Raw genomic sequence first — 72,089 nt, 5'->3', positions numbered from 1 at the left:
CGTTACCCAATCCCTTCCTCAGGCTTGGAACCAGTGTCATGAGATCACTCCCTTCACCATGCTTCCCCAGTTAGAAGGACTCCCTTCTTCCTGGAAGAGACTCCCTTCCTGCTGTCCCCAGCAATGATGTGAGGTGGTGTACAATAACCTCCAGGTCCTGGCCATGTCCCCTTCCTCTGCCTACTGCAGAAATTAAATCTGTTGTGGCTGGGACCAGCACATTATCCACCCCTTACTCTATACCATCCATATCATGCCCTGATCCTATCCCTTCCAACTATACATATATATATGTATACATGCACACATAAGCATGAGCATCTTTTCCATAGTCAATGGCCTTCCCTCCAAGATGTCTGCTGAGTTCATTTAGTTCATGACTCTGAATTCTATTAGTCCTAGATGTCTTCCGCAGCAGGAGGCTGGTGTGCTGTTGCGTGGTTGCAAGCTGCATCAGGAGCTCATGACTGGTCTATCTGGAGCTGTCTATCCTCATTGTCTATGGCAGTTATGGCATACAGTGACAGTGTCATTCAGCAACCAATATTATACAATTCAACATTACAGACTGTTCTCACCCAAATATCAAATCTCCTTGAGGTACACACCATATTTCCCTCTGCATTACCCACAAAGTGCACCCAGGTCCTTGAACAAAAACAATCCCACAGATGGGTTTGCCTTTGCTTGAAGCAGAACTAATCCAAACTGTCTTCCCTAACATACTCCTCTTATGCACCACAGGGACTTTATTCCCTTCTGCAGTATGTGGAGGTTTTGACTGGGCAGGGCCAGGTCAATTGGTAGAGCTCTAGTGTTACCTAACCAGGTGGCCTTTGCTATATCCCAATATTTGAAGATCCCACCATCCATTGTTTTCAATACGGTTTTTAACAGTCCATTGTAACATTCAGTTTTCCCAGAGGCTGATGCATGGTACAGAACATGATACACCCACTCAATACTGTGCCCTCTGGCCCGGGTGTCTATGAGGTGATTTTTGAAATGAGTCCCCTTGTCCACCTCACTTCTTTCTGGGGTGTCATGTCTCCACAGGGCTTGCTTTTCAAGGCCCAGGATGCAGCTACAAGCAGTGGCGTGAGGCACAGGGTACATCTCCAGCCATCCAGTGGTTGCTTCTACCAATGTAAGCATGCTTACAGACACACCAAAAATATGGTTATTAATTAAAACTGCATTTAGAATTCACAAACATAATAAATAAATCTTGTCATTATCTGTACTGGAGAAGCTGAACACAGGTAATGCCATGCCAAGTGTTCAAGCACAACAATTCTGTGACATCTTTGGACTGAAAACTCTGCTACAGGCCTATAAACACTGATGCACAGCATGTCTTTTGTGAAACTCTAAATACTAGAATTTCCTTTCTCACAGGTCTATTAGAACTTGGGATGCATCTATTAGTCGAGAAAATATTATGCAACTACAGTGCATATTTCCTCATTTTGTCTTCATGAGCTGTCTGCTTTTGTCATCTAAAGTTATATTGTTTATATTTTTCACGGGAAAGTTTACTAAGCTTACTATAATATTGACAAAAGTGACACGTTTCTTAATAAACCAGAAAGAGCAACTTGCCAAGCAAAGAAACTTAGTTGAGTGCTTATTTTAATAAATCAGTATGCAGAGATGGCTCTGTATATTCAGGCTTGGATTAACAGTTTAAGAGTCACACACACACACAAAAAATTTTATGCTTCTTCAAAACCCAGGAATACATTGTTCAATCATGAGAAAGATATTTGCTGTAAAAATCTTTTATGTTTGCCAAGAACCAGAAGTCACACTAGGAATTTACAAATGAAAAGCAGAAGTCAAGTGTTTATTTTCTCATTGTGCCTGCTGTTAAGGTACACTAATGCTAACCATTTCACAAAAAAAAATTTAGTTGTAACTTCTTAAGAGGGAAAAAATTCTTCAAAGCTAATTTCTTGTGTGATCATCAAATTAACTACTAAGTATTATAATTTTGCTTTTATAAAGAATGGGTAATAAAGGAGAGATTTGAAGACTGTTAAATTGCCTAGAATTTTCATCAGAGAAATGAGTCATGAGAAAAATTAAATCAAGGTTTTTCAGAAAAAAAATAATGTAGCTGTGGTATGTATTCTTCTAACCAGATGATTGGAAAATTGTTTTCAAAATCAGTTTGTAAAAAGTTTTAACACTTTTGTTTCTAATGCATGTAACAACCCAATAAGAAGTAGGATAAAGAGTTCTAAATCATACTGAATAGAGATTTTTATTCCTGTGGTCCCCATTATTGAAAGGAGAAAAATCAATCAAAAAGATCTCAAACTACAGCCAAAGAGATGCTTCCCTACCACTGGTAGTTGAAAACTGTGGGAAAATGAATAGTCTCCAGACATGTTGCTTATCCTCTTCTGCTGTTCTCTCCAGGCTGCCCAACTCCGGAGGGGATTTTGGTCTCTTCAGGGAGCGGGGAAAATTCTACTTTTGCAGATATCCTGTGCCATTTCACCTTCTCTGGATTAAAATGAAAGATCAGAGTGAGGCAACTTAATTAGAACTTCCTACTCTTGAGAGAAGGAGATATGACAATGCTTTAAAAAGAACAAGGTATACATATACAAGGTATACATATCTGAGTCATCTCAGATAAAATTCTTAGTGTAAAGATCTTTCACGTGAGAACTCAGGTCTGGAATTTCAAAGTTGACTGTGTGGTTGTCAAAGGATAAGACAATCCAGAATTTTACTAACTTTGCACATTGAATTTACTGTCTAACCAGAGTATAGTTATTGTATAGTTATTCTGATGTGAACCAGACTGAGACATCACCAGATTGAGACGTCAGTGTACAGTTCTTTTGCTTTATTTGGTAGATTTAATAACCTCCATCCACAAAAGACCCCAGAATTAGCCAGAACCAACACAAAATATCATGGCACACATTAATTTCTCTGTTCTTCAGAAGTGATATATCTTGAGATAAATTGCCCTCTGTTGAGGGCAATCTTGAGATCTATTGCCCTCTACTCCCCAAAGCACAGAGCATGCCATTAGTTGAAGTTCAATATACAGAAGAACTTCAGGATAGATCTTGCCATATATATCCCCAGCTCAAACCCGCATTAGCATGTAGAAGCAACTGTAAGTGCTATTTTATTTCTTGGTTACCTTTAGTAAGTAAGTTTATGTCTGAGAACAGAAGTTAACAAAGAAATGTGGCCTACTGTATACTTAAAGGGAACAATTTAGCAGGCGATAACAAGAACTTTGGACTTGCTGTCACTCTCAATTCACAACTGACTGTCAAGAGATCTCAACTACAAATGAGGTTGTATTCTCCAATTACAACGGTCATTCTCTCAAATACAGCTTGATCAGTGAGAAGGTACTCCATCACTAAGTGTACACCTTATCCAAAATTACCATAACCCATAAATGTCACATCCTGATGACTCCTTATGCGAAAGAGTTATATCTGTTTATATGCCTGCCCTAGCAAAGAAACCCAGGGTTCAGTTTTGTGTATATTTTTTTTCTTCTGCAGGTTTTATTCTTGATCATTTTCATCTGCGTTAAAAGAGCGGATTGATTCAAAGCACAGTAAAAAATTAATGTATCTTCATGTATCACTATGATTAATTGTATCTTAGGATCTTATGTTTAACATGTGCTATTTCTCATAAGTTTTTTGACAAATGTCACACTTCTGCACAGGATGTCTGAATATGAGACGAGATCTTGTCAGGTTTCCTCCAGGGTTTCTCCCTTCGTGGAAATTACCATAAATAAAGGGAGGGGGGCCTTCCCTAATGTGGATGCTTTTTAATGCAAAGCAAAATCTCTTTGAGATAAGTTCTTAATTGTTCCACAGTCTTTAAAAATAAAAAGTTGCCTTACAGAGGAATCATAATCAAAACTCGCCACTGACAGCTGTGGCCATTGAGGGAGATTACCAGTAAAGGTCCAACACTCATAAAAAATGCAGCACTCTCCATAATGAGTATTACACTCAGAATGTCTTGACCTCTCTTTCAAAGCCAGCAGAGCAACACTGATTATTAGTACTCCTGCCCATTAAGTTCAACTTCAGTGCTTATGGAAGACACTGAAAAAGTTTAAAAAAGCATTTGGGAGAAACAAAAGAAAACTTCCATTCCTATTACTTTTATGGGACAAGTAGAATCAGTCTTGAAAGCTGGATCAGGCAAGAATGAAGGAACTGCTACACAAATTTTCATTACAGAATACTCATATTTTGGTCAGCCCTCAATGGAAAGAAAAGAATTGAAAGTTGCTTACTGTTTCACTTTTCACAATAGCCTTTAAACAAGTAGAAATGTGTATGAGATAAGCATGTTAATCCTACACCACTACAAATTCACTTAAACAATAAATTCCTTAGTTGTTCACAGCTGCTTGGTTTATGGGACAGTTATACAGGCTGTAAAAGAAAGATATACATAAATCAAATATTAAGAACTTTGCTGAAATTTAAAAAACCAAAACACAAATCCTAAAGGGTCATTTCAATATCCTGTACATAGAATAGTGTAAGCACTAGCCCAAGACACAAAATGCATGAATAGAGCAATTACTTCCAAATCCCCCAGGTATTCACCAAGATTCAAAGCTGCAAGGTACAGGTACATAGATATATGCTCTGTTACCAATCTCTGTGAGGCTTTAACATCTTTCAAGATCCTCAAATTTGACTCATCTAGTGCAATCATCAGAAAAGTACCTCCACCTTCCTTGCCAGTGTTTGATGACTTCGTACAGAAATAGGATGACAGATTGATTTTTTACCTGCACAGGGAGAGGCAGTTTCATGAAACCAAATCCTGTGTTTTATTGCCCACCTAAAAATACCACACTCCTCAATACCATCTCGATTAGTCTAATATTTTTAAATTTTTCATACACTAGATAAGACTAGTCAATTGTTAAAATAATGCAAGAAATAAATCATGCACACACATATTTCAGACTGCTGAAGCTCCTTCAGCAGTAGAACATGAAAATCTGGATACCATTTAAGAGAAATAATTCTATTTCCATTTCAGCTCAGAATAATTTTTTTTAAGCAGTGCAAATTGAAACTGCATTTCTTCTGCAAACCGTGTACTGTAAAATGCAGCACAATGTGAAACAGAAAATAAAGCATAATCTTTCATCAGTGCACCGTCCTTAGGATTCGTTATATCACCTTGCTTTCCAGGGCACCTGTTCTGCATTTGACAAGAGGAGGTTGGAGTTTAACATATTCTTCCTAGCTTTCCACACCTCATTTGCCCTTACATAGAGGCCTATCTTCTATGTAAACCAACCAGCTCCTGTCTAACAACAGATTTATAGTCACAGTTATCTTCTGGAAGTATCTTAAGATATTCAAAAAATCAGAAAACATTTTCAACATAACTCAGGTAGCAAATACAGAAGTACTTGGCAACTACAAAAATTAGGTAATTGTTTCTCATCAAACTTTTTGCCATCAAGTCATTTTCACAGAATGACACTCAGGAGTCTGTAATTATGGCATGACTATTGCCCATAAGTGCTTATCTTTAAAACTTTACCGTCAGAGAGATTAGGAAAGGATGAAGCTGGGAAGCTATTTCTGAGGTTTTATCAAAAGTGTAGACTTGTAAAAAAACCCAAAAAAACTGAACAAATGCATCATTTTGAGAACAAATGAGATTCCGTAAATATCAAAAAGTGTCGCATATTCAGAATATTCCCAGATGAGAAAATAAAATAGCAAACATATTTGTACCTCTTAATTTCAAGTAATTTGAGCAGCTACAAAAAACAGGGAGGCTCTGTAGGTTTCGGGGGTTCTGGGGTCCTGTCGGGACGGCCGGACGTAGACGGTGACGGATGGAGACGAGAGATCTCTATAGGCAGGTCTTGGGACACAGCCGGTTTATTGTAAAGGGCGTGGGTATTGGGGCACTGCTCAGAGCTGGTAGACTCAGCTCTGAGCAGGCCCAAGAGAGCAAGAGAGTGAACGGGTGAGAGAGAGAGAGAGAGAGAGTAGGAGCAAGAGTAGAAGTGGAAGAGAGGAATGAATAGAAGAGAGAATGAATAGAAGTGAGAATGAGGAATGAGAATTGAGAATGAGAATGTCTGAAGTCCTGGTTACAATACAATAAATCATCTTCTGCACTGAATATTCTAATTGTCACTAACCAATCTAATACAAGATACAAATCCTATAGCATTTACATACAGCCTATAAGAGTTCTTATATTACCATAGAGTGTTACATCTTAACTTCTAAAAACTACTCTTTGGACCCCTTCTGCTGAGCTAGTAGGGTCTGCTCTGACCCTTGGACCTGTTTGCAAGCAGAGGGTATTGTTCCATCAAGAGGGGATTACTTCAGTCGGCCATACCATTGTTTTCTAGTTGTTCAGTAACTAAGACCTGGTATTTCAAAAGTGGCTTTCATTTCGATGTTGCCTGTAGTTTTCATATTCCCAAAATCTTTTGTCAGGCAATCATATTTCCAAGGCTTTCCTGTTTCATCTTCCCCAACAGATCCCCTTTTCGATGGACAATTAAGATATTAGACATAGTCTTACTCGTCATTTTTTGCACACACTGAAGTATACAAGGTACTGCTACTAAAACTATAATTATTACTACTAGAATAATCAAGCCTATTTTACAGAGTTCCCTTAGCCAGGGTGCAAAGCTCCAACCATCAAACAAACTGTCTAGCCAAGACGAGTTATCTGTTGTAATTTGGTTAGCTAGGTCCCTTAGGTTTTGTAACTGTTTGTGAATGGAAACAGAATGATCGGATAAATTCATACAGCATAATCCTTCAAAATCTTCACAGCCATGCCCATGTGCTAATAAAAGATAATCAATAGCAGCTCTATTTTGTAAAGTGGCATGTCTGACTGCCTCTTCATCAGTTAACAAATCACTGATCATAGTAGAGGTGGCATTTACCTCCTTGCTGAGCCAACATCCCAACTTGTTTAACTGTTTTAGTGCAATTGAGGAACTTAACTGAGGAAGAAAAATGCTCGCAACAATTGATTTTTCAGAGTTCCAAGGATGAAAGTCACTATCACAGTCACTCTCATACTGATGTCCCCAGGAAGATCTAATTTTTCTGTTTTTCTTTTTGATTACTTCTTTGACACTGGGAGCAATAATTGTAAGTTGTCCCAGAGCACAAGGGCCACCATCTATTTTTGAAGGTATACCTTGCCAGGCTCTGTCTCCACAGATGAGCCAAATTCCTCTAGGGAATCGAATAGGAAGTTTGTTAAAACGATCTGCATGAGGTTCGTCATATATAAGAAGCTTAGCTTGGTTGCATCAAGAAGTTACATTGCTATAAGCTGGGTGATATGGGGTAACATTTAAATGAGGACCGTTTTCTCCTAGAAAGTGAAAGAAATAGCAGGTATCCATAGTTAACGAGCCTAGGATTTCTAGCTCTTGAAGGTCAGATTTATCAATTTTAGAATTATCAATATAAGTTTGGTGTTTATGGCTGGTAGTTGGAGAAATGTGATCATCGTATGGCCAGTACTTATCAAGAGTAACATTATCAAAACCTTCTGGTAAAGGTATTCCAACTAAACAGGTTGAAAAAGGTTTGTCAGGGCTTGTGTCAGATAGACAGATGGTATCGGAGCCTGCAGATTTGGCTAAAGCAACCCAGACATTTGTCTTTGGTTGATTTACAGGTAAAGCTTCACTATAAAAACTAAAACATAAGAATAAAAGCAACATGCACGCGCGCAGATGAGAAAGCTCCATTATTTTCTTGAGCTGTTTTTGGCAGATCGCTTTCTTCTCTCAGTGGTTCTGCCGAGTTCACATTTCAGTGCCGGCTTCTCGGCTTCTACTCGCGGGGTCACTGCCTGAAGTGGAACAGACAGTGGGCTTTGATGCGTGGTACAGCTTCACGTTCTTTGCTGGAATCCACTTGGTTCCTTCACCTGTGGAGAGACATGCAAATCCCTTTCCCCACATTATAAGATCATAAGGTCTTTCTATTTTTCCTGATGCTAAATTCTTAATTAAAACTGGAGGGTGCTCTTTCAGTTTTGCTTTTTTGTTGTTTAGGAAATGTCTATAGATGGGGGGTTCAGGCTCTTCTGCAGAGCTGTTCAAGAAATTAAAAACATACAAGGCTTTATTCAACCTTCTTTGAGGTGTAGCCTGGGCTTTTCCCCTTTTCTGTTGATTTAAAATGCGTTTTAAAGTTTGATGTGTTCCTTTTAGGGTACTTTTTGGCAGTTGTTTAAGATACGGTGAGCAAATGCCACTGTATCTTACAGCACTTTTTAGTTCTTTAATTTGGAGAGTGGAGATGGGAGCCCACATTTTAGGACTGTCAGGCTGTTGGCTAGCTATCACAGGCTTAGTTAATAGACTAAGACTTTCATCTTTATAGATTTGGGGTCTTATTTCATGGCAATCTGTTAATTTAGAATAATCTGAGCACTTTGGAGGATTTTTTGATTCAGAAGGTAGCGCTGACAAACTTTCAGAACTCGTTTTCTCTTTCTGGGTTGCAAGATCCCCGCCGCTTGCCGGCGGGACTCTGGGGCTTATTGCAAACAAATCTGGCTGCTTTTCAGAGTTTACTTGTGTTAGATTTAAAGCATCAGCTCCGGCAGAGGGGCTCTCCGTCTCCCCTGCCACTGGAGCTGCATTATTGCTCTCGGTTCCCCCCCTGCTCGCGGCTTCTGAGGCAAGGCTGCGCTGCGCGGAGGGATACGGCTGTACGGTGTCGGGGGACCCCGGCGGGGGCGGCTGCGGCACGGGGATGGGACCCGGCGGGGGTGATGATGGCATGGCAGAGTTCGGGAGTGGTGCAGCCGATCTCGGTGGCGGCGGGCGAGGAGGCGGGGTGGAGCTGCGCGGCGGAGTCGCGGGAGGATGCGCGGCTGGTCCCGGGAGCGGTGCTGAGGTTGGAGAAGTCTGAGCGGACTGATACCACTGGTCCGGGAGTTGCAGCAATTGCGCATGCGTATGTTGCGTCATCAGGTCCGCGCGGTAGGCTGTAAGGGCAGCAGTCCGTGTGGCGGGCGGTTCGGGCAGAGCGGGAGATGGCAGGACTGCAGAACCAGGGGCTGGGGCTGCGGTCGCGGGAGGCAGGAGGGCTGGTGGCTGGATCACGGCGTGCTGCTGCTGGAAGCTTGTAGGCTGGGCTGGGGTGGGTGGTGGTGCCGCGGGAGACGGGGCTGCAGTGCCGGGAGACGTAGCTGGAGCAGGGGCAGGTACGGGGGAGACTGCAGACATCCGTGCAGGCAGCGCGGCACCGGCATCAAGTGGCTCGCGGAGCTGGGGCGCTCCCAGCGCAAGCGATGGTGTGCCGGGATCGGGGAACCGCACAGAAACGGCAGGAGGAGCGGAAGTAGACACAGGCGGCTGCTGTGCCGCCACGGGGCCGGGGGACCGCTCGGGGCGTGCTGTGTGCGCTTGAACGGCAGGGTGGGGGGGTAGGGTTCCTGCGGTAACGTGCACAGGGGGTGCCGGAGACAGCAGCGCGGCCGTGGCCGGCGCTCTGGGCACCAGTGTTTCGGGAGCGGTAGGGGACTGTGAAGACGCAGCAGCGGCGGACGCGGATGGAACAATGGCTATCATCGGCGCCGTGTGGGGGGGGGGGACCTGGGGGCCTGGAAGAAGGGTCGCCGCTTGGCTTTGGGGGGGGCCGGCTATAATGGCAGCCATGGCCATAACCGGCGCGGCTGGGGGAGGGGTAACACCCGTAGGTAGCAGGGGGGTAGGCGCTGGTCCCGCAGGGGTACCGCCGGGGGGCGGGGCCATCATGATGTCAGCAGCGGGGGGTGGGGTAAGAATGACGGCAGCAGGGGGGGGTGGAGCCGCGGTGACGGAACCGGGGGGGGGGCACGGAGGGGCAGGGGCAAGGGGCGGGGCCGCGGAGACGCTGGCACTGAAGGCGGGGGGCGGCGGGGGATGGGGCAGCGGGGGCCGTGGAGGATGGGGCAGCGGGGAGGAACGGGATGGCGGGAGGGGTGGGAGGGGCCGTAGGGTCCGGTGGGGTGGCTGGGGCCGGGGTAACGGGTGCGGGGGCCGCGAGCGCGGGGGGCGGGGCGGTGCGCGTCAGCCGGACCGCGGGTATCGGAGCCACGGGGTCCGGCGGAGGGGCGGGGGCTGTGCTCCGCTGCGGGCTCACGACGGCAAGGGGCGGACTAGCAGCCGGAACCGGGCTCAGCGGGGTGACTGCTGCAGGCGGCGCCACCGCAGCAAACAGCTCTACCAGCGCTCTGCAAGCTGGGAGCAGCTGTGCGGCTGCCATATCTCGGTAGGAGATATTATTAAAGAGCTTAATTCCAACTGTGTCCCAAAAGTCTCTTGTAAAGACGGCTGAACGGTCAGCATTTGGGAAATTAAGTCGGGTCCATTCTAAAAGATTTTTTAGCTCGTGTTTAGGCAACTGACTTGGACCAGAGCTTATAAGTAAATGCTTAAGTTGCTTATAGAGATCTCTGTCATGGGCAGAGTGGGTTTGTCCCATTTTTTAGACCAGTATGATACTCACTTAGATGATGTCGCAGGAGCAGCGTCCTTACTCAGATGTCTGTCGTGCAGGGCTGGCCAGGCACTCCACTCGGCACTCAGGACGCCGCTTTTCGGTCCTTTCCCAGAGCTCCGGTTTCAGGCGTCGCTTGGCAACGGCTTTCCGTGCTCAGGACCTCACGGGTGGGTCCGCACTGAGCTCCAGTGCGGGCGGTGCTCAGCACTACTCGCCTGTGCTCGGGGCGTGCGGCAGATTTCCCTCCGCAGAGCTCCAGTCAGTACTGCTTAGCAGCGTGTCCGTGCTCGAGAGGTGATTCGGCAGACCTCCTCAAAGAGCTCCAGGGGGCCGCTGCGCAGCAGTGGCGGCCCGTGCTCGAGGGCTGCCAGGCAATTGCCTCCAAGAGCTCCAGGTAAACCCCGTGCTCGAAGGCTGCCTCAGCAGAATTACAGAGCTCCAGCTATTACGATGCGCAGCATCGGTATGCCGTGCTCACGACAAGTTCTAGGTGGCTATAACTGGTCTTTTAGTTACCGTCCATGGAGAAAAGTCCTACAGATGGAGAAAGCTGAACCGGGCATTCAATCACGTTGTGCGCCAGGCTGCAGGTGCTGGGTGTGGGCTCGGCAATCACGTTGGGTGCCAGACTGTAGGTTACGGGGGTTCTGAGGTTCTGGTCGGGACGGCCGGACATAGACGGTGACGGATGGAGACGAGAGATCTCTATAGGCAGGTCTTGGGACACAGCCGGTTTATTGTAAAGGGCGTGGGTATTGGGGCACTGCTCAGAGCTGGTAGACTCAGCTCTGAGCAGGCCCAAGAGAGCAAGAGAGTGAACGGGTGAGAGAGAGAGAGAGAGAGAGTAGGAGCAAGAGTAGAAGTGGAAGAGAGGAATGAATAGAAGAGAGAATGAATAGAAGTGAGAATGAGAAAGAGAATGAGAATGTCTGAAGTCCTGGTTACAATACAATAAATCATCTTCTGCACTGAATATTCTAATTGTCACTAACCAATCTAATACAAGATACAAATCCTATAGCATTTACATACAGCCTATAAGAGTTCTTATATTACCATAGAGTGTTACATCTTAACTTCTAAAAACTACTCTTTGGACCCCTTCTGCTGAGCTAGTAGGGTCTGCTCTGACCCTTGGACCTGTTTGCAAGCAGAGGGTATTGTTCCATCAAGAGGGGATTACTTCAGTCGGCCATACCATTGTTTTCTAGTTGTTCAGTAACTAAGACCTGGTATTTCAAAAGTGGCTTTCATTTCGATGTTGCCTGTAGTTTTCATATTCCCAAAATCTTTTGTCAGGCAATCATATTTCCAAGGCTTTCCTGTTTCATCTTCCCCAACAAGGCTCCAATTCAAATGGGGCTCTTCTTAACCCACACCTTTCAGAACCACCATGATCACTAGGATTTTGGCTTCATGAAATAGGGAGGTTCAGTCATGCTTTCTGATAGCCAAAACCTAAATCATGATACAATTTGATAATTTCTTTCAGTGATCATGCTTTCTCATTTAGCATAGCCTTGCAAAGGCTACTTGGAAAACTAATATTTCTTAGGTAGCATTTTATCACATAATAGTGAATGTAACTTCTTAAATGTGCATCAGACCATGCACAGTAAGAGCTTTGCCATATGATAGGAAGTAAGGATTCTACAAATGTTTATACTGTTTGGGCAGGAAATAGATGAAGCTGTAATTTTAGCAAATATGACTTTTAGAAGAGATACTTTACAGGCAACACATCATGTGGTACACATACTTGCTCCTCTCCTAAAGATTGCCTTGAAGTAATTCATGTCAAGGAACAGCATTAATACATTTTTATTGCTTGACACATGGAGCTTACTACTCCTAAGTTGTCAGGGTCAATTTATCTCCTGTCTTGACCAGCTTTGCACAGCCCTCTCTTCTCCTCTCCAGCAGCTAAACCTAGCCACTGCTTGAGCCAGCAGATTCGCCAGGAATATTAAAAATTGATTATGATTTAGTTTCATAGAAGGTTTCTAAGCTGATTGTGGAACACAGACAAGTAGGAACTGCACCAAAGGTCTGACTTCCTGGCCAGAGAGTGCTGCCATCCAGCTATTCCCACAGGAGATGCTCGCTTGACTGTTCCTGTGCAGGAGAAAACCCAGTGTCAGGCTTTGTCATAACACACCCGTCTCTGGTCAGATCTGCTGATCATGGGTTTAAGTTCTTGTGGAAGCTGTCTCAAAGACCTAGAACATCCATTTCATGCAAAATGCCAATGCAGAAAACCAGAATTTACTAAGAAAGAAAAGGAAAAAATGGATGGATATAGACATTCACTTGAAATTCTTCTGTACCCAGAGCAGCAGCATGATCTCAGGGGAAAAAACAGGTGCTGTCAGAGCCCTGCCCACCTCTTATAATATCTACATGTAATATCTATAATACCTACATTCCTAAAAAGCAACAATTTTAGAGCTTTTAAAAAATAAATTTCACATTTTACAACCCCAACCCAGACACTTAAAACATTGTAATTTCCTGAAATCTGTTCAATTTAGCATAAAATTCAGCCCTTGAAAGTCACATCACATTTCTTGGCATCTATAGACAATTGTTATGCATGACAGAGCTCTAGATACTGCATAAGAATATGCAATGTTGTCATGTTTTACGAGGTCACAACACAGTAAGCGGTGCCAGAGACAAAGCAGTCTGTCCCATCAGGGAATGGGATTATTGCCTCATAGAAGTTGCATAATGGTATTACTTTTGTCCTCATATAGCAAACATTTAAGATGAGGTTGTATTGAACTTTTTTCCTTGGTTAAAATTCTTTATACTATTTTTATTCAATATTTTTCTTTTTCAGAAGGTTTCACAAATGTTCTGTAAATGGACAACTATGCAGGCAACAAGGAAGACAGGGTGTTCCAAAAGTTCTCTCTCTTTGGCTTTACAATATTCCAACCTATATTATGAATCATGGACCTGAAACACTCTGAAAACAAATATCATAAATCTTTATTCATAAAATATTCCTTAGTAGAGAGATCAGAGTTCTCATTTCTGCAGAAGAGCTAAAAACTTTACCTCTACTTAATATCGTATTAATCCCTCACAACTGGATTTGCTTATAGACATATAATCCTGCCCATAAAAATGAGACCCACATGTTATTACAGTGAATCAGAGACTTAGGTTCTTATTCTCCAATGGCATTAAACATATTCTGCTAGAAACTGTGTCAGCATTTTCCTGTCATACAGTCTGTACATGTTTATCGCATTTATGCATCTCCCATATTCTGTCAATAATTACTACTCACTGTAGTTACTGCACAGTTAGAAGGAACAGTTGGATCAACATTGAGCAGACTCCAGTAAACCAGTGAGGCTCAAGTTTTCTAAGGGTGTAGCTACATTAGTAACCAGTGTGGTGCAATGAGAAAAGGATATACCTTCACATGGCATCTCTGCTGACAGTGAAATCACAGAATCACAGAATGGCTGAGGTTGAAATGGACCTCTGGAGGCCATCTCGTCCAACCCCTTTGCTCAAGAAGGACCACCTAGACCTGGTGGCCCAGGAACATGTCCAGATGGCTTTTGAATGTCACCAAAAAGGGGAACTCCACACACTCCAAGGGTATGCTGGTGTTGGCTGAGATAGAGTTAATTTTCTAGTAGCTACTATGGGGCTATATTTTGGATGGAATGAACCACTTGTTTTTCAGTTTGTGCAGATCATCTCTTGTCCTGTCACTGGCCATCACTGAAGAGAGCCTGGCTCCCTCTTTTTTACAGCCTCTCTTCTGTTTTATACACACTGATAAGTGATGAGACTGACAGCTGGACTGACAGCCTCACAGAGTCAGACCTGAAGACAGTCAGAATTTATTCGTGAGATTTTTTACCATGAAATTTTGCAGCTTCAGTGAAACCCACAGAGAAAGCCAAGAAGATAATCAGTGAAAGATGATGTTCTGGACTTAAGGAGAAGATGTTCTTGTTATGGGACGTTAAGTGCGTACAAGGAAGAATTTGCAGATAATACATAACAACTACACTTTTGCTTGTATAGCTAATTGTTTTACTGCTTGAATGGTCATTGTTTGTTAGACAGCCTTGTCATTGTTTGCTAAGCAGCCAGTCTCAATAACCCACAGCAATTGTGAAGAGATATAAGAGTAGCAGTAGAGAAAATAAAAAACTTTTACAGCTTTGGATTACAAGTCTCATGCTGTTATGTCCGTTTCGACAAAGCGACAGATAAGACCCACCCCGCCAGCACCAAATGTTCCCTTCTCCAGCCTGAATGGCCCCAATTCTTTCAGCCTTTGCTCATAGGAGAGATGCTCCAATCCCTTCATCATCTTTGTGGCTCTTCACTGGACTCTGTCCAGTATGTCCATGTCTCTCTTGTACTGGGGACCCAGAACACACTTCATGTGTGGCCTCACCAGTGCTGAGGCGAGGGGAAGGATTGTGTTCCTCAGCCTGCTGAGGGACAGCAGGATACCATTAGCCCAGGATACCACTAGCCTTTTTTGCTGTAAGGGCACAGTTGGCTCATTGTCAATTGGGGTCCATGAGGACCCCCATACTGCCAAGCTGATTTCAAGCTGGGTGGCACCAGCATATATTGGTGTATGGTGGTAAATTGCTGGTCCTAGTACCCTAGTGGTGCATAAATTGCTGGCCCTGGGCAGGCACCCCAGTGGCCTCAGCAGCACACTGCAGCACACCTCCAGCACACTGCTGGAGAGCTCTCTGTTCAATCTGAATGTGGACATCCAGCAGGACCATGGGAAAGTGTGGCCTCTGCAGCTGTGCACAGTTAGCAACACAGGGTCCTGTCTTAAGAGAGTCAGATTTACTCCCCTACAAAAGTTACCAGTTTATTCCTGAGTTGACTCAACAGTGATACTAGTGCTTTCACAATTGCCTGTGTTCATTAGATGAATGATTCAGTGCAACAAGAGTATGACACAAAACAGGAGTTTAGACATCCAGTTTTCTTTTAAAACAGAGCTATTTTTCCATTCTCTCCTTTTCCCATGGCTCTGTGTACTAGTTCAAAGAAAAAAGTTGGAAGTATGATTGCGTTTGCACTACTGCTTCGTTTCCAACTGAGAAAATCTGATGGCAGCAGTTCACTCCCAAATGGTGAATAACACGAACGAGAAAATTGTTTTGACTAAGAAGGCTCAGCATGATGACTAAATATGTAGCATAACAATTTAAATAGAATCTCCCATTAGTTTTAGAGTGCTGTAGTTCAGGGATTTCAGAGTGCCCAGAGAAAAAGTAAGACTTGGAATTTGTATAAAGTTTTCGTTGTCATTCAGTCATCATTATTTTTTCAAAGAGTTGTACATAAACAACACATTTGTGTGTTCTGTATTACATTTGAAAATCCTCTGTACATGCACCTGTTTATGACTCATGTCATCTCTTAGTCAGCTGAGATGATGGACAGGAACAAAGATGCAGATTCTCCTTTGCACACAGAAATATTACTGTGCTGAAGTGTCAATCATTTAAAGAAAAAACCCCAAAACCTTCTATCTGCAAGAGAGACAAAGGAGTACTAAGAAAGCAAATTTAATGATTCGAACTCATGCTCTTCTTTTTCTAGAATGCAATTTTGTTTTACCCCTGCCTTTTACATCAGGAACAGAGAAACAAAAAAACTGCCTGGTATTTTACAGGGAAATCGTCATAGCTCTGAAAATACTCAAGGTTTATAGTGATCCCAATTATTATGCAAAACCAGGTAATTATAATTATTAAACTAGTGCCTGCGTGTGCCAAGTTCAGAAATTTTCAATTTAACAGTAAAATCACAAAAAAAGGAAATTAATTTTAAAAACACCTTACATTAAAAATAATAAACCATTTTAAAATATGTTAAAAAATAATTTCCTCATTTCAAAATAATTATTGCCCTAGTAATCTAAGCCAAGGCATAAGCTGTCCAGCCAGCATCACAACTTACAGCAATTCCAATAGAGAAGGACTTTCAGAGTCCACCACATTCCCATTTTTGTGTTGCAGACATCATTATCATCATCCAATTACAAGCTTACTAACAAATTCCAACGTACCATATGCATTTGAAGACATATTTGCAAACAATTCCTCCATTACCTCCATACTGCCCTCTACATTTTTATGACCCTAACACTTCCCCTTCACCCTCCTACACTTTCTCCCGTTTCATCCTACACCACTAGTCTTCTGACTAGCACTTAAATATTAGGGCAATATATTCAAGATATTCTAAGACTTGTGAAGGACTCCTTATATTTCAGATAAATAAAAAAACCTCAGGGTTTATGCATTTGTAATGCAGGATTTAGACAGCATTCCTGAGGTCTCACAGAAACTGTTATCAGGAAAATTTTAATGACTTTGCTCATATATTCCTTGTATGACTCTTAATGATGTTCCACACTTTAATTTGTTCACTTAGTATTCCTCTCACCACTCACCTGAGACAGTTCATTATTTTATTCCTAAATAATGACCTAATCAACATTCTTAGTTAAATAAAACTTTCCTTGATTGCATAATAGTAAGCCTTCCTAGCTAACGTCTTACCCTTACATGCCACACACTAAACTAGAGAGGCACCTGCATTCCTCTGAACTAATCTGCTATGGTTTCTACACTATAAAATCAGAATGAATACATCTGGGGTTTTATCATACTACATTAGCATAACAACAAGTTGTCTTATTTCTTTTCATTAATCTCAGGGGAAGATAAAGCAGCCTGTTTAGGGTTCAAGAAGACCTGGGCTTGCTTTCCTTCCTAATTTACTCTCTGATGAGGATAGGTACTTTAAGATTTGATTTCTTTAACAGAAAGTTATTTGGCCCAAATTTAACCTAGAGTAAGCTTAAAACCTTGTCCATTTATCTTAGGCTTTGGTAAAAAGCATGTATTAAATATATTTCCTTTCATAATTACATTTTGCCAGTATCCTCAAGAAAGTGCATAATGAAATTGCCTGTGTTTTATTTGAAGCAAAATTGTAGCAGCTAATTTTAATGCATCCATTAGGATTCGTTCCATTTTAGGAATTTGAAAAGCAGCAGAGAGGAAGCATACTGACTAAGGCTCATTCATGTATTATGAATATCTCATTTTGTAAGGATTCTATAAAAACAAATTTATGATGTTTTCATGTTCCAAATGCCTAAGGAAATAGTAATTCTCATTTAAGTTGACCCTCAGGTTAATCACATGTCATAGCCACTTTTCATTTCAGTCTCATAAAATTCTTGTCGAAACAATCATTTGATGTGTTATTGAATGGAAGAGAATGCAAAGAAGGCATTCTAAGAAGATGACTTAATTCACCATGGCTTTCGGGCTGCTGCACCTCAGTTACAAACTGCTGCATGCTGTATGTGCAAAGTTCAAATGTACAAGGAAATTGCCAGAATGAGATATAGCTTCTAAAAAAGAAATTGGATATGATAAACTAAAAAATTGACCTTGACACTTTTACCTAGTTACAAGGTGTCACAAAATAAGACAATTATAAAAAACAATGGCTCCCAATACCTTTTCCTACAGCCTGAACAGTTTAAGGAGTCTAAATTATATTATGAATGGGCTTGTCACAAAGTTTTAGAGCAGTGTTTTAAAAATCAAAATTTGTTTAAAAATAAATTAGAGTCAAGATCCAGGACAGCATGTCATCTGACACTTACTATGATTCTTTAATCTGTTTTATGACAGCAGGTTTTTTAGAGGCAGGTATAAAAACATAAACCAAAATAGTTCTAGACCTAAATGCAAAAGATAGTCCTGCTTCCTTTTGTACTTACAGAAAAAGTGCCGGAAAGCTAGATCAAACTGCTCTAAATCAAAACTCCTTGGAGAAAAATGCAATAGGTTTGGGTAAAGACAGAGACAATAAGACACGTCTACTATATATTTGAATCAACTTAAAATTAGTGTTTATATATGGACCTTAATTTTTTGCATGATCTGTAACCTTATCAGTATTGCTGAAAGCCAGATGCAAAAATACTTATTTGGTATGCAGTGCTAGCGTAGATTAAAAGGATTACAGGATTTACAGGTGAAGACACCTTCTTCATCTACCCCACTATTCTTCAAAAATTCTTCTCCCTGAGAAAGATAATATCAATGACAATATATATGGCCATCTTTGCTCTAAGGTCACAGTATTGGCTCACAGTCAACTCAGGGCCCACTAGGGCCCACAGGTCCTTCTCTCCAGCTTTCCCACAATGCTGAGGTCAACAGTATAAATGGTAACCAGAATTAATGGTAAATTTACACCCATTAAAACTATTTCTATAGGTGCTCATAATTCAAATCATTCACTTTGAGTTATACTCTCAAAAACAATATAGCTCACAGTGAGGAGAGATCACACAGTCAGAATAGAGTTTCACCAGAAGTTTCAAAAAGGTTTCTTTCCTTTTAAGTTTGTTAAAAAACAGGAGTAAAATGACTATGCAAAACTCTAAGACTCAACTATTTCAATTCTGAAATAGTCCTAGACTGCCCCATTTTCTTATTCTTTAACAGGAAAAATTGCCTGTCCAGGATCACATTTTTTAAGTCATAATAAATCTTTGTGGTGGATTTTCTCTCCAGTGTATAAAAAACACAGTGAGCTGGGGGTAATGACAAGACAGGATGTTATGCAGTTTGCATGAGGGAGCTAGAGCCAACACTGCAGGGAGAGAGAAGTTCCCTTCTCCAGCCTGAATGGCCCCAATTCTTTCAGCCTTTTCTCATAGGACAGATGCTCCAGTCCCTTCATCATCTTTGTGGCTCTTCACTGGACTCTGTCCAGAATGTCCAGTTCTCTCTGTTGGCTGCATGGGAAGGCAGGTCTGTTAGCCCAGGGGGAATAGAGATTACCCATCATTCTCTTGACAGCAGAAATCAGTAATTGTCTATTTGCCTGCAGCAACACAGCAAATTGAACATGGTCCTGCAACTCAAGTAAACAGAAAAAAACTGGCATCTCCAAAATACTTGAGGATTAGAAACATTTCCTACAATGTGTTAAAGTGCTATTGCAAGTTCAATAGGGACTTTAGGGGTTCAAAACTGAACTGCTGTTAGGAGCTATGTAGTTTGAAATACTCTGTCTGCTGGATAAAGAAAAATTAGGAAGGAAAAGACGAATTAATGGGAAATGGCAAAAAAATGCATTTTAGATCTGTCTGTTTGATAAGAATTAAATGAGCCAGACTTCCAGATATGTTGAATATATATTCTGAAACATAGCTACAATCCTATAGTGCAGTTAGAAAAAGAAGACAAGGAGAGAGAGAATTGTGGTTACTTGTTTGTTTATGCCTTGGCCGGAGTTTCAGGGTCCATAACCATAAATCTGAAGTAGAAGCCAAGCATATCTATTTGATTGTAGGAAGCAAAGGTAAGTATCTGAGAGCAGATACCAAATCTTGGCTCATCCATGCATAAAACTGATTTCATACTACACCCAAGCTTGCCTTTAATATTAACCCTAATTTATAGGTGATAAGGATTTTTTTCCAGGCACTTCCACGAAGCCCTTTAAGCAACATCCAGAATTAAACATTTGTGGTCACTTACTCTGTCCACAATTAACTGCAGGTAAGATTTTTATAGTCTTGCTCACTGCTTCTGAGAAAGCCACATGTCCTGTTCTTTCTCCTTCCCCTTTCTATATGAAAGATAACAGTTTTTCTTAGACACAGCTCCTGGTATTTGCAGCTGATGATAAATTTTAAACACACCAAGCTATAAAAATTTCCCTTGTACTGTTTAAATAAGCACATAAGAAAATGATACAGGGAAGCTGTCATATTATTTGATTTGTTGTAACTAAAAGCAGAAGAGTGTGGTTTGTTCTTATAACCCAATTCGGCTTCAAACATTCATGCAATTTAATGCTCTGACTAGTCAGAGCAATCACAGTTATTGCAAATTTTATTTGTGCAGGAGGTCAGATTTTGTATGTACAATTTGTCAGAGAGGAAGGGAAGAATGGGTTATAGATACTTCTGAATGCTTGTTAGGACAGACTGTATACTACCTATGTATAAAGGTATATTTTGTAGAAATATTTTAGATGCCAGGTAAGGAGCAGCATTTCCATGCATGAAAAACGCTTTCCAGATTTTTAGTATCCATCACTCTAAGGCTGCTATCATTGACATCCAAACCCTAGTATTTCTACTGGCAAGACCACCTTATTTTAAACTTCAGCCTAAAAGCAAAAATTCATTTATAGAAGACAGAAACAGAGCCTGAAAGCTATCCCTGTCTTCAAAAAGTTTCTGTGTTAAAATGTTCTTAGCACAGGTCTTCCTTTCCAAATGCTGTTTTTAATTCTTGGAAGTAATTAGTAAGCCATGCAAGCTTGATGGAAAAGCATGTATAGATATGACAGGTATAATAATGTTCTCCTGATATCTCACTGGGTCAACAAGTAGGTGACATACTTGGTGACTTGTTCTAAAGTGACCAGGAACTGCTGACAAAGAATTATCTATGACAGAAACAATTAATTACAGAACAGAGATCCATAAATAAGTTATACAAAATAAAACGTGAGGTATGATATGCTAGGAATTAGGTACACCAGGAAGAGAAATCTTTGTTGACCTTTAAAGACAGACAAATGGCTTTGCAAGCTCCAGCATTACTGTGGTACACAGTTCCCGTAATTAAGGTCCCCCTGTTACCTGCAGCCCTCCTCAGGGTGCTGAGGCCAGCAGGATGACTCTAGGTAAATTCACAGGACAGAGAGAGCACATCAAGAACAGAGGACTTGCTGCCTCAGTGAGAGAAGAGGCTCAGGCTGCCCCAAGCTGGGCACAGCTGATTCCAGCAGTCCCAGCATAGCCCCTCAGCCCTTTAGCCCCTCAGTCCCACAAGCCAAAACTTGGTAGAAAAATTCAGTCCAAACTCACAATTACCACCATTCATGAAAGCCTGTGGATAAAGACACCAAAAGCAGGTATTCTTTCGCCTAATTTTCACATGATACTGGCACTGAAATCCTGTCATCCCCTCTTAGGATGTCAAAGTTGAAAATCCAGAGATAAATATAATACAGAATTAGAATATTATCATGCTACTTAACCAATTAATGAGCCCCATGGGTTAATATAGATCCATTACATTATGATATTTTGCACTGCTGTTTTAGGAGAAGCTTCGTTGGTAAAACCTAATGTGAGTTTCTCGGTTCACATTTCATCACAGGGAAGAAAACGTCAAGGAATGGTCAACAGAGTAACACAAATCAACCTAAGAAAAGGTTGCAGCTAGTGAGCTACAAGCAGAAAGAGAATAAAATCAGGTAAAGACCCTGACACAGAACAGAAATGAGCAGAACAAGTTGCTCATTTTCTGGAGGAGAAAAAGTGTTTTTTCTTTAAAACACACTGTCATTGCTTGTTAATCCTGATCATCATGGCATCCTTTTTTTAAAAGGAAACAGCAGTAGTGAAAATCTAAATGCAGCTCCACTTTTACAAGCTGTTTAAATTTCAGACCTTTTTTCCAAATATTGTTCACAGGATTTGGCACATTTTAAAACTACTATTTTAACAGAAGCAGCAGCAATTTTAGAAATTTTAAGTTCTACCAGTGGGAATGCTGCCAAGATAAAAAAGAAATTCTTAAGCTGTATTAAGATTTACAAATACACCTACTTTTATTATAGTATTCTGTAAAGCACTTGAACTTTCTGTGTATCAAGACAAACCCACAAGTTTCAGATCTCTGCAAGTTTTAAAACTCAAACTTTGGTGAAGTAAAATGGAAGTGATGGTTTGAGAGATTTCTCTCAGGTTAAAATTCTAGGAGAATAGGATATAGTATAGAATATGCTTTCTAGGCAAGTGAAACAAGTCACCTATGGTGAAGTACTTGCTTCCCTGCACCATGGGGTCTTACTAGCAAAAATGAAAAACACCAGAATCACAAAAGGGATTCTAGGACAAATAATGAATAAATTTGCTATAAGTAAATAATATACTAGAAGGAAAAGTATCAAAATGGAGAAAATCACATCAGCTGAATAATTCAATAGCTTGTTTTGAGATTGGTGTTACCTACCATATTCTCTAACAGCTCTGCCAAAATAATGGGCAAGTACTAATTACATGCAAGTGAGAAATCACTGATAACACAGAAAAAGACCAGAGCAGTAAAAGAATTAAAGGACCTTGAGGAGAGGAGTAAGACATGCTGAACGTTCAATTTTATGAAATGCAAACTTTTTATTAAGAGATTAGTATAAAGGGACTTAAAAACAGCTACATTCTCAAAAGGAAATAACTGAAGAGGAGATGGATTTGCATGTATTGATTAGTCAAGGATAAGTATAAGCTACCAGAATAAAGTAGTCATGAGAAGAACAAATACCATGATAGAATGTATCAGGTGAGGTTTGATTGTTAACAATATGTGTGTATTCACAGCCACAATCAAGGCTCCTCAGTTTTTCTGAAGCATGACTTCATTGCACAATGCCCTCAGGCACATGGTGAGAATCTTGGGGCTTTGCTGTGAAGGCCTGGAGTGGGCATCGATGATCCCTGTGTTTCCCTTCCAACTCAGGATATTTTATGATTCTATGACTCACTACGGCAGATAATTCCCGAGAAATTTCAGCGTATAACAAATAAAGGAAATATTCCTTGCCTTTTCTCAACGGTGAAAATAGCATAATTCACTGTGATTTTATAAAATTACACAAATATAATTAACATATATCTAGTGTCCTTCTTAGCTTTTGAAAGACAAGAAAAAAATTATTGCCCTGTGTCAGAGGAAGCAGTGTCAGGCTTTAGGTCAAGCAAAAACCCACAGGCAGAGTTTTGGAGACACATTTCTCTTATCTGCCCTCTTCTAACCTTTCAGCTGTGTTCTACTGCAGTAATTTGCTACTATTTTTGTCATAGTGTAAATAAAATTCACAAATGCTACAGCTCCATGAGAGCCCTGCTTTGTGATGCAAATTAAGAGCTTCTGAAACAAAACTATGTAATAAAACATGACTTGGTTCAGAGATACATCATAATTTTTTCTCAGAGTAAACACTTTTGAGCCATGTCATTTCAGTGTAAAAGGACTATTTAGAGAGCCGAGTTTTGAGTAGTTTCAAGGCCTACTTATCACGTTTAAACCTTAACTAGAACTGTTCTTTCTACTCTTATTAGTCATAAGCCATTTTCTCTAGTCAGGCTCAGAACATTTGTTATCTGCTCCCCAAGTCTTACAAACTTTATAAACTTCATTGAACAAGGATGCCCTCTACTCTATAAAGTCACACCTAGTTTCAGATCCTGGATTAAAAAATATGGTCCCACTTAACATTATTAAAAATTGAACATAATCCAATATTGCCCTGGAGACAACTTGTCTGAAACACCATCTCTTTACACTCCTGCCTGTAATTCTAAACTCAGCATATGTGTAATGATACATATTGGGGTGTTTAGTCTGGAAAAAAGGAGGCTCAGGGGAGACTTTACCACTCTCTGCAACTACCTGAAAGGTGGTTGTAGCCAGGTGGGGGTCAGTCTCTTCTCCCAGGCAACCACTGACAGAACGAGAGGACACAGTCTTAATCTGCACCAGGGGAAGTTTAGGTTGGACATCAGGAAAAAATTCTTCACTAAAAGAGTGATTGGGCACTGGAATCGTCTGCCCAGGGAGGTGGTGGAGTCACTGTCCCTGCACATGTTTTAAAGAAGACTGGACGTGGCACTCAGTACCATTGTTTAGTTGATGAGGAGGTGTTTGGTTAGGTCACAGGTGGACTTGATGATCTCAAAGGCCTTTTCCAACCTAGTTCATCCAGTGATTCCGTGACAGCTCAGGGCATTGACACAGTTTGATTTACAGGGGGCACACTATAGCTTAGAGCAGCAGTTCCCAAAACTGCTCATACTGCTCTTTTCTCCTGTCACCTTCTCACCTCACTGGCCTCCACTCTGGTCTTTGAAATAGTGCTTGTTCCTACCTTTACCCAGAGACTGCAGCTTTTGCCTGCTTACTGCCTACACCATCCCTGTCTTCTCATGCTCCTCCTCAAATGGTAACTCACTTTACCTCCCAGAACTTCTCCTGACTGAGAAGTGTTCATGTTACATAAATTTTATGTACTAGCATAAAAATTACATATATTATTCAAGCAATTAGTGACTTTAAACAGCTTTCCACAGGAGAACAAATTATCCTTCATTTTACTTCAGAAGAGAAAAAAAGGAAAAAACAAATAAAACCCAAAAAACTGGCAGAGCTAATGAACTATTACACTTTCATTCATTTATATATAAAAAGGACCAGGGTGTTCTTCTGGGTACTTCTACACTAGGATAAGAGATTCTTTTCAAATTAAATAAGTATTTCTCTGTTCCATACAAATCAGAAATGTTCTAAGAACAGATATATATAGTTTCTCCTGCATGTAACATTTTTAAAGTCACTACTACATACACCATGATGCATTTGATGCACAAATGTTAAAAATCCATAAAAGCAGAAAAAATATTTTCAGCAGAAGCCTAGTTCTGTGACTTTCAATAAAATCATATATGATTACTTTCCATTAATAGAAGTAGAATGTAATATAACGTATGCAGCAGCACAGTTAGATATTTTAGGACAGCCCAGAGACACCTCATGAGTAAGTGGAAAACATAAAGTACCAACAAAATAAAGCAAAATTTAAAAAGAAAAAGTGTAAAAAATAAGTTGCATTAAGATTTTCAGGTGGCTGATTGAACCTAAATATTTTCCTACATAATACATGAAAACGTCCTTCAGCTGCAGTCAAAAGGACAACATGCTCAAAAACAGTGCTGTCTTTGATGAGAAACCTGGAAGAAATTATTTCTACTTTTCATATTTCAAAAGAAAAATGCATTAGATCAGCAACAGGACTCTGAAGGCTTCCTTCCACACCTTTTTAAGACAACTTGTCTCAGCAAGCAACCAGGAAGCAGAAAGGCTATTAATTTACAGCTTAATTTGTCAGATCCTGGTTTAGCAAGGTGTTCTGCAGGAAAAGAGAAGTTCCTAAATAGTAGGGATTGTACTGAATAAGCCAGCATCATTAATAAATTGACATTTTGTTCCTTCATGGTTTTGGACAGCTGGATAAACTTTGCTTCTCTGAAGTGATGAGCTGACAGGCTGAACATCAAATCTATGTCAAAGGTGTCAAAGAATACAATACATTCAGTGCTTGTAGCTCAGTGTGCAGCTACAGTGTGAGCTGCGGGTTGAGCTCTGGAGGGGCAGGAGCCTAAGCCTGAGGCAAGAGGCCATGACCTGTCAACTCTTTGCATAACAAAGGACCCGGGAACCTGTGGCCCAGCCAGGGGATCAGACATCATGGGAGCCAATGACCCCAGACTTTCCCATCCTTAGACATAGAGAGTATAAAAGCCATGGGGTTCCTTTGTTTGGGGTCTTTGTTTGCCTTGGAGGCACACAGCTTGAGCTGTTATTTTGTTATTGCTCCAAGATTTAATTATTTTAAGGATCAGGACATCTGAGACTGATAAGGGAAACAGGGGGTTAGCCAGTGAGGAAACCTGATCTGATGGTGTGAGTGTGAGATGTGTAGCTGTGAAGGGGCCTCAGTCCCAGCTTAGGTGGTGCAAGACTCCAAGAATGGCTCCCGAATGGTCAGTCAGGAAAGTTTCTCTAAGATCACTAAAGCCTAAGTAGTATGGTGCTGCAAGACAGACACTAACTGAGCAACTATGATTGTACTAATTTGAGTGTGTATCTGGATGATACAAAAATTTGTGTCTTGTCAGTACTGCCACTTTCCCACTGTTAAGGAAACTTTCCTGTCCAACCATCCAGAAGCCATTCTTGGAGTCCCACTTGCACCACCCCAGACTTACTGCTGGAATCGAGGCACCTTCGCAGCAGGCAGCTCCAGTGAGCAGCTCCAGTGCCTTGCTTGGTTCCCACTACACGTAGTCAGACAAGTTTCCCTCACTGGTTCAGTCCCAGATTTCCCATAGCAGAGTCACAGAGGTCTGGTTCCTTTCAGGAATTTAACTGTGGTGCAGGAACATGATTACAAGTCAGGCTGGGTGCCTCCAGGCTTTTTGTACCCTTACAGCCTGAGCACACGTTTCTCACACACACTTCATGCCCTTTATATGTGCCTTATGTTCCAGCGGCAATTTTGGGCCTGGGACCTTCTCCTTGTTTATTTGGGTTCTACAGAGTCTCTGAGTGACTTGCCATCCAGCCCCACAGGTCCCTGTGTCCTTTGTTAGGCAAAGGGTTGGTGCCAGGTCATGGCTCATTGCTGGGGGCTCCAGCCATTTCCCCCACCCAGGGCACAACCTGCAACTTGCACTGCAGCTGCTCACTGAGCTGCCTGCACTGGGCATATTCCCTAGCAGTGAGTTCTAGAGATATTAGGTCCATCACATTTTTAAGCCTGAAAGAAAAGCAGCTATTTTATCAGAGCATGATAAAAAAAAGTCTTCTTCAACAGAACTTATGCCACATTTTCCTTACATTTTCTACTTATCCTCCACAGCTCCATAATTTTTTTTTATCAAACCCAAAATTTGGTCTAAATCTTTCAATGACTATTCATAAATTCAAATTATGTGCATGATGCAGAAGTTGTAGTCTACCTTTAATAGTCTCCATTCAGTATCATCTATAACTTTGTAGCCTAATAAAAATGATTCATGGTTCAAATATTCCTCACTAATTGATTAATTCTCTAGATAGTTTCAATAAACACACTATTTGTGTTTGTATAATGTATTTGACATTAATGTATGGTTTCATATATGATATTTAAACAGCATAAATTTAAAACACTATTATAGTATTTGTATGGTAATAAGACCAGAATTCTATAAGAAAGACAAATATATTAAAATAGATAATTTGTGGAGCCTCAGAATGAATTTAACAAGAAGTTCTGTTTGAATACCAGTCTGTTTGTTGTGGTTTTTTAACCATATGAGTTTTGTATGATAAGGGATATTTCCTCTCTCCACAATTTGTTTTTATGCCAGTAGATCATCATGACTGGAGAACTCTGACTTAAAATTTTATTGTTTGAATACTCTTACAACTGCATACAACCACCTGTGTTTCGAAGAGATTTAGTTTAACCAGCATATGGGTCCTGAAGCTTCCCAAACCACGGCTGCAGTGTCATAATTAAACTCGTCTGCATTATCTGAGACTCAAAGCCTAAGCACTGGGAAATCTATTCCAGGTCCAAACTTCTACTTACATAACACCAATCTTCTACTTACATAACAAGAAAACTCCATTGCTTCCAAGCAGGAAGACATGCATCAATTTCTGATAAACAACATTCTTTATTCCAGACTAAATTATTTTATCAAAATCCAATATATGTCAAAAGGGAATTTTTTCACTCCCTTAAAAAATTCAGTCTTGTCAAAATCGTGTTCACTGGTTGAAAGCCAAGAGTATCTCACTCTCTGTCATTGTAAGTGAATATAAAATAAATATTGGCATTTAAAAATGAAAATTGTGTTATTACTTCTACGAATATTAGTAAAACTAGACAAAGTAGGAGCAATGAGGACTTTCTTTAAAACTGTATCTCACTGACACATTACATGTTTCTGAAAATACTTCATTCTTCTGTTAACTTTTGTTAGTTATGATTAAGAGCAAATGACTCACTTTACTAAATTACTCACTTTACCAAGTGAAAGCCACCAGCAGTTCCTCCTAGTAACCCCAACCAAAGGGCAGCAGTTTCTTACATTCCCCAAGTTTCCTTCTGTTCTGTGTCATTAAAGCTATTTCTGACCCTTTGCTACCAGAATTCCACAATTCAGTAATGAAGAACAGACAAATTTTCTGTGTTTAAGGCTTGGGAAAAAATTATATTAAATCATTTTAAAATAATCAATCTAAGGTAGATATTTCCATAATTCAAAGTATAGATATGAAAAATAGACTGTGCAGTTTTAAATTAATGGAAGCCTGCCTTACTCCTGAAAACTAACATTTTCCAGCAAGTCTGTTACAACACCACAGAAAATTAATGACAGAGTGAATGACACTAAGTTTAGAATAACACTACTAAACAAGGGCACTTAGTTCTCAAAGAGGATGTATCCAAAAAGAACATTGAGTTACACTCAAAAGTACATGATCATCAGCTTCCAGAAAGAGATGCAGAGCTCCAGCCTTTTGCAATTGAACACCCATTTATCTCAGAAACTGTCTTTACCATTGACCTAGGAAAGTAACCTTTCTTTCCCTCCCATTGCTGAATTCATCAAGAAAATCTCTGAAATGCTTTGCCATTTTTTGGGACAGGAGTCCAAGGTCAGCAATAATAATTTACTCATAAATGTGAGCAAAAGACATTTTACCTCCAGGAAACTACCCTAGCAAGCTGTGAGATAATGCCAGATGAGAGCATTAAAAATTTCTTATGATGGGATTAATTAATGACTCCTCATCATCCTAACTCCATTATACAATATAGGAGAGTTCAGCTACAAGGCAAGTTTATTAGAGAGGCTTAGAGATTTCAGAGCACTTATCAATGCTTCTCCAGCTGCATAGATCAGAGGAGATTATCAGGACAATCATATCATAGATGTACTCTCTGTCCTCCCAGCAGTACAATGTCTCAGACATTGCAGTGTAGAGATCTGGTGTTTCTCTGCAGTCACAACGCATAAGCACCAGGACTGTTCGATGATGTCAAAAATACCATGCAAATTGCAAACTACAACTGGGACATTCCATCAGGGAAGGGCAATTGTATACCCAAGAGATTCAAAGTAACATGGCAATTCTGCAGACCTTTGAGACTTCCAAGCAGGCTTATCAAGTATTTTCTAGTTGTTTAAGAGGCTTGGCAAACACTGCTCACAATAATAACTGGCTATCAAGAAAAAAGAATGGCATTATGTAGAGTGTTTGCCATCCAAAAAAGAAAAGAGAAGTGCAAGTGGAACAGTCAGAACATTTGTACTAGCAAAAGATTTTATTCCGTCCCTGGTTTTTTTAAGTCCGTCTGCTTCACCATCACCACCTGCCTTCTCTCTGGATCTGATCTGGCAGTTCTCTGCTCACACTGCAATTACCATCCTTTTAGCAATCAGCAGTGCTCGAGATGTTCCCTTTATTTAGCATCACCAGCTGGCCACTTTATGTCTCAAGAAGAAAGCTTTTTGTCCTGTTTCCAGCCAGGACAAGGTTAATTTTTGCAGTAGGCAGGAGAGAGCATGGCTAGGACCCAGAGGTTATTCTATACCACCTTGTGTCATCATCACGGGCAGGAGAAGGCATCCCTTCTGAGGAGAAGGGGTTTCGGTCCTGGTCCCATCATGGATGAAGGAGCCATCCAGTACTGTCTATCGTTGGGGGGGTTTTCCACATGAATTGTTCCTTTCTTGTATCTTCTGGCATTAGTGTTGTTGCTGTTACTGTTCGCTTTCTTATTTCATTCCTGTTTCCAGTAAATTGTTCTCATCTCAATCCATCTTTGCCTTTTGTGCCTCCAATTATCCTCTCCAGCAGCCACAGGGGGGAGGGGGACCAAGCAGCACTATGGTTTTAGTGGCAGCATTGAATTGGAGAATACCATTCCTAAACCACAACACCTTTGAATTGTGGGGGTTTCTCCACACACTGAGTTCATGGTAAGAATGAGCCAGCATCACTTTAGGGTTGGACTGTGGAAGGAAGGTGAGAAGTTCTGGGTCCTGCTCATAGACTAGGTCAGCTGAAGTAAATGCTGGGAAGCCAGCTTGAGGTAGCTCTAAAAAGAGAAGGGGTAGACACCTGTGAACCTGCAGGTTCCAGATGTTCTAATCCTGATTTAACAGAATCCAAAACGTAAGTGCCAGGGCGCAGGAGGTAGCCCATGCAGAGGACGCACAAATGAAGCTTCAATGTATGAAGGCATGCTGTCTGCATGAGGCCTTGTGCCAGTAGTCAGAAAGAGATCAAGTCCTTATGTCTCTTTGTTGGAACCCTGACTTTAGAGAATTTAGGTTTTTGGGATATAATTATATGTAAGTGTAACAATGTGGAGGATTTTTGGTGTGGATTTATGTCTTCTTCTTTCTCCCTCTTCTTCACAAATCTGAATGCTCTGTCATTGGGTCAAAAGTTCCACACTGCAGAACATGAAGTTAGTAATTGGGTTGTAAGTAAAAACATATTACTTGGTATCTCAAAACTGGTTAGTTTAGACTTTAAAAAGCTTGGAAAATTAAAACTCATGGCTATTTTCCACCTTGCCAACCTTGGAGGCACACTGTGCAGCTGTATTACTGATAAGATATAAAAAACAACTAAGTCTGAACAAGAATTCTGCTGTCTCCTGTGTTGTAATCCAAACTCTGAGTAAAATAACTTGAAATTCAGAAACAGAGACAACTAATATCTCTTAATCACAAAGTTTGAGTGAGTCCACACAGAGATGTTGAAACAACTGACTAGCCTAACTCCTACCTCATTGCAAAAGGCAAAAATACCCAGGCCAAAACAGTAAGAAGAAAAAACATGAAAGAAAGACTTCTAAGAGCAGTGGAGCAGTAGTTAAGAATTTTGAAATTGATTATTGTCTTTTAGCATATATACTTTTCCATTGTTCTTTTGCTTTCTTTCTTTCTTTATTAAAAAACTCTCTCTTCATCCACTTCATGTGCTCACTGCAGATGAGCACAAGTAGGAATACTGAGGACTGAAGAGCTTCTTTAATTTTTCCAACTCTCATGGATTGGAATTTGGTTTATTAGTGGCTTCTGAAATTGTTGGGGTTTTAAGAGTTCTAGGGTTTTTTTTTTGGTTAAAGGAATTTTCCCCATACTGTTGCTAATCGCTGGGTACTTAAGAAACAAAGAGCTACCCACTGGGGGTGGGGTGCGCCTGGCTACTCCTTTGTTTCACCTGGGTGTGGGGTCAGTTTGCTCTCGGCGTTCGGAGAGAGAAGCTGCTGCTTCTTTTCAGCCGCTTTTCTTTCTGCGGAGAAAGATCCCAGGACCCCCGGCCCACCTTCCCTGCCCCGCTGGAGGCCGGGCTGTGGCCGCCCTGCCCCACCGCTGCTTCGAGCCTTCGCTGCATTGTGGCCGTGCTCGACCTGCCTGCCCAGACCTCCAGGGGGTTCCCCGCTCGAATATATCGCGTCTGCCACCCGGGATTTGTGCTCATCCCTGCCACTCCAGCCTGCTGCTCCAGCCTGCCGTTCCAGCCTGCTGTTCCCGAAGGTCCAGCCAGACACCAGGGCCAGCTGTCCGGGGTTTGTGAAGCCTTTGTTCCATCCTTCCCTGGGATCCCAAGCCACTGGTGCCGCGTGCTCCCCAAGCTCGCTCCGGAGCGCCCCCTGCAGCCGCGGGGGAACCATCGCACCTGCCCTGCTCACCGGGAGCCGCCAGCGCCCCTGCTGGATGCGAGCGGAACTGCACCCAAGGGGAAAGGGCCCGACAGCTGAGAAGGCTGGGACTGGGTTTGTGATTGTTTGCTGTTATTGCCATAGTTATTGCTGTTTGTTTGACTGGTTATATATATAATAGTAAAGAACTGTTATTCCTATTTCCCACATCTTTGCCTAAAAGCCCTCGGAGGGAAAGGGATTATATCTGCCACTTCAAGGGAGGCTTCTGCCTTCCTTAGCAGACACCTGTCTTTCAAAACCAAGACAGAAATTTACAGCTGTCTCTTTCATCTACCTGGAAATAGAGTTCCATGAATGGAAGTCTGAAGGTGAGAATTCAGGCTTAGGGTAGAGGTTGTTTTTTCTTCTTTTACATGCTTAAGTCTGAAAAAGACAAAATCGTGGTTTTATGTATTGTATTAAAATACAAACATGCCTTTCTCCTCCATTAAGAAATATGAGGGCTACCAGGGAGTTGTTTATTCTTTTTAGCCCATAGCTAATATTTCTCACTTTTTCTTAATCAAAGGTACTTCTGTAGTACAAATGCTGCCTGTGGAGTGTTACATTCAGCTGTCTTTCATAAATCATGCTCCATAAAAATTAGATGTGTTATGTTGCAAGTGAACCTTTACTCTCCATTAATATTAACTAGTTTTGCTATAAGTAAAGCTACTTAAAGGATTACACTTTCTTAATGTAATTGGACGGCGCTATACTATTTCAGCAACCAACCTGTTTCATCACTGCCTCTGATTTCACTAAAATTTCAAGCAAAAAACTTATCTGCCAGTAAAAGAAAAAAAAAATCTTGACAACATTTTAAATATGTTAATTAGATTGTGCTTCAAAAATAAAAAGCCATTCCCACTTTGTTAAAAAAATACAAATATTAAAGTTAAGGCAGAAAATACATTGAAATATCTTCTTCACTGCAAAAAATCTGTGGCTGAATATACATTTCCCAATATCACCATCTGCATGAAAAGAAAAATTCTTTCCCATACCCCTAACTCTTATCCAATGCTAACCCTAACCCAAACCCTAACTGTAACCCAGCCCTAACCCTTACCCTCTTCTTTCCACATCGATTCTTTGTAGAGTCCAGTTTAATTTGGATGACTAAGGAGTCCCAATTCCATTTGCCTTACTAATATAGAGAAACCAGCTAGTATTATGACCATTTTTACTGTTGCTGTCTTTAAGACCCTAACCAGTGTTTTATTGCAGTATTACAACTCCTTGTGTGCTGAGCATATTTCCTTTAGGCTGCAACAGAAGGATCCAGAAAGTTTGTTTTGTTCCTTCATTCTGGAACAAGTTTTGGCATTAGCTTTAGTTATTGAAATAGCAGTATTTCAAGTGTGCAAAAGCACTAGCTGATCAATGTGCCTGTCTTCAACCATATGTTTTGAAAACTAACAATTAGTGGACATTTTGAGTAACAGACATCCTGCAGTTGTATAAGAAAATGTTACAATACTTACATCACTATACAGCCTACACCATGTATGAGTTATGTTGCTCAAGCATTTGTTATAAATAGAATCCCAAACTGCACATTTTTACTAGTCTTTCTAAACTCAGAACATTCATGGGGATTACCCTTGGAGCAATTGTATGAAGGGGACTTCTGCCTCCATTATTTACATCAGTTTGTAATATAACGTTAATCAGTGTTTGGCAGGAAGCCATTTCTGTGGGCAGAAAAACAGCATTTTAAATCTCTCCCTGTCCAACAGCAAAACTTAACATCTTTTCAATATTTTTTTAACAAAAGGCAAAGATAAATAAAAGAACAAATGAAATTTCAATGTTTACACACACATATGGAGTATTTCTTCATGCCATGGCTAATAGACTCATGGAGCACCTTGCCAAAGAACATGATAGATGTTAATGTTTATGTGAGCTCAAAAGAGATCAGACAAGTTCTCTATGGAGAAACATCTTCAAAAGCTACTAATCACAAATAAACAACATTCATCTCAGGAAATCACTGGACCTGAGATTGTATTGTATCACCAGCATTTGCTTGTTTCATTATTTCTCTAGGTGTCTGCCATAGTCAGACAGAATGCAGCACTGGATCTGGTCTCACACAAGCACTGTGCTCTGAAACAGTGACTGATAAAGTAGCTATGACATTCATATAAGGCTAGGCTTGCAGTGCCCAAATCCTGGGCTTCAAGCTAGCTTTTCCACATCTGCAGGAAATGACTGCAAGAATACTGTCAATTCTGGGACAAGTCTCACTCTTCCCTTTGAGTTAGGAAAATTACCCTGAGGCTAAGAAGCTGCCCATTAGCTGAAGCAGAATTAATTTCCCACATAATGTTCCAGTTTCATTGAAAAGTTCCTGTTCAAGTCTAGTGACAATACAACACCAAAGGGTAGTGGATGACGCATGAGTTTGTACAGCAATTAGAGCCTGTATTTAAGTTTATTCTGTTTGTATTTCTTTTCCTCCTCATCTAAATTATAAATAATTGACATTTTCATTCAATTCGATTGAGTTAATGTATTTCAAGTATTACCAATGCCTTGCTATCATCTTGTTTCAAGAACCCTTTTCAGACAAGTCAGTCTCAAAAATTTGCTTTGTTTCAGGCAATTCCTTATTGTATAGGACATAACTTCTACTTCAAATGGAGTTGAAACAAAAAAGTAGTTCAAAAATCAGGAAGTTCCTAAAGTGTATGAGTGTATTAGACAGATGTTCAGACAGAAGATTCTCACTGGGTATGTGCTTAATTATCAAAAACAAACAAAAAAAACCCAAAACACAAAAAGATTTTAAACCAAAAAAATTCCTGTTTACACTGATTGCTAATGAACCCTGAAACCATATTTGTTCTTTTTATTTATGCTTTATTATTTCCGTATTACAGGGAATACTTTTATTTGCATCCTGGTATTGGTTTGTTCCATCCCACTTTGACTTCATTCAAACTGAAACATGATGAGCTTGTTCTTAAGTCATCTCACTTTGCTATAGAAAGGCAAAAACTATTTTAAAAGTTATACAAAATGTGGACTGCTTGAGAATTAACTTACACTGTTGGGGGGTGTCATGGTTTGACGCAGCTAAGAGTCAAGCACATGAAATCTGTGATTTTTCATAAGGGGAAAATAAGAAAATATTGAGGAAAACTAGAGCTGCGAGGCAAAACAGGTTCACACTTAAACAGTTGCTGTACAAAGGAAAAGTTTCTTTCTAACAGAATTAAAAGCAAAATGAAATAACAACAAATTAAAGCAAACCTCTGCTCTCTTCCAGCAACCCCCTCCTTTTACCCAACTCGCACAAAGGACAACAGAACATTGGATTTTAGTCAGTATTGTAGTTCTTGAAAAGCCTCTTTCTTATGCTTAAGGAAAAAAAGGTTTCTTCTTCTTCACGTGGTTCCCAAACTGCCACCAGCAACAGGTCTGCCTGGAAATCTGCTGCCATGAAAAAACATCTCTCCCATGAAAAATTTCACAGTTCTTTCATACTGCCAGACATGGGCCATCACATGGCACTATTAGTCTTTCTAAAGACGAGTTATTTTGGCCTGAACACAAAGGCTTTCTTCTTCACAAGTCTCAAAGCCTTTCACTGCTTCTATATAGCTTGGCATAGGCACTCTTCACATCTTTATAAGCTGCACATGAATTCTTCATCTCCCATGTACTTCAAAAAAAAAATGGATTAAAGAGATTTACAGTTTGTGATATTACAGTTTCTTACCTTGGCATGCAAGAAGTTTTTTAAGCTACGCGCGAAAAATGAGGCACCGCCCTCTTTTCTCCCATCGCCATTTTCAGTTTCGTCTCACGTGACTCACTTTCTCTTTCTCTCTGACTCTGAAGCCGCCATGTTGAAGAGTGTTCTTGTTCAGGCTTTACGGTGGAGAAAGCCTCGCTCCCTTTATGCTGCTGGCTGCAGAAGGGAGGCTACGCCGGCTCTGTGTGGAGAGGAGAGGGACCCGCCAGTCCCAAGAAGACACGTCGGACGGATTTACCTGTGTGGCAGTCTATGGCTGGTTTTAGCTGCCTGCGGCTCTGGGATAGTTCCCCTCCCCCGGACACTGACCCGGGATCCATGCCACAGTGCTGGGAAAAGAGGAAGGGGGCAGGGGCCCCAGCCCAGCAGGGCCTGGAGGCTCACAGGCCCCCCCACCTTCCAGCAGGTGAGCTGGAATGAAAAGGAAATTCCCACCTTTCCACGCGGTTTAAATATGCAAACTGAGAGAAGTGTTATTGGTCTAAAAGTCTGTCCATCAACTCAGGTTCAACCCACTACAGGGGGAAATAAAGAAAAAGCCTTAAGGTGAAATCTCACAACTTATTATCACCTCAAGTTTGAAACGGGAAAGAATTGCTCTGCATGTATTGCAAAGATAACTGAGACAAGATGAAAGGAAAGGGACTTTTTACTTTAGCAGATGAAAAAGATATTCAAGACTTAGTTCTTGATAAGCATTATCTTAGATCAAGTGTCTGCAAAATGTCAGTCACAGCCAAGATTCACTCAATCCTTGTAGGGGCTGAATTATGCGGTTGAACACCTTGGGATACACTGTTTTAATTTTGCATTTGAGTACTCTTTACTCCTATTTTGTTTGAATTGTTTTAAATACATCTGTTAAGATGTGTTTGTTTCTAGCTCTCTTTGACACACTGCATCTTACACTGCATAACACTAGAAATCGCAGTTATGGAACATTCTTCAGATTTTTTAATGTCTGCAGGAGCAATTTAAATTACCAAAATGTGGAGTGATTCCAGGGCAGAAGTTGGTAATGAACTGGTAGCCTGGATAGAAATGCACTCCTCAAAAGAAGGTGGAGGAAATGTGAAGAAAAGTACTTGGTTTTGATTTTGGTACTTTTGTGCACAACACTGTTAAAATCCATTATGAAAACTAAATGAGACTGGTAGTGAAAGAAGGAGAGGCACTCCTTCGCCTGTGTATGCTGGTGAGACAGATAGCCAAAGAAATGATGGAGTGCAACAAGTCCAGAGATACAGTACAGATCTGGAAGCTGCAATTAATGCAGAGAAAGGAACAATCTGTTAAATTGGCAGAAAGGTCCAAGACAGACCTTTTAAAGGTCCAAAGAATAATATTTTGGGACTAAGGTGTTAACTAAGTCTAAGACACTGAATTGGCAGGAAGTGAATTATTGCTTCCAAGAACAAAGTCTGCCTGGAGTATTCCAGCTCTCATTTGATAAATTTGGCTTTCAGAAGTTTAAAAACTTTTTCTTTGATATCTTAGTATAACAGTTCAGGTAAAGTGAATTTAAGAGATCAGACTACCTTTTAGCAGGTACACCTTGGGTTTCTTTAATATGCAGTTTACTCCCATCCACAAACAAATCCTCCAAACTTGGCTTTGATCACAGACTAGTTGTTTTGAGCCTCAGCCTGGAGTCAGACTGCGTATCTGGTGGAGCAGGAAAGCACAAGGGTCCTGCATGGTTACGTACTATCTTAGCTCCTTCTGCCATGGTCATAACATGCAGTTGCCTGTAGTCCAAGGCATCTGAGTCCAACAGACTAGGGGTGGTACTTTGGAGGTTGCCTGCAAGGACACACTTGAACAAGACTGCTCCACTTGTTTTGTGTTAATATGAAATTAAATCATTTCTCCAGAGGCCGTTGAAGATGAATTCTAGAAGAAAAATAAAATCGTATTTGGGCTGGGAAATTATGGTTTCCTCAGGACTGAATTTAAAGAGAAAGGCAGTGAGCAATATGACGCTTAGGCACTGTTTATCTAGAAAATATACTGATATACAGCATGAACACTGTGGCTAAGAGTTTGAGTGTTCACAAGTGCTTCATACACAGTGATCAAGAGGGTCATGATTCCTTTGCTCAAGCACTATCTTCAGGCAAAATAAACAAGGCATCTAACCTCATCTCTAACAAAGACATCTGCTGTGTCCTTGGGAAGTGTGCTGTGTACCACTAGTTCTTTTACTTGTATACTCACTCACATCTGCTGGTAGGCCTAATTCTCACTTTTTAAGAAAGTGGTGGAAAGTTGTGTTTAAGGAGACACAATCTCCCCAAAAGGCAAGTTATTACTACTCAGTATTAAAAACTCAGCAACATCTGCATGTATTTTAAGAATGATTTGGGGTAACTTTGGTACTCAGATTACAGTACATCGAATTACCCACATGTTTTAGGATGACCCAGCAAAGCAAACAAGTCTGGTCTTAGAAGAAGAGGTGATTAAAAATCAAGGTATTTATACACTCATTTATGTTTGTTTCCTCAGAGCAAATAAATTACTTCATTCAGCAAGTAATTCAGAACACAAAATTTCCTTCTGCAACTTAAAAACTCTTTCACCAAAAACACTCTAAATTTCAACTGAAGAAATGAAGTTCATAAATTATCCTTATAAACAGGAATGTCAAGAAGTCTCACTTCTTAACGACTTAAGTCAACATCTTAGTTTTTACACCTAAACGCTTAGTAGTAAATGCCTGATTTGGATCAAATGCATCGAGACATAAATGTAACTTTGTTCTTTTAAAGAGCAGGACAGGATATCAACAAAATTATATCATGATGCAAGACATTAAACCAAAAACTACAAAATGAAATGTTTTAAGTAGAGAAAACATTTAAATTAAGTCTATCTGAAGTACCAGCTGAAGCGTACAACTTAAGGCACCACAGAACATGTACAGTTGAACTGAATGTCAAAGTTTATAGAATCATAGAATGTCTTAGTTTGGAAGGGACCTTAAAGATCATCTAGTTCCAACCTCCCTGCCATGGGCAGGGATGCCACTCACTGAACCAGGTTGCCCAGTGCCCCATCTAATCTGGCTTTGAACATTTACAGGGATGAGGTGTTGCAACAGCAATGCCCAGTGGCAGGTGCTGCAATCTTCCAAAGGCATCCCCCGAGGGAAGCCGCTCAGAGAGGCCACTCCACACACACACACACACAGAGTCCACACACGCCAAAAAGCTATCACGAACAAGCCAATGGCAAAGAGAGCAGGAAGGGTCCTCATATGGGGTTCCACAGGAAGTGTTTATTCCAGCCACGTGAAGGGGTCCAGGGACAAAGACCAGGACTCAGGGAAGCATCCAGTGTTATATATGGGGGCGGGGAGAGCATCAGAGACCAATGATCTGAGGGCACAGGGGCTGTACACAGGCGGGGCTAGGGCAAGAGAGCCAATAGGGAAGATCTGGAGGAGTGGCAAAGGGACAAGGGCCAATGGGAGAACAGGGAAGGGAGAACTTTCTAGGCTAGGGGCATATAAGGTAGAAAGGGGCAGGGAGGCTAAAGGACCAGTCAGGGAAACAGAACTGGGGTACATCAACATAGTTAAACAAAGCACCCTGGGAGAGGCTTCTTTTGTCTCCATGAGTAAGAGATAATAGTGTTATAAACGAGGCTTGGACTTTTTTGGGTGGAATAAAAGTTTGCTCGTTTATTAAAAAGACAACCAGGAGTGGAGACTTGAGGTAAGCCCAAGTCCCACTCGACAACCCAGAAAAACAAACAGTGTGTCGCACTGGGTGTTCCCTTGGACTCAGGTTCCTCCGGAAGACGAGGGGCTGAGCCCCGGAGCAGTTCTTATAGTCTCTCTTGATGCTGCGATTGGTGCAGCTCAGATCCTCCCTCTGATGGCTCGTTGCTAGGGTCCTCATTGGTGTTCAATTCTGTCAGTCTCTGGGGCGTTGAGTGATTGGTTGGCCCCTTGACCAATAATCTTTCAAAGTGTTTACATCATGATTATTGGGTTGTCTTGAGAACATTCTAGAGCGTTCCCCTCCTTCCTGTAGACCCACTACTTTCCCCCATTGGTGTCCCCATCTAGTGGGTACATGGCAACATTACACCCGTACAATCGCAGTAACAGTTAACTCATTAAGTGCATACCCCCACTCCTCTAACAAGCAACTTTTAACTTCTTCTCAACCAAAAAAAGGAACTTTTTACCCATTTATTACAACTCCCCCCTCTAAAATTTTGATTGGGTCTTTGCCCACATCAACCAACTTACAGCTTAACAATTTTTCCATTAAAAAGTGTCCTCATAAACCCTATAAATCTTTCGTAGTCTTCGGTATTTCTCGTAAATTTCTTTCGCTGCTTCAGGGGCTTTCTCTTCTTCTTGATCCTCTTCCAATTCATCCGCCTGCAGCACTCTAATTCTTTCAATTTTCTCCTGGTTTTGTGTCTGTAACTCCTGAATGAGGGGCATATTCTGCACAACAGAGATTGTAAGTCTAACAAAACAGGGGATTAAACACGGCAGGAATATCAAACCAGCAAACGAGAGTCCAACAATTACCAATGCCTTCTTCCACCACTCTCCGGTTAGTAGGTTGACCCACCAGTTAGACTTAAACAGTGGGGCCCACCTTTGTATGGGAACATGGGCCAATTGTCTGATGTTAGTAGTTATATTCTGGATAGCTTCACTGTGGTCATCAATTTCTACACAGCACTCTGATGAATTAAACTTTCCACACACACCACCTTCCTCTGCTAGCAGATAGTCCAGTGCCAGCCTATTTTGGTATATCATAGTTCTCATTTGTCTAGATTGCGCAGAAAGTAAATCCAGAGCTAGGGTGGATTGATTAGATATTATTTCCACCAGTGCTTGAAGATGGATAATTCTGTTCAACATATATATTGGAGACCTGTACCCCGATGATCCATCCTGGGCCCAAGTTGCAGGACCATAGGTAGCTATGATCCGCTCAGGTGGCCACTCATCCTCCCCCCACTTCTGGGTTCCCCCTATCTGGATGTCCCTTTTCTTTCACGCCAACTCATCATATAGAGGAACCCCAAGATTTTGTCCCTCAATTCGTGGAAGTAGGAAAAAGGAGGGTCTAATTATGCCTAGGGTACAGCTTCCAGCCCAGTCTTTTTGGAGCATAACGTAGGCCATCTTCCCACATAACCAGAAGAGTCCTTTTGGTGCTCGCCAATAATTGTGAAATTTTACATTGTTTATGCCAATCTTACTCCAAAATTTTGAGATCTTTGGTTCATCTTGGAACAGGTTAGGTTCCCTGGTAATACATTCATATAACTTTTCTCATTCTACATATGTACACCCTTGTTTTTGTTTCCTCGCCCAATATAAATCCTTAGCCTTAGGGATCCACCACTGATGTGTACTGTTTGTTACAAAATACCTTTTACAGGGAAGCTCACCCACATACGCTATGTATTTAGGACCTCTCCTCCACAGACATTCTTCTCCGATGACTCCTGACCTCAAGCTCCACGCTTCTTCTTCCTCCCTCTCATCTGGTCCTGGTGATTCCTTCCCCATTATCTTTAGGATCTCCTGTGGGGTCAAAGCAATCCCCTCCCAAGGCCAAACCTCTGCCATCCAGGCATCTCCACAAACCCAGCAATCAGTTATAATCCATTCATTACTTATTTTCTCAACTAGATCTAAGAACAAGTTATTTCCTCCCATCATTCTGATCTCAGGTCCCTTTTTGATTACCCCTTTTACCTCTTTTTCTCTAATCAAGTCTGGCTCCCAATTCCCTGCTTTTGCTTTCTGCTTTGCTGGATCTTTCTCAGAGCAGATCCATTTCTCTTTCATAGGGCATTCCCCCAGCAATTTTTGTTTAAAAGTCCCTACATTTTCAAAAAGCCAATAGGTTCGGCCATTCTCTATGCAGGTTTGCAGTTCTAAAAAGTTGGCACAATTAGGGCTCAGATTCGCATGGGTTCTTAGGATGGCCGTCCAAGAGTCTCCCGCATACAAGGGGTAGTAACATTTATCGCAAGATGGTGCTCCTCCTGCTTGGATGTTGATCATGAGGAGAACCCGTATTAGCGGGGGTCCGGTACAGGGCACTCTCCCATCCATGTCTCCCCTCTAATCCCTATTAAAGGATCCACAACTTTCTATCTGTGGCAAGAGTGTATCCTGATCCGGTCTTGCCCCCTTGCAATATTTTTACCCTTTGGTTACTGTTACCCTCTTGTTGCGGTGATACTCTCCCTTTTGTGTCAACTTATTTTCCTTCCTTTCTAGGGTCTGATTTGCTAGGTGCGTGGGAAGATGCTCTATTCCTTCAGAGTTCTTTGGATCTGTAATGAGACATATCAAAAATTAGAAAAGGTTCTTTTAAATTTTTCAATAAATAACTATTTTAAACTTTAAACATTAATAAGTAACACTAGATATTTCAATAAATAGTGTAATATCACTAAAACAGTTAATAAAGTTCAAATCATCTTAAAAACTCTATCTTTATCTGTCCTTTCATGGCTTCTTCTTCAGTGTCACCTTGGTGTCGGTCGGGTTAACTACTGTCCACTCGGCTGGGGCTTGTACAGGTCCTTTCACCCTGGAGACATGAGCCCATCCTTTCTCTTGGGTCCTCACTGCTGTTGCTGTGGTCAGCAAAATTCGAAAAGGGCCTTCCCATTTCGGGGTCAATGGCTGATCCTTCCAGGTTCTAATTAATACCCAATCACCAGGCTGGAATTTATGAATGTCGAAATCAATGGGCGTAGTTTGGGGGAAATACCCCTTTTCTCTCAGTTCTTTGAGAGTATTTGTGACAGTCTGTATATATTTCCTCACACTCTGTTCTCCCTCTTCATAAGTTCCAAGATAGCCCGGAGTAGTTAGAAAAGGTAGTCCAAACATCATTTCATAGGGGGAAACCCCTGTGTCTGTTCTAGGTTTTGTTTGGATCCTCATTAGGGCCAGGGGAAGACATTTTAACCAGTTCATTGTAGTGTCTTCTACCAACTTTGTAAGAGCTACTTTCATTGTTTGATTTACTCTTTCCACCCTTCCAGAGCTTTGTGGTTTCCATGGAGTGTGTAATTTCCATGTGATATTTAGGGCCTCAACTAGCAGTTGTAATACTTGGGCTGTAAAATGAGGACCTCTATCTGAGTCTATAGTGTGTATTATACCATACTGAGGTATTACCTGCTCTAACAGGATCTTCCCAACTACTTCAGCTGTTGTTCTTGTTGTAGGATAAGCCTCCACCCAATGGGTTAGGTGGTCGACTATGACTAGCAGATATTTAAATCTTTGCACTTGGGGCAACTCGGTGAAATCAACTTGAATACTCTGAAAGGGTCTTCTTGCCAATTCCCTTCCCCCAAGAGGCATTTTCCGCATCACTTTCCTATTTACTCGCTGACAAGTTATACAGTCTCATGTTATCACTTTTGCAATTGTAAAAATTCCAATATACACATATGTCCTCAGAAAGCGGTCACACAATGCTTGTGTCCCCCAATTTGTTGAGGCGTGTAACTCTTCTAACACCTTTCTAGCTAGAGCCTTGTTCAATACCTGTCTTCCATCTGGCATCCTCCACTCACCCTTCTCATTTTTGATTGCCCCATGCTTCTGGAATTCTTCTAGCTCTCTCTCTCTAATGTGTGGGATCTCTCCATCCTTCCACTTGTCTCTCAAACTCGTTATATGTAGGATGGTTCCTTCATTCCCCAAGGCTGCTTTCTTTGCTATCTGGTTGGCCAAATTATTTCCTCTTTATCTCCAGGGAGTCTCCTCTTTGATGTCCTCTTACATGCACTACAGCTATCTCCACCGGGCCTCTTAAAGCTTCAAGTAGCTCTTTGATTAAATTCTCATGCACTAACGTTTTTCCTTTTGAATTTACAAATCCTCTCTCAGTCCAGATTTTACCAAAAGTGTGTACCACTCTGTATGCGTATTTCGAGTCAGTATAAATAGTTCCTTTCTGATAATTAAGCCACAGTAGTCCTCATAATAAAGCATAGAGTTCACAGCACTGCGCCGACCATTGTCCTGAAAGTTTCCCTTTTTCTATAATGGTCATGTCCTTTCCATTTATCACCGCATACCCCAAAACTCATTTTCCTTCTACTACTCTAGACGAACTGTCCACAAAAAGGATCTCTCCCTCTGGTAAGGGGTGTTCCAATAAGTCCTCCCTGACTTTAGTTTGTAAGTCAATGGTTTCAACGCAGATATGCTCAAGTTCTCCATCTGGTTCTCCATATAAAAATTGGGCAGGGTTTATTGCTCGGGTTGTAGTTAACTCTAAATTCTCCATATTATTCAGGATCAATTCATATTTTAAAAGCCTACTGTCGGAGATCCATTGGCTAGCCTTTTTACTTAATATGGTTTTTAAATCATGTGGAGTGTACATTCTAATCTTGTTACCGAGTCAACTTATATCCCTCTTCCACCAGAGTTACAGTGGCCACCATAGCCTGGAGACAGGTTGGCCATCCCCTTATCACTGGGTCTAATAACCTTGACACATAAGTAATAGGTTTCTTTACTCCACACCACTCCTGTACAAGCACTCCATAGGCCACTCCTTCTTCAACATTCACAAATAATTCAAATAATCTGTCTAAATCGGGCAAACTCAACACTGGAGCAGTTATCAGTTTCTCTTTCAATTCTTCCAACCTTTTATTATCTTCCTCATTCCAGGTTAAGGGGTCTTGCTGTACTAATTTGTCATACAAGAATTTTACTAGCTTGGTATGTCCCTCTATCTGTAGTTTACAGTACCCCATCAACCCTAACAATTTTCTCACGTCAGTTTTTGGTTTTGGTGCTGGCAATGACAATATTCTTTGTATTCTACTTGAATCTAACTTCTTGTATCCATGCCCAATTAAATGACCCAAATACTTCACCTCCGATTCCACAAATTGCAACTTCTTTTTTGACACTTCCAAACCCTTTTCTCCCAGAAAATTTAGTAATTTAATTGTTGTTTCCTGGACCTCTTCTTTTCGTTTCCCCTGAGACCAACAAATCATCCACATACTGCAATATTTGTACTTGTCCAGCCGGTAAAAATTCTCGCATCAATTCTTCTAAAGCCTAACCAAATAAATTTGGGGATTCCGTGAATCCCTGAGGCAACCGGGTCCATTGTAGTTGTTGTTTCCTCCCCGTAGTCTCATCATGCCATTCAAACGCAAACCATCCTCTGCTCTCTTTCTCAAGTGGGCACACCCAAAAAGCATCTTTTAGATCAATTACACTGAACCATGCATGTCGTGATGATATTTTATTTAATAAGGTATATGGGTTAGTGACAACTGGGTAACGCGCAATGGTTTGTTTGTTCACCTCCCTCAAATCTTGTACCAGGCGGTAGGTCCCATCTGGCTTCTTAACTGGCAGAATTGGAGTGTTGTGGGGGGACATGCATGGCTCAAGTATACCATCTAGAATAAATTCCTTAATTACAGGGGTCAGTCCCTGTTTTCCTTCAGCTGATATATGGTATTGCTTAACCCTTACGGGTAGCATGTTCAGCTTCATCTTTATTTCAATGGGTGGGATGTCCAATAATCCATGCCCTCCTCCTTCAGCCCACACTTCGGGATTAATAGTCTCCTCATCTTCTTTTGTTAGCACCATTATTTTAGCCACCATTCTACCTTCCTCGGGGACTACCCCTATTCCCAGCTGTAATTGCAGGTCCCGGCCTAGTAAATTGCATCCCAATTTTGGCATATATAACAAATCTACAGAACTTTCTCAGGAATTACCTTCAACTTGTACCTGTTCAATCATGGCCACATCAAATGGGTCATTCTTATCTCCCTTAACCTTACATTTTCTATCACTTAACTTACAACTCTCTGGAAGCTTTCAATATACACGATCTGTCTGCTCCAGTATCAACAAGAAACTCATATTCTTCGCTCTGGGGGCCAACTTCCAGATTTACCAAGGGCTCTGTGTGATTTTCAAAACCTTCCCCCAGAGCGAAGAGCCCCTGACACCCCTAATCATTTCCCTTTAAAACTTTTTCCAATGTATCTTGTTCCCTAGCAATTGCCTCATCCAAACTTCTTTTCTTACAGTATCTCTTTGTGTGTCCCTCTTCACCACAATAATAGCATATGATTTTGTCCCAGTTCTGTTTTCCCCACCTGTACATCTTTTCCTTCTTCTCCCCATCTCCTTTTGACTCTCCCCTTCCAACTCCAGTGCTTTCTCTAGCTATCGCTATCATGATCTTCGCCTTAGTTTTGTCTTCTCCTCCTCTCTTCTCAAGTATACCTTCTGTGCCTCCCTCAACAATTCGTTCAATCTCTTTTCCTGCCAGTCATCTATCTTCTCTAATTTCCTTCTAATATCTGTCCATGCCTTGGTAACAAACTGGATCTTCACCAATACTTGCCCTTCTGGGCTATCTGGATCCACACTAGAATATAATTGAAAATTCCTTTTTAACCTTTCCAACCACGCACTCGGGGTCTCATCCTTTTCCTGCTGGCTATCAAAAGCCAACCTCTCATTGTTTGTCCTGGGCACAGCCTCTCATATACCTTTTACTATGAGCGCCCTATAATCCCTCATATTTCTTCTTCCTAGCTCATCATTTGGGTCCCAGTCTGGTTGCACATGCGGCATTTTCTCCTCCCCCCGGGGTCCATTGCTATTCTCTCGCTCCCAGATCAGCATGCCAGCTGCCCTAATTAGTTGGATTTCTTCTGGGAAGAAAAGTATACCCATGATAGAATTCAACTCTTCCCATGTATAAATGCTAGGACCCAAGAACTGGTCAACCTGATTAGATATACCTAGTGGATCCTCCAGCAAACCTTCTAACTCCTTCTTAAAATTCCTCACCTCAGAAGCCGTCAATGGCGCATTAACAAAACCAATTCCCCCTCTAGCACCTCTCATGGGCATTTCTCTCAAGGGGAATAATCAGTCCACTGTCTCTCCTTGGGGCACACACTTCCGGGTTTGAAACCTAGTATTGTAACCATGGTGTCTTACCATCTCATCTGAGTCCTTTTTCATCTCTGATTCCTTTTTCCCCCCACAGCTGCAACCTTGCGCTATACTTCCTTCAGCAGGGACATTATGTATCAGGGAGAAACTAAGGGGTGTAGTTTGAAATGTAGGAGGGACAAGGAGAGGCATAGGAAGGTTCTGTGGTATGGTTGGGACATTAGGGATACAAGGTTGAGGTACAGGAGAAATTGGCACAGGTGTAGGGGAAGCAGATGGAGTCTGGGGTGATGGAATAGGGTGCAGTGGAGGAGGTTGGGACATGTGTGGAGCAGGTAGTGGAGGTGGTGGGAGAGGTATTGGCTGAGTAGAGGGAAGTACCAGAGGAGTAGGAGGGTGGGCTATAGGTAGAGTAGGTGGTGAAGGGGGTGGAAGACAATCAAGAGGGTCCCATCCTTTTGAATTACTTTTCTCTCCTACTTCCTGTGCTTCTTTCTTATCCGCTTCCTTCTCTTTTGATACTTTGTACACTCTTACTTTCTTGTCCCAGATCTCATTTTCAAGCCAGCAGGCTGCATGTAAGATTTCTTCCTCATTTTGGGTCTCCTTTAAATTAATGCATCTGTTTAAAGCTCTGCACATCCACTTTTCTTTGGATCCATACCAGGGCCAATAGCCAGGCCCTTCCTGAATCACTTCCTTTGACCAGATCTCGATACTATAATTGATCATTTTAATTCTGTCCAATTTCTTTAAATTTTTATCCAAATCCCAATTTTTGAGCATTTCTCCCAATGGGCTTTCGGGAGGAATGTCTTTTAATTCAGTTTTGTCCTTCTTTGTCCTTTTATTCTTTCCTGCACACTGGCCTATGATTTTTGGTAATGTTTATAGAGTGTACTTAAGTATCAACAGAGCTCTTTAAATTAATTATTACTTAAATCAGAATAAAACGAACTATAAATAAAACCCACTCTTTTTCTCTCTCTCTTACAAACTTATGGCAGCAGATAGTCCCTGCTTCAAAAAGAAATTAGCTTTAATCTAAATTAGGCTCTTCAACCAGGAAACTCAACTCAATGATCACTACTTCTTAAATACCAACTAAGGCGCCACACTAGTGTGAAGCTCAAACAAAAGTTCGTACCCAACTAAGTTGACCTTACAGCTTCTTAAATAACTCTTGGTTGCTAATCCAAAAAACCTCTCCTAAAGTTACCTCGTTACTGACAAAATCTAGTACACACAATGCACAAACTTATTAACATCTACCAAACAAATAATCGTATCTGAATGAACCAACAAAACCAAGACGAGCTACCACAAGTTCTAGGAAACCAGGCAAAGCTATGAGAGAACAGATAAGGTTCTGATAAAAGGAATGATGGTCGTGGGAAAATAACAATAATTTATAATTTTTAAACGAGGGGTTTTAAAAGCAATAACTGTAATAATCATAATACAACTACTCATGGGAAAATTTGTGGGAATTAAATGGCTGCCCATGGGAAATCCAACAGGAAACCTCAGAAACTACAACCTAAATGGCAACCCAACCGGAAACCAGATGAACCCTATCAGGCCCTTCCGGCCCTTCCCCCTTCCGGAACCCAATTACAGACTCCACCCCTTGCCGGAGTGAGGGACCCTCCCTCCTCTGGGGAGTTCCCTCAAAAATTAAGATGGCACCTGCCAGATGCCACTAGACACTTCTCCTCTACAGCCCAGATCTTAAAATGGCCGCGACACCGAAAATTTCTTCCCTACAGAACAGCAGTCAATGAAAACTTGTCCTTATTTACAAGAAAAAACGCCAAGTCTGCACACCACAATAACAAACTCACTCTCATCGACAGGCACAACCCAATCCAGGTATAATACACACCAAAACAAATGAAAGCACCCACACAGACCAGATACTCCACGTTCATGCACCTCTTTGCCTGATAGGCAGTCTGGGGACTTTTGGATTCACCTCACCCCCGAACCTCACCTATTCAGGTTCACCGCAACCACGCAATTAAAACAATTTACAAGACTGTTTAACGTAATTAATAGGCACTTAAAGGAATCATTTTGAATAACCAAAAAGGACCAACAGAATACACCCAAGTAGTCTTGAGTTCTAACTTAAAGCGTAATTGTCAACAGAAAACGTCAACAAAGAATTCTCTAACTTCCCTGGGTGGCAGGTTCTAATTTCTCCTTCCCCCTACGAACCTCACTAGGTTCCAAGCTCAGGGGTCCTAATTCCCCTTGTGCTGGGCACCTTCCCCTCCCCCTCGCCAGAAAGGAGGCAATCCCCCAACTGGTGGTTCCCCTTAACTTTGAAAATCTCTGGTTAGGAGCCTTCCTTCCAGCCCACAAGGGTCCTAGTTCCCTAGGCACAGACTCTCCGAGGTCTGCCCCAAGGAACCCCCTCCTCCCAGGTGATCTTGGCTGATGGAATCACTACTCCCCCTTCTCCGAGACTCTTAGCAATTCCACCCCCGATCTGGCAATGACCAAGCCACCTCTAACTGGAGCCTGCATGGGTACGGGGCAGCTAGAAGTAGGGTACTCCCCCGTCTCCCACCTTTAAGGGTCCCTAGGGGTACAGCACTCACGCGTTTTTCACTCGCTTCCCTCCTTTCCCGGCTGGGCTCCTCGCGGAGGACCGGAACTGCGGTATTCAGAGGTCCTCACTCGCTTTGGGAGTCTGCTCTACGCAGCCCCTGTCACACTCAGTCGCCACTACACACGCACTCATATCCCCTAATGCCTCGACCCCACTCACAACACCAACCTGACAGCAAGTCCTGCTCCTCAGAGGGTAATCCTCTGGGTTGTCGGGCCCCTGATCTTCTCTCGGGACAGCCGACAGTCCTCCCAACAGTCGTGAAGAAATCCAGAGCCCAGGCAGCAAAAATTCTGCCGGACGCATCTTCCCTGGACTTGTCCTTCCCCAGGACCGTTCAGGGGGTGTGGCTTATCCCGGACGAGTCCCCAGAAAACTGTTATAAATGAGGCTTGGACTTTTTTGGGTGGAATAAAAGTCTGCTCGTTTATTAAAAAGACAACCAGGAGCGGAGAATCGAGGTAAGCCCAAGTCTCACTCGACAACCCAGAAAAACAAACAGTGTGTCACACCGGGTGTTCCCTTGGACTCAGGTTCCTCCGGAAGACGAGGGGCTGAGCCCCGGAGCAGTTCTTATAGTCTCTCTTGATGCTGCGATTGGTGCAGCTCAGATCCTCCCTCTGATGGCTCGTTGCTAGGGTCCTCATTGGTGTTCAATTCTGTCAGTCTCTGGGGCGTTGAGTGATTGGTTGGCCCCTTGACCAATAATCTTTCAAAGTGTTTACATCATGATTATTGGGTTGTCTTGAGAACATTCTAGAGCATTCCCCTCCTTCCTGTAGACCCACTACTTTCCCCCGTTGGTGTCCCCATCTAGTGGGTACATGGCAACATTACACCCGTACAATCGCAGTAACAGTTAACTCATTAAGTGCATACCCCCACTCCTCTAACAAGCAACTTTTGACTTCTTCTCAACCAAAAAAAAGAACTTTTTACCTATTTATTACAATAGGCTTGGAGCTTTTCCTCCAAGGGACCTTTGAGGTCTCTGAATTGGCAGGCCTATTGGCCTCCACAATGAGGCATCTGCAACATCTCTGGGCAAACCATTTCAGAGCCTCACCACCCTCACAGTAAAGAATTTCTTCCTAATATCTAATCTAAACCTGCTCTCTTTCAGTTTTGAGCCACTGCCCCTTGTCCTGTTTCTGTCTGACTGAGCAAGAAGTCCCTCTCCCTTCTTTTTTATATAAGCCCCCTTCGAGTACTGTAAGGTTGCTATAAAGTCTCCCTGGAGCCTTATCTTCTCCAGGCTGAACAGTCCCAGCTCTCTTAGCCTGTCTTCATAGAACATGCCAGCCCTCATAGAACGTGCTCCAGCCCTCTGATCATTTTCATGGCCTCCTCTAGACCCACTCTAAAAGGTTCATGTCTTTTTTGTTCTGGGGGCACACAAGCTGGACACAGTGCTACAGGTGGGGCAGAGTAGAGGGGGAGAATCATCTCCTTTGCCCTGCTGGCCAGCATGCAGTTGGCTTTCTGGGCTGTGAGTGATCATGTCTAGCTTTTCATCCATGATAAAACCCAAGTCTTTCTCAGCAGGACTGCTGTCTATGCCATCTTCTCCCAGCCTGTGTACAATAATAACAATTGCAGATTATTTCTTGGAAGCAAGACAGGAAGCAAATTATATCTATTGTAAGGAAAGCAGTTTACATACTTTTAAAAATTCGTTATAGTCTTAATTATAGTCTTTATTATAGTCTTATTCATTGTAATCTTTCATGAAAAAGTTCATTATAATGTTATTATATTAACTTACAGATAATAAGAATTTTAACTCAGATGCCAATAGCTGGAAATAATTAAAATCTTCAACGTTTTTCTTCGGAACCTCTAAAAATGTTCTAATGGTGCCTTGGATCACCCTAAAGTGAACATAAGCCAACGGCAGTATTTTGCTTTTCTTACCTATTTTTCAAAAGAAACTTTTCATCCACATGTAGTTGGATATCAGCAAGTTGATGGTCAAAGATATTGTGTTGGTTTAGCACAGCCTGGTTTTAGTGAGCAGGAGAAAAGCTGCTCGAAACTTCTATGTCTGGCACAGAGCCAATCACTGAAGACTCTGATGATGGGCGGGTTACCAGCCCAATTAGATACACTGGTAATGCCTCTGTGATGACATATTTAAGAAAGGAAGAAGTGTGGGAAGCTCTCTTTCTTCTCCGGAGGGGTGGTGAAGCAGCCGCTGGGGCCCACTGCAGCTGGGGGCCACATGGCCGGGGCCTTCCTGAGGCCGGGACCGTGCGGCAAAGGCCGTCCCAAGGCCAGGGCTGTCCATGCAGTGCTGGCGAGGACCACATAGCTGGGGCCAGCCATGCGGTGCCGGCAAGGACCATGCGGCCGAGGCCAGCTGTGTGGTGCTGGCAGGGACCACATGGCCAGCAGCAAGAGACATGACGAGCAATTCCCCAGTGTGGAGCCCGGACAAGATCAGCCTCTCAACTGCAACTTACAAACACCAACTTTCTTCCAAGTCAGAGAAAAAGGAAAAGTGAGGACACATGAGGAAAACCAACATGGCAGCACCGAAGTCAGTGAAAAAAAAGGAGAGGGAAGAGGTGCTCCGAGCGCTGGAGCTGAGATTCTCCTGCAAGCCGTGGTGAGGACTAAAATACAACAAACTGTTTCCCTATAATTCATGAGGTGCGTGAGGGGTACAGAGATCCACGTGCAGCCTGTGAAGAAGAGTACTCACACTGGAGCACGTGGATGCTAAAAAAGCTGTAATCTAGTGAAGAACTCAAACAGAGAGAGATGACCCTTGCTTTCAGAGATAGAGGAAGAGAGCCTTCACTTCCAAACTAGAATAGCTCATCCTTAAAAGATTAAACCCCATGAACTGAAATGGCCCACACTGGCAGTTGTGAGAAGACTGCATGACCCGTGGGAGGGATTAACATTGCAGCAGGTTCGGGCGGGGCTGTTGCTTGTGGAAGTTAAAACCACACTAGAAAAATTCAAAGAGAATTATCTCCCCTGGGAAGGATCCCACGGCACAGCAGAAGAAACTCTTTTCCTTAAGCATATTGAAGAAAGATTTTTAAGAAGTGAAACACTGGCCAAAACTCCATGTTTTGTTTCCTTGTGCAGTCAGTGGAAAGAGGGAGGGACTGGGAAAGAAAGATGTTCTGAAGATTTGCTTTGGTTCTCATTACTCTTTTTACTTTTAATTCTGTTAATAGGAAATCTTCTTTATACTGTTTTAAGTTTTGAACCTGTTTTGCCTTAACGTTCTTCTTCAATAATCGTTATCTCAACTCATGAAAATGAAGTTTTTAATTCCCCCTCCTCTGCTCAGCTATAGCAGAAAAAAAGAAGTGAATAGTTTTTCATTGGTGCCTGGCACTTAGCCAGCATCAAACTGCAACAGATATTTATTAAAGTAGAAAGAAATAACAGATTCCCTTCTGAGAAGCAGAGCTAAATCCTGACAATGACAAGGTTGGGCTGGAGTGAGCAATCTTTTTATAACTGGTAGTCAAAACTCTCGGATTTTGGAGCAGTATCTATGTAGGAAATTACAAGAGAAATTAGTTGCCAAGTGATTCATCCCCATCCCTATGTTTAATTACAGGTAACATAACAGAAGAGATTTTAAAAAGTAATACAAATACTTTACTTTTTTATTTTCACTAAACCTCTCACTAAAGAATGAAAAGGCAGGAAGGTCAATTACTCAGTATAATTAAAAAAAAAAATCTGAAGAAAAGGAAAACTACAAACCAGAGTGATAACATGATGCTAGAAGAGTTCTGTTAGGACTTGTGCCCTTGTAATAAAAAAAATGAGTACATAACCAAGTATGTAAAACACAAGAGTCATTAGTGTCATAATTATTAATTTTGGAAGGAATCTGGATCAGGTAAAATCATTATACCTCTGACTAGGAGGTTATAGTGTGGTTTTTTACACACAAAACACACACAAAAGACTAAATTGCTAATATTAAGTAAATTGATTAACAAATTTCCTGGAAAAGCAAGACCTCAGAAGGTTACAATGACTGAAGCATCCAAACATTTCTAAGCAGCATTGTGCTACCTCATGATAATACTGGTAATAGAAAGCTACTATATGTCCTGGGTTGCAGTGTATTCTATTACCATCCTCATGAGCTGTTGAAATCAGGTGGGGCAGTGTTTCCTTGCCTCCTCCACCCAGACTATCTTTCTGTTAATGGCCCATCATTGTCCTGCTGCATGACTCAGAGATAACTCCCTCCGGACCATCTTCTGTTAATGAGCCTAATCAACACCTGGCCTCATGACTCATTACCCCATTGTGAGATGCTCCACCCAGAGGCAGGAAGCAAGCATTCCATCCTGGACATAATCTGAGATTCTGAACACCAGAGACAACCTTTCCACTGGTTTCCCAGATGACAGGAGCTACACAGCCACCACTGGACTTTCTGAGGAAGAGCAGACCCTTTTCTACAGGATCACCACTTCACTTCAGGAGAACTGCAGCCACCATTCTACCAGACTGCTACCACCACCCTAACAGGGTGTCAGGTTGTACCTTGACTCTGTCAGTTTGAACCAGTCTTTTCTTTTTTTTTTTTTTTTTTTTTTTCCTTTTCTTTAATTTCCCCATTAAATTGTTATTCTGACTTGGTGCCTACTACTGGTTTGTTTTCAAACTAGTACACTATAACACACTGATATCTGTATTATAGTCCTTTATATGAGAGGTTACATTAAATTAAGGATGTCATGCTACACTTAAGTGTCTCAGAAACTCCTCTGTTAAAAAATCCTTGGCCTCATTTATTTAAAAACTAATTCACAGACTCGACAACTGATTACAACTGCACATTAGCCTACCTTTATACAACACTACAAACAAATAGGTTGTGTGTGTGTATGTTTAGGCCCAAAAAATTGGGAATTTCTGAAGTGTACAAATCTGCAATACAACTAGATTAAATACTCCTCTCTGCTAAGAAGAAAAAATACCTTGCTTTTTTCCTACCAGATTTAAATATATATACTATGTATTTATAGCCTGTTTATAGCTAAGACTTACACCAAGAAGTGATTTAAGAGATAAGGACACATAGATTAGACTTCATAAGTAAATTCATCTTTCTTCCATCTTTAAATACATTCATACACTCTACAGCAGACATCAATTTCTTTTCTTTTTCCAGCTTAGCTGGAGCCTCAGAGGAATGTTTTCAGTCTGTCAGGGAGGTACATCAACAAGTCACTAGAGTAGCGCAAAAAAAAATAGTTCTGTCTACACCTGTCTTTAGGTGTAAGGCACTGAAATATCAGTTGTGACGCTATAGCACTTGCTCTGAATGATAACTGTGTAAGATATAGCTTCCTCATGGACAGTAAAGAGCACAAAAGAAATAATTCACCCATTATTGGTGTGCATCCATTTTGGAAACAAAATGCAGCTGCTATTACCATAATAATGGTAACATCTCTATGCAATATCCAGCTTTTCATAGGGGAATTGAAATGCAAAAACTTGTTAGCAGAATACCATGGACAAATGTTGCTGAAGAACCACCCCCATTCAGGAAGTCACAACATGCTGCTCAAACAAGTTACCATGGAACAGCCTCATATGGCTTTTATGTCTTTACAGGGCATTAACTCTTCTGAAATAAATGTCTGTGAAACAGCAGTTTTATTCAATTCAGTCATCAGGGAGTGCTGCTGCCACCACTGAGGGCACATGAATAGCACTGTACCTTCCAATGCCTAAGCTCAGCAGAAACAAATATCACGCCAGGTACAAAATTCACACCAAAAATAAGTATCCCATGGGATTTCACAACAGCAACATAACAGGGAAAATCTCCTCAGATGAAAAAAATGCACTGAAGGAGCAGTGGTGTTTTCAGGCACTCCTTACCTCCTGTGGGTGGAGTTGCTTCAGCCATCTCAGATAACAAGACAACCTGGAGGACAAGCTTTCATCCATCTCTGACCAGGTACTTGGTTCTTCCCAATCCTATTAATTTTACTTCAGCTCTACCAGGTTTCTTCCTCAAGCGTTCTTGTTTCCATATGGTTACTAAACATTTACAAGTTGTGTTTTCTAATTTTTGGAAACTGAATTGAAACAAGGCATTAAAATCACCTGACGAAAAAACTTCTGTGAATCTCCTTCTACTGCTCCCCTATTGAAGTTAAGCCTCTCTGAACAAACTCTAAGAAAGAACTTAGTCAACTGTTAGTCAAAGGGAAGAACAAAACCTCTACATAAAGATAGGTTAGCTTTTAATTTTTTCAGTAAATATGCATTAGACAGATTTCATTTTGAATTTCTCATATTCTGTTTCAGTATTCCTTTATTTACTGAAAGACAGCAAAGAGAAAAGAGATTCCAGGAATCATGAGTAAATTTTTAGTCTAAATTTTATTTCCTCTCTCCTAAACTTCATCTAAATTATCATCAATGACACATAAAAGATTTATAACAGTCTACATAAAGAAATATTTCTCCTATTTGCACAACTGTCATATAACTGCCACTGTTATACATCTGGGATAGAGGTAATTTTCTTCCTACTAACCCATAACACATAACCTTAACCCTAACCTACAGTGCCCTGTTTTGGATTCAGTATGATCCTGATGTTGATAACACACTGATGGCTCAGTTGGTGCTCAGCAGTGCTTACCCTGAGCCAGGAGCTTTTCAGATTCCTCTGCTCTACCAGTGAGGAGCTTCACAAGGATCTAGGAGGGAGCATGGCCAGGACAGCTGACCCAAACTGGCCAAAGGGATATTCCAGACCACAGGACATCATAACTAGCACATAAATTGGAGGGAGTTGACTGGGAGGGGTCGATTGCTGCTGGGAGATGGGCTGAGCATCTGTCAATGGGTGGCAAGCAGTGGTACTATGCATCACTACTTTCTCCTCAGTTTTATTTCTCTTTCTCTCTCCTTTTCATTACAGTTACTATTGGTGGTGGTGTTACTACTATTAGTATTTTTCATAGTGGTATTATATTTTACTTTATTTCAACTATTAAACTCTTATCTCAACCCATGTGTTTCACCTTTCTTCCAATTCTCCTCCCCAGCCTAGTAATGAGGAGAGGGAGCGAGCTAGCAGCTGCATAGTGCTTAGTGACTGGCTGGAGTTAAAACACAACTAAGTCCTTTATGAATTCATTAAGCATCACTATATGTCTTGGCTGTTAACATTATTGGAGCCTTCAGAAATTACTTCTGTTTTGCAGGTCTAGATACCTATGATAGAGAGGAGAAGGTATCAATCTAACCAGGAAAACAATAAATTATTGGAAATATGGCAGGAAAATTTTTGTTTATAGTGTTTACAGCCCAACAGTTTGCAGAGGCTGGCTCGATTTGACTTAAGGACTTAATTAGAAATATTTTCTGGATGAAGCTTGGAAAGCACAGATGCAGGTGACACGCTGAAATCAGTAGCTTGAATGTAGGATGTTACAAAAAAGGTAACTTGGAGCTTGTAATATTTGATTGATCAAACAAGACAGGCTGCTAAATATAAAGAAAACTAGTAATGATGTTATAGAGAAAGATACGTTGTGAAGAAGAGCATGACTTCCTATCATATGTGAAAAAGATTCCTAGAGGCAGATCTCACTGTGTTCTTCTAGGCTTGCATATAAAAATCTTACTCCTTCCTCTTAAAATGTATGTGCTTTTCAGATGGATAGATTGAGCTATTTTCATCCATTCCCAGCAGAGTAGCTACTTTGTTAACATGGCAGGAGGGATGGAGAAAAAATAAACAAAACCAGAAAACCAGAAGCACTTTTTAAAATAAACAATATTTATTTGTCCTAATAATGCCAGTGTAGTTGAAATAAAATGCATTGAAAGAACTACAACAAACAGAAGAATAGATAACACTATATTCTTTTTCTCATGAAATCCTCCAGGTCATTGTGAATATTTTCAGCTAGATTCTGTTCCATGTTTCATCTGGTTGTCAAATCTCTTCAAGTTAACAGCTGAGTGAGGAACACTTGTAACTACTCTCAGCCCAGACCTATAAAACAAGCAAACAATGGTTATATTCATCTGCTTTTCATTCTCTTAGTCCTGGGACCAGCTATTCTGAAATGACAGAAGTTACAGAATCAAGGGGAGAGACCCCATCCTCATCCTCCCTGACAGGGGAGGTGGTCAGCAATTAGTGCATCTGCAGAATAACATCCAAGAGAGGCCAGGAAACAGGAGATGCACAATGTTACCCTGCTCAGGGGCTCTGTGCTGCTGGGAAGGTTGATTAGATCAGGGCGCTTTGAAGATGATTTCTTTTGAAATTTTTCATCATCTTGAAGTTGCTTCTGGTTTAGAGGACTGAAATTGAGTCTTCTTCCTCCATCACCACAATATGTTTTTTATTTAAGGAAATCAAAAGGTTTGGTGGGTTTTTTTACTAGGATAGCAATAATAATAGTTAACAAAACAAAGTCTTTTCCTAGGAAGAGGATGTTGTTCCAAAAAATACCCCAGCACCTTCTCCACCAAGAAACAAACTACTGCTACAATGAGTCAAGCGACCATCACCCAGGCAGCGAACCACAGAGCTGCACATGCCCCCCTTCCCCATCCTCACAATTGCTTCTCAAACCACCAATCTCTTACCTTCAGCAGAAGCAAAAAACTCAGCTTTAGATGGTTGCATCACATCATCATAGCCAGAAACTTTGCTGTTAGTGGCATAAAGACAGGAGATGCATAGGCAGACCAAATGCAGGCAGAGTACAGACTGCTTCTCAGTAAGTCAAAGCAAATCTCTTGAGAATGGAGCTATGCAGGAGAGGCCTGCACTTCTCATTGTTTTTATTTGCATGGAGAATGGACAGACATAGCAACCAACAAAATTGGAAAAAATGCCACTTTCAAACATCCTTTTCCCCATCTGGACCTCTACTGTGTGCTCTCACATCATCAAAGATCAGGTTTTTTGGTGGAATACCACCTGCTCTTGAAGTTACTTAACCACAGTATATCCTATCAAAACTCAGCTGTAAATTTTTACAGACTATGCAGGAGTTGCATAGTGATGAGATCCACCCCATATTCCTGACAAACCAGTATTGTTTAACTGGCAGCCTTCTTAGTTTTCTGAAAGTTTTGTCTGGAAATACACCTTCCCTAACAGGGTACAGGGATAGTATATCACTGGCTTCTCAGGATAACTGAAAAGGCAAGACATGATTGCAAACAAACGAATTCCAGCTAATGAATTTGAACATTTCAATTTTCATGTGGTGAGAAAAGTCAGAGGAAAGCATTCAAAACAGATGGCAAAAGGTATTGAATAAATTAAATAATTGCTATTGAGTGGCAGCCTCAACTGAGAGGAGGAAGAGAAAATAATAGAAAATTTTGACAAAAAGTCAACAGATAAGAATTTTTAATCCCAGATTTGAAATCCAACAGTGGTTCTTTTCAGATACAACTCTCTTTCCAAAGTAAAATATGCTCCTTGCAATTGATGTCAAGGACTTACTGATGAAGTCAAATGGGCTACCAAGCCATGCGGATTCTGAAGGTGCCTCAGGCTGTTGAAAAGGGACAATATAGGAAAATAGGTGCAGGAAGTGTATGAGTCCTGTCCAAGAGCTGCAAACTCTGAAAATCCCACCCACAGCGCAGATGAGACATTAAGACCAAAGTTCAGCTGTGTATTCCAGAAGATCTAAGTAGTTCCATGTGAGAGAAAAATGCTTTTGGATTCTGTACTTAATCCAAAATTTTCAGTGCTACAAAATTTCCATGACAGATTTTTCCCAGCTGCCCAGATCTCAAAGCAGGAAGGACTAAAGCAAACTAAGAGACCAGCTCCCAAGGGAGTCTGGAAAATCTTTGCTCAGATATAGAGAAATTATACACATAATGCATATTTTGAACCTAGACTGTCTATATAAAAGAGTAAGATTCCTTCAAAATTTTTGATATGGTAATGGTGTACCCCTCGACCAGCTCGGAAGAAGATTCCCAATATGGAACCAGAGTAAAATACCTCTTGATGGAAATGAAAAGCTATAATAAACTTCTCCAGCAAATTCAAAGGTCTAAGAAACTGGGTGAAGAGCAGGTACCAATTTTAGCATTTAGGAAGAAAAGGAAGGCAGGTTCTGTAGAATACTTGGCTTGTTTCTTCTAAGAAAGTAAGTAATGAAATAGTGCAGAGAAATTATTTTGTATAGATTCAAGAGGGAATCTCTCACTGGGAGAAGAGGACAAGTGCTACTTCGCTAAGCGCAGATCAGCATGGTTTCTGTATGGACTAAGGTAAGGGTTTTAAAAACAATCCTAAAAAAAACCTCCTTAAGGGTGAAACAGGAGAGCCAAAGCCTCCTACAGACTTTAGCCTGCAGTGCAAGAAAAAACCTCTCTTGCTCAGGAACATATGCAAAGAGCATCTCCCAGATACTTCTCTGGAGTAACTTGGAGACCTTACTCACAAACTTTCTGCAATCAAGCAGGAAAGTGTGGGAAAACTCAGGCTACTGGCTATTTTCTGAGCAGAAAATGTCTGTAAAGAAAACGATGTGGTTTTAACAGTAGGAAATTAACTCTTCATTTAAACAATATTGCAAACTGTGCAAAGAAGGATTCTTCATAGGCAGGGCTGCATGCTCATCAATGCTTCTCTCAAGCCTGACATGACCAATCCTTTTAGAAGATTTTTTTGACAAAGATTAATCACAGCCATGACAAGATCCTTAAACACAATCATACTGAAAAAAAACCTCCAAACCAAAAAACAACAAAACAACAAAAAAATATCAAAAAGATTCAGTTTTAGATTCCTAATCCTGAATGGCTAAATACTGAAGGCCACATAGTCCATCACATGTACTCTGTTATAGTACTTTGAAGATAAAGAGCAAAGAAACTTCTAAAAATACCTTGAGAGGTTAAAAAATTGCAATTATTACAATTTTTTTAGGGAAGCTGGAAGTCTCTTGGATGTGTAATATTCATAAGTCAAAAGTTCTGTTCCTTGGTATACTGCACTGATGCCCTTTACATTTTCATCTGAATGATTGTGGGAGCCCTTCATATTGTGTGAAATATCAAAGGTCAGATTTTTCTCCTTGTACTCTCCTGTGCACTCTTTGTTAACTCCAAGATCTTTTCCAAATCACATTTTAAATTGGTAATACCTGATGAATTTAACCAAATACGTAGAGTTTAGCTAAAGGCTTTTTCAAAGCAGAAAAACTGATATGGATATTTCCTTTCTGGGGGGCGAATTGTGCAGATCTGCAGGTCAATAAAGCATGTATCTGAGTCTCACTCAAGCCATCAGGCAGTTGAGAACACACTCAAAGAATAACCACAAGCCTCTATTCAACGGAGTTGGGGCACTGTTACTTTATTTCTGCTGACTTGCCTGTGTCCTTGTGCAACTGGAGATCCTTGCAGGGTGAAAGCTCAATATCCAAGAGAATCAAACATTTTCATCTCTCTTTCTCAAGGGAATAAATAACCCAATGGCTAAGCAACAGGAATTTAGAAAAAAGTAGGAGAGTAACTTTTTGCTCTGCAGAGGACTTTCTACACAAACCTGTACAAGGACATAGAAAAGACAGATTTGCAGGGATGTTTATGGGAGAGATTCAGGTTGCCTATTCCCAGGCATACAGTGCTTTTTGGCACTGCCTAGAGCATCCCAGGTACCACATGGGCTGGCAAATGTGTGTGACACAAGATTTCCTGGGCATCTGTACCTCTCCAGAGTGGCAGCCATAGGCCACACAGGCTGCCCCGTAGTGCCTGAGGTATCTTAAACAGTTGGGGTCTGAATTTTTGCAGCCTGGTATTGACATAGCCATACGGCATTCCTGAATGAGATGCAGATTCTACCTTAAAAACAAAGAGAGAAGTATCTCAGACAGGAATAACAATTACCTCTTCTGAGTGGGAATCCTGCTAGAGCTAACCACAGAATCATAGAAATATTTAGGTTGAAAAAGACCTCTAAGGTCATTGAGTCCAACCATTAACCTAACACTGCCAAGCCCCCCACTAAACCATGTCCCTAAGTGCCAAATCTACACACCCCTTAAATATCTCCAGGGATGATGACTCAATTCCTTGTGCACTCTGCTCCAGTGTTTTGCAATGCTTTTGGCAAAGAAATGTTTCCTAATATGCAATCTAAACCTCCCCTGATGCAACTTGGAGCCATTTCCTCCTGTCCTTTCACTGGTTACCTGGTTACTCCCTCCTTTCAGGCAGTTGTAGAAAGCAGTAAAGTCCCCCCTGAGCCTCCTTTTCTCCAGGCTAAACACCTCCATCTCCCTCCACTGTTCCTCATCCAACTTCTGCTGGAAATCCTTCACCAGATTTGTTTCCCCTTCTCTGAACACACTCTAGCACCTCAATGTCTTTCTTGTAGTGAGGGGCAAAAACTGAGCACAGGATTCAAGGGGCAGCCTCACCACTGCTGAGTACAGGAGGACAGAGCTTCTTCCCTAGTCCTGCTAGCAGAGCCAAAGGCATTGCATGGGCATGTGTTTAATTTGGTCCTCTCCTGGCACCTAGCTCAACAATAGTATCAAAGTGTGTGGGAATCTCCAGAGCTCTGCTAAAGATAAGTGCCCCTGGTTTCTGCCTTAAAAATCATATAGGTTCACCTATATAGTTAGAGTGAGAGGGGGTAATAGCAATACTTCCCTTGGATAGATATCCACTGTGGGACACAGCTACTATCAAACCCAGGGTTTGGAAGAACTTACACTCCCTTTGTTCTTGTGATCACTTACCCTCTGAAGCCTGACAAACCTCCACTTCTTTCCCAAGCAAAGCCGCAGCCCTGGGCAGAAGCTCTCCTGCCGGCCAGGCTGTGGTCTTGGTGTGCAGCCTGTTCCCCAGGCAAGTGTGAAGGTTACAGGGAGAACTAAACCTGGGTCTCTCACATCCCTTAACTTGCAATGTTTTTTACAAAAAGTATGGCCTTTACTTCCTCCCCTATTGTTTTGAAAAAAAGAGTCGAGGGAGGAGAGGGAAGCACCTGCATCTTGTTCAGGAGAATGCTTTCTGCCTGCGTTCCTCAAGTGACATTTGCCAAAGAACACCATTTCTAAATCCAGATCAGGCTTGGTCATGAACTAGGCAAGGAGTAGCTCCCTTTGGTAAAACCTCTGCACAAACCCAGAACAACAACTTCTCACTTAGAGAGAATACAAAGAGTAAACCCTGAAATACAAACAGGATATTTCTTGTAAGAAAGGGAGATTGTCACGATTGTATTTTGTGATTCAAATAGAACACAGATGCATAGATGGTTTCTGGGTGACTTTTACTGGAAGCTTTGAAAACAGCTAACTGGGACAGGTGTCTATCTCATGTAAATGACTCTAAAATTTATCCGATACCTATCTGCATCTTTCAGCAATTAAATCAGTTACTCAGTCTGTCTTTATTTAAAGAGAAGGAGGAGTAAGAACATAATTACGCGTGCCTGTGTTACTGAAGTGATCCAAGGATAAATATATTAAAGATTAAAAAATGCTATATATATAATATGAATTGTAGGTGAAATTTATTTCCCTATAACCACTCTGTTAAGAAATATGATTACTTAATAATAACGTTAGAAACTCAGTTTTAATTGTTTACACTTTCAATCAATAATTGGCTAAATTAGTCAAGATTCATTAAATCTGTGATAGAAGTTTCACCCCTGAAAATACCAACTAAGTTCTTACTGGAAATACTCTTCAAATGTAACAAGAACTTCATACCATCAGTAATAAAATGAAGTATTTAAGTCCTAGCTTCAAACCAGCAGTCAAAGAAAAAGCATAAATGGGAAGGACTGCTATGATCACCCTTCAAAAAGTGCCACTTTTGCTCACTAACTTCTCCTCCTGAATTTACAAGAATTTATTACACAAGAGCACAAGGTGTTCCACCCAGGCATCTTTGCTGTCATCATCATGTCAGTCCCTGGCTGGAAACTGCCCAGCCCTTGCTTTCCTACAAGCTCACTGGGCCTAGCTGAGCTAAACCAACTTTGACCAATCTTGGTTTAATACAGCAGAGTAATAATTTAAATACTGTTATCACTGTGCTCCAAGAAGCTTATGGAGAAAGACTGACAGTTTACAGCTCACCTGAGTGCATGGATTTTTATTTTCTTTTGTGTGTTAAGGAGAGATCCAAAAAGTGAAGTCATTTGAAATGCCTTTGCTCCATCTGAAAATAAACCTCTGCTCTCTCTGAAAATAAATCTGCATCTTCTCAGGTATTGAAGTAAAAAAGCAGACAGGGTGCTAAGAATTAGATAAGACAGACTAAGTGCACATACAGTGGTGAGAATCAGATTTTAAGGGTTCTGGACAAAATGTATTTAGGTGAGAACCTGTAAATACTGTGGCTCTTAAGAGCTAAATTTTGTCTGATAAAAGCTTAATGTGGCCCTAGGGTATAATGTAAGCCGAAATTCCCTCCCTCCCACCTCCATGCCACTGGTCATTAGGACAGAATAATTGAACTAAAACTAATTTATTAACAATTAAAATAAAAACAATCATTGTTTAAAGAATTGGAAAAAGAATCTACTACCATTCTTTTTTGTGACTAAAACCACAAATGAGAAACCCAGCTATGCAGGCAATTAACATCCTTCAAGTGTAGAATCAAATGCTTAACAGTATTGTAAGCATCAGAAGAAAAAAGACTTTATAAACAGATGAAATACAACTGCAAGGGATCTGACACCATAAATGATACTAACATGCTTCTAAGAATAAATATGGCTAGAACACATCTCTTGATCGAATTGCAGTACAAGTAGAACAAAAATATATGCCTTGAAAGAGAAAATTTGCTAGTAAAGGGATAAAGAAGTTCCTGTGTTGCTCGTAACACATTACTGAAAAATTAACTCCAACTAACAATAGTGTGTGGTTTGTTACATGAACTGTAAAACCTGCAGAAGGCTCACCAATGCTTCAAGGGACCGATAAATCAAACTCTGAGTTGGAGATGAAAAATATATGCTAAGTGTCCTAGCCTTTGTTACCAGCATTTCTATAAGTTATGTACATAGTCAAAAGAAACATCTCAAATGCACAGGCGGTAATCTACTTTTTGTCATGGACTAAGATATAATGCAAAATGCCTTTGGATAGACTTATAAACAGGAAATGACATAAAAGTCAGTCTAGAAACCCTGTGTAGCTTAAAGAAACTGTATATGTGTGGAGAGAAGACATAGTTATTTGGATAATCAGAACAGATACAGCAGTCTACCTCATTTCAGGTACTATGAAGATTATGGGTGATCTGAGCATCTCAGCACAGACTGAGAAAGATGAGAGCTTAAAGAAGAAAGATGAGAGCTTAAAGAACTTAGAACTCATTGAGCACCAAATTCTCAACAACCTATTCACGACGGCAAGGACAAGATGGCCACTATTATGCTTACTTGGTGTTCAGTACCTGCAATCTGGCCTTGTACTGCAGTGTAAACATAACCTTAAACCCTACAGAAAACCTTATTTGGAGGTCTGAGCTTTGGCACCTGTGACAGCTGTTATCACTGACAAAACACTCAAGCTAGCAGTGCCACTGGCAACAGAGGCTGGAGGGGCTGCCTCTGCCTCCTGCAGGGCTGGCCTGAGTCCAGCAGTGCAGGTATCAGGTGTTTCTGCTAAGCTGAAATTGGAGTCTCATCTCCCAGACTCCAGAAAAAAGTGATCCCAGATGTACACATGTTCCCTTTCTAGCCTGTTTCTAGAAGGTATTAATGAACAGCATCACTTTTTTCTTCAGCTGAAGCCTACAGTTTCCCAGCAGCAGAGAGTGGGCAGGGAACCAGCAGTGAGCTCCTTTCTCAGCTGAAAAGCAGTAAGCAACAGCTTGGGTCTGCCTAAGAAATGCAGCTCCTATCTCAGCTAGGATTTCTCAGTCTCAGCTTGATTCTGTCCAAAGTGGACTTCCTTGTGAATAAGGATTCACTACTAAAGAGCTCCCAAGGTTACAGACTCAGCTTAGGGTTCCACAGTCCTACATCTGGGGTTTCACTTTGAGTAAACAGTGATTTAGGATCAGACCTGAGCTCTGAGGTAACACACAAACAGCCTTCTCTCAGCTGTGAATCATCCCTAAAAGACCATTCCCTGAAGGCACAAATAGCTGTAGTACAGCAGTACAGCTCCTTTGTAAGGGAGCACAGGAAATGACTCCACTGGCTCTTGGAGAGGGCCACATTAGAGAGCCTACCTTAGAGAGTCCTGCTGCAGAATACAGAATTTCTTCAAGCCTACTCCTAAGGAGATGATTCTGGCACAAAAATACGTGCCTTTATACTGCAGGGAATATGGCATAAACCAATTTCAGAGGAAGGCAGGAGGTAGTCCATTATATCCCAACTCCCAACACAACAAAACACACTTTCTTTCCCATGGGTGTGGGGAAAGCAAAGAGTCTGGAAGCAAAAAAAGCAAGAATTACAAGTCACCAGGGACTATAAACAGAAGACAAGATGCAAGATGCCGTGGGACAAGTCCTCCCCACACGACTATAGGCATTGATTATTGTCGGCAATTCTGAGAACATCAATCTGGGAAACATGTTTTTTAATAATTTGCTCCATAGAAGCCACAGTCACAAGAAGTATGTAATTTAGAAGTTTTTACACTACACTCTGTGGCACAAATGAGAAACCACTTAATGTAATAGAAAAAACATGCCAGCTCTTACTGAAGCCTGTCATTTGCTTCCAATTAGATTGCAGGGGAATCAGATGAAGTAAAAACAGGAGCCTGAGGATAAGAAGCTCAGGACATCTGTGGCACCCACAACTAAGAAAATACTGCACACCTGTAACAACCACAGTTTTTTCTCTTTTCTGACTGAGGCCAAATTTCTATCATGAGTATTCAAACCAAGCTATTCTTACTCCTCAAACAGTAGAAGTGAATTCAGCAGGAAAGTGTGAAATATGTATATCCTTCTTGTTTCCTTCTCTGAGTGCAATAACAAAGACCTTTGCCTCCTTTCTATTCTTATTTACCCCCTTATTTCTTTTATGTTCTTTGTGCTTCTTTGTTGGTGGGTTTTACGTCAAGTTTCTCTTTTCCTTCTTTCTACTATTGCTTCTCATCTCTCATTATTGATGTGTCTCCTGAGGTCAAAAAAGAAAGACAATACCCATGTTAGAAAATTCCACATGATTTCAACCTTTGTTCTGTCAAATTACTATAATCTTTCCCTCTTTCCACATTTCTCAAAGTCTTGACATCGGAATCTGTAATTTTGCATAGTATCCAATCCAGGCCTATCACATTGCACAGACCTTTTCCAGCATGACCTCCCTTTTTGGGTCTTCTCATTATTAGTGACTTACCTCAGGTGACCTGTGAAGGCCCTGATTCATCCTCTTATTGTTCTCTGACTATTCACTTGCTTTCCACCCTGCAGATAGCTCTTTACCACTTTTTTAAAGCAAAATGTTAGTGTATCTACCACCCATTACTCCAGTGGTTCATATTTTATGGTTTACTCACTTTTCAAACTGTTCTGTGATGGTAATTGTCATTCTTTTATCTTCACTCTGTGGGTGTTCCCAGAACTCTTTTGTCACTTCCCCGCTCTTTTTCTCTTCAACCTTGGCAACCAGCATTTTTATCTCCATTCATAGTACATGTTATCATTTGTCAGATGACAAACCATTGTATTTCTCTTGTCATTTTTTCTCCTTGTATATCTTTGATTTTATCTTTGCTTTTTTTTCCTTGTTTTTCCATGGATGAAAAAATGGCTACCATAATTTTATTTATGTTAAAGCATCTATTTTCATAGCATATTGCCATATGGCACAGAGAAAAGAGATCTACCTCTGAACAAGGCAGCTCAGGACCTGGGACAACAGTAGATGTGTAAATGCAGCTATATTGTTCCTGTTACCCATCTTAGTTTATTAAGGGCAAAGTACAAGCCTACAAATTGTTGCACTATATATATATATATATATATGCACATATATATATGAGATGTAAATGTAAGATGTTGATATCTTGTTCCAGGCTTCTCACATCCCTCAGCTGGCTTACGTTTCATCACTGGTGACAGCTATAGGTACCGTATCTACCTAAACTGCTACTAAGGTGATTGATGTAGGCCAATGGAACAGAAACTCACCCTATTCCTGGATTAAATACTTCCCGCGGGCCTCAAACAAGTGATTTACTTGAGGGACCCTGTTGTGGTCCCTCATTTTTAGTGAGGGATTCACATTACCTAGAATGTTAGTAAGTAAGGATGAGATCGTGAACAGTTTAAACATCAGACTGCTGGGAAGACCCAGGTAAACTATTGCAGTCATTCCTAACTTGAGCTTTCTCCAGTGAGAATGAATCCCTGTTCCATTTGGTAGTTAAGGAGACCACACTTTTCAGGCTGATTTCATGCTTTATTACAGTAACTTGCTGTTTGTAGAGTCTGATCTCACATCTTTAGCTACGCCATACTAGCAACACCAGTTTCCTTTCAGGTTTGCCTTGTTCTTTTTTTAACCATTGTCCAAAACATCTGTGTAATCTTTTCAGTACAGTATTTTTGCCTTCCTGTTTACCTTTTTCACACTTGTTCTCGGTCTGTTTGTAATGATTAATTATTCCCATGCCATTTGAAATCATTTCCCAAGGGCAAAAACTAGCTCAGAGAAACAGCAGGAGCTTCATCAGGAGTTTTTATTTAACTAATGCTAAAAATAATTGTGCAAATTTTTTGCTGTTTATGTTTTAAGAGAGTTAATTCAGCTAGTTCTTAAAACAAGATTAAATTGCTACAGATTATTATCTATTGTTATTTACAGGCAAAATATCATATGCAGAAATATCAATTACACTTAGAAGTCATTTAAAATATTTATTACATACATTATGCACATCTATACATGTACAATTAATAATACACTGACAGCCAACAGAGGTAATGACTCTGAGTGTTAATTACCAGTTTTAATTTATATAGATACAATTTTCATTGGTAGAAACTCAGAATCAAAACTCAAATTTGTGTGATTGTGGAATACACAGTGAATGTTGTTTTGCATAATGTTTTCAAGGAAGAAACAACATTTTCTGTGATTCCTACACGGTCCAGTTCTTTTGTGTATAAAATTTTCATTGCCACATGGATTGAAACTGTATTTTCTTACATTGCAAGGAGAAAAAACAAAAGTAGTGGAACAAAAGCAAAATCTACATGGATAAAAAGATCATCATCCTTAAATATAATTTTAGTATAAAAGAGAGGTCTGACAAAGAAAAGTTAATTCCAAAAGCACATCTGTTTTTTTTCAGGATGGCAGGACTGTATACAATATAGAGTTCTAGCTGTCCTGACATTAACTCTGCCTCGCAGCTGGCCAACACATCCTAACAGAGTCAGCCAACTTTCTTCCCATTCTTCCTTCACTGTTCTCTCTGTAAAAAGGGGTTATGCTAATTTCTTATATAATAGAGCTAATAGGGATGCTGACGTGAATGCTTTATGCTGACAATATTTTGAACCAAGTGCTGTATTAAGTACTATAATCAGTACAACTGCCAATCTCTCCACTAAGAATTTTTCTGTGCCTTTACAGAAAGACAGCTGTCTGTCAGGTCATATATACAATGCATACATCACATGAAAGTTTTGGCAGGCTGGAAAAGTGTCCACTGACTGGAAAAGAAAAAATATAACACACAAACCCACATAAAGGAGGACCCAGAGAACTATAGGCTGGGCAGTCAGTGTAAGGCAAGATCACAGAGCAGTTCCTCCTGGAAATTAGTCTAAGGCACATGGAAAACAGGGATTGGTGACAGCCAACACGCCTTCACTAAGGGCAAACCATGGCTGGCAAATTTTGTGACCTTCTACAATGGGATTACAGTATTGGTGGATAATGGGGAGTGACTGATATAATCTACCTGGAGTTGTGCAAAGCATTCAGTACTGTCGCACACAACATTCTTGGCTCTAAAACAGAGTGACAAGGATCTGACAGGTGGAGCACTCCGTGGATAAGAAGTTACCTAGATCCTCACACTCAAAAGAATTCCTGTTAATGACTCAATGTCTGGGTGGAAAGCAGTAATGAGTGCTGTTCTTCGGGTGTCGCGATAGAGGGGAAACCCAGACGCTCAATATGAGTGATCAGCAGGAATCTGATTTATTGATCGTACCAGAACTCCTTATATACTAACAATAATAGGCTTTATGCATATTCATAACGGCGCATTCTAAGTGGTTCACGTCAACTAAGCTGATCCTAAAACCCCTCCTTAGACCCCCTTTCGTGGTCAGCAGTTCTGCTTTTTTCCCTGGCCTTCTAACCACAGATGTCCATTGTTTTGCTGCCAAAACCTAACCTTGCTGGCTCTGCAAATAAACCCATAGTTCAGCAGTAAGACTCAATGGTGGTTCAGTTACTGAGCAAGATACATGTAATATTCTGTAACTTCAGTTGTTACACAGGATGTGTGGTGCATTGTCTTATGAGACCTTGCTCAGCTAGCTGCAAGGGTCTATGTGCCCGTTCTCACGTAGCCAGCTTCTCAGATCAGTAAGCTGCAAAGAATCTGTATATCCTGAATCTATATGTCCCTTTTCACGTAACCAATTTCTCACACTCGGGGTCCATATTGGGACCAGTATTGTTTAGCGTCTTTGTCAGGGATATGGCCAGTGGGATTGAGTGCACCCTCAGAAAGTTCACTGGTGACACTAAGGTGAGTAGTCTGGTTGATACTCCAGAGGGAAGGGATACCATCCAGAAGGACCTTGACAGGCTTGAGAGATGGGCCTGTGAAACCTCATGAAGTTTAACAAGGTCAAGTGTAAACTCCTGCATCTGGGCCAGGGCAATCCCAGGGCAATGAGAGAATTGAGAGTGGCCCTGTGGAGAAGGACTTCGGGGACAAGGTAGATGAGAAATTGAACATGAGCCAGCAATGTGCACTAACAGCCCAAAAATCCAACTGCATTCTGGGCTGCATTAAAAGCAGTGTGACCAGCAAGTCAAGGGAGTTGATTCTGCTCCTCTACTCTGCTTTGGTGAGACCTCACCCAGAGTTGCTGCACCCAGCTCTAAGGTCCCCAGCACAGGAAAGACATGGACCTGTTTGGGTAAATCCAGAGAAAGGCTGGAGCATCTCTCCTATAAAGATAGGTTAAGAGAGTTGGGCTGTTCAGCCTGGAGAAGAGATAGCTCCAGGGAGACCTTATAACACTTTCCAGTACCTAAAGGGGGCCTACAAGAAAAATGGGAAAGGACTCTATCAGAAAGTGTAGTGACAGGACAAGGAGAAATGGCTCTAAAGTGGGAGACGGTAGATTTAGATTAGATATTAGGAAGAAATTCTTTACAGTGAGGGTGGTGAGGCACCACACACATTGTCTAGAGAAGCTGTGGATGTACCATCCCTGTTAGTGTTCAAGGCCAGGTAGGATTGAGTGCTGAGCAACCTGGTCTAGTTGTCCTGGGTTGCAGTGTAATTCTATTACCATCCTCATGAGCTGTTGAAATCAGGTGGGGCAGTGTTTCCTTGCCTCCTCCCCCAGACTATCTTTCTGTTAATGGCCCATCATTGTCCTGCTGCATGACTCAGAGATAACTCCCTCTGGACTATCTTCTGTTAATGAGCCTAATCAACACCTGGCCTCATGACTCATTACCCCATTGTGAGATGCTCCACCCAGAGGGAGGAACCAAGCATCCCATCGTGGATATAATCTGAGACTCTGAACACCAGAGACAACCTTTTCCACTGGATTTCCAGAGGACTGGAGCTACACAGCCACCATTGGACTTTCTGAGGAAGAGCAGACCCTTTTTCTACAGGATCACCACTTCAGAGGACTGCAGCCACCATTCTACCAGACTGCTACCACCACCCTGACTAACAGGGTGTCCAGTTGTATCTTGACTCTGTCAGTTTGAACCAGTGTTTTCTTTTAGTTTTTCCTTTTCTTTAATTTCCCCCATTAAATTGTTATTCTGACTTGGTGCCTCCCACTGGCTTGTTTTCAAACTAGTATACTAGTGTAAAGTGTGTCTGCCCATAGCACTAGAAGTAGGAAACCATTGAAACTAGAGGGTCTTTACGGTCCCTTCCAACCCAAACCACTTTATTATTCTATTCTATGCTTCTAATTACTCCAGAGGGGGGAAAGAGTCACTTAAACGAACAAACAACACAGATATTATGTTTACTGAAAGTTGTATGTTGCAGGCATGTTGCCTCCTACAAATACATGAAAATCTTGTTTAGAAAGTTAGTAAAAATTCAGTTTTACTCTAGACTAAAGTACATAGGCCTTTTTGTTAATGTTACAAAAGCATTTTGAAAGTGTTTTGAATTCATTTTCTTCTAAAGTGCTACAAGTCAAAGTCTGCTGGCCTGCAGCAGTTGGTCAAACACACTTGTTCCCTTTTATTAAGAGCTATAAAGCTGTGAAACATTAAAAAGAGTAGAATTTACTTCTTGTTTTGGAGATTGCAAATGGAAAGACACTTTCCCATATTCAAAGAGAAGCAGGTAATCTCTTCCACGCCCCAGATATCACAGGAATGTCACCTGAAACCCACCCCCCTACTCTAGTCTTTGAAGGCAGAAACTAAGGCAGTCCTTACAGCATGCAAATAAGAGGAAAAAGACAACAATTCCTAGAAAGGCAGCAGATTCTTAATTTAAAATTCTTTTTTAGGGACTTCAATCAATGTAGAGTTAACTGATTTATTTTAAAGATTTTTTTTTCCTTCCTCCTCCACAAATTCTACTTAATTACTGCAATATGTTC

General features: G+C 41.1%; 1 long non-coding RNA gene across 1 annotated transcript; it reads left to right on the top strand.

Moving 5' to 3' along the window:
* Positions 1 to 32,396: 32,396 nt before the first annotated feature.
* On the top strand, positions 32,397 to 50,418 carry LOC125335053. The gene is made up of 3 exons (XR_007207318.1): positions 32,397 to 32,408; positions 39,779 to 39,781; positions 50,318 to 50,418. It is a non-coding gene; the product is annotated as an uncharacterized LOC125335053 (long non-coding RNA).
* Positions 50,419 to 72,089: the final 21,671 nt, after the last annotated feature.

This window comes from Corvus hawaiiensis, chromosome 1, assembly GCF_020740725.1.
Source record: "Corvus hawaiiensis isolate bCorHaw1 chromosome 1, bCorHaw1.pri.cur, whole genome shotgun sequence".
Lineage (NCBI taxonomy): Eukaryota > Metazoa > Chordata > Aves > Passeriformes > Corvidae > Corvus > Corvus hawaiiensis.
This window is presented reverse-complemented; position numbering and strand designations above follow the sequence as displayed.